General features: G+C 49.2%; 4 protein-coding genes across 7 annotated transcripts; 2 read left to right on the plus strand and 2 right to left on the minus strand.

The window, feature by feature from the left end:
- The first annotated feature begins 12,649 nt into the window (after positions 1–12,649).
- Positions 12,650–15,172, plus strand: LOC143149219 (PI-PLC X domain-containing protein 1). Its single transcript, XM_076316406.1, has 7 exons — positions 12,650–13,099; positions 13,208–13,350; positions 13,427–13,672; positions 13,755–13,960; positions 14,089–14,296; positions 14,403–14,667; positions 14,731–15,172. Exons 2-7 carry the CDS (start codon positions 13,254–13,256, stop codon positions 14,975–14,977), a joined length of 1,269 nt encoding a protein of 422 aa, XP_076172521.1. The 5' UTR covers positions 12,650–13,099; positions 13,208–13,253; the 3' UTR covers positions 14,978–15,172.
- Positions 15,173–15,314: 142 nt separating this feature from the next.
- LOC143149220 (venom protease) lies at positions 15,315–17,969 on the plus strand. The gene is made up of 8 exons (XM_076316407.1): positions 15,315–15,628; positions 15,768–15,976; positions 16,189–16,294; positions 16,371–16,531; positions 16,624–16,722; positions 16,794–16,966; positions 17,081–17,199; positions 17,442–17,969. The coding sequence occupies exons 1-7, from the start codon at positions 15,438–15,440 to the stop codon at positions 17,183–17,185; spliced, it is 1,044 nt and encodes a 347-aa protein (XP_076172522.1). The 5' UTR covers positions 15,315–15,437; the 3' UTR covers positions 17,186–17,199; positions 17,442–17,969.
- Lin-52 (DREAM core complex component lin-52) lies at positions 16,986–17,986 on the minus strand. Of its 3 annotated transcripts, none has more exons than XM_076316410.1 (5): positions 17,846–17,986; positions 17,664–17,741; positions 17,487–17,579; positions 17,248–17,409; positions 16,986–17,178 (listed from the first exon to the last, which is right to left on the minus strand). In XM_076316410.1, the coding sequence occupies exons 1-4, from the start codon at positions 17,883–17,885 to the stop codon at positions 17,276–17,278; spliced, it is 345 nt and encodes a 114-aa protein (XP_076172525.1). In that variant the 5' UTR covers positions 17,886–17,986; the 3' UTR covers positions 16,986–17,178; positions 17,248–17,275. The 3 variants fall into 3 exon arrangements, with proteins under 3 accessions (XP_076172525.1, XP_076172524.1, XP_076172523.1); XM_076316409.1 differs by having other exon boundaries at positions 17,487–17,585; XM_076316408.1 differs by having other exon boundaries at positions 17,487–17,597.
- On the minus strand, positions 17,983–20,132 carry Pet117 (cytochrome c oxidase assembly factor-like). 2 transcript variants are annotated; one of them, XM_076316411.1, is made up of 2 exons: positions 19,852–20,132; positions 17,983–18,136 (listed from the first exon to the last, which is right to left on the minus strand). In XM_076316411.1, exons 1-2 carry the CDS (start codon positions 19,989–19,991, stop codon positions 17,983–17,985), a joined length of 294 nt encoding a protein of 97 aa, XP_076172526.1. In that variant the 5' UTR covers positions 19,992–20,132. The 2 variants fall into 2 exon arrangements, with proteins under 2 accessions (XP_076172526.1, XP_076172528.1); XM_076316413.1 differs by lacking the exon at positions 19,852–20,132 and adding an exon at positions 18,650–19,002.
- Positions 20,133–70,697: the final 50,565 nt, after the last annotated feature.

Consider the following 70,697-nt stretch of genomic DNA (forward strand, 5'->3'; position numbering starts at 1 on the left):
GAAGCGAGCAAAATTAAGCTAAAGATTGGATAATTGCTTGGCAGATCACAGCCTTAAAACTAACTTATTCTAACTGCAGAGATAGAAGGAATCAATGTTCCTTCGATCTCCTCGTTTAATTCTGCCGAGCAATTACATTATGGAAAAATTAGGCAAAATTGGGAAATACGCGACGCGAACCGAAGAGTTGCTCCTACTAGGTCGGTCCCGTTTCCCCTCAGTGGGCCCGATTCTCAAGGAAATGCGCGACGCCGTCCACTCCTCTAGAGGAGTGCCCCGTTTCTCCCAACTCCGCAGCCAGGAGCCACGCAGAGCGTGGACCTGACTCACGAAGGATGACGAAGAGAGGGTCTTATGATGGATCAAGGGCTTCCGCAGGGACCGGTGCGAACACCTGCCCCTGTGTTCGCAGCATATACTCTCTCAAAGCGGACGCACCAGAAGAGACGGCGATCGAGCGTTCGGCCCACCTCCACGGCCGGTCACTTGCTTATGCAACAAGCAGAGGTGGCCGGACTGAGATACGAACAAGCGAGCAAAAAGAAGCTAAAGATTGGATAATTGCTCGGCAGATCACAGATATTCGTACACGGTGACCTTAAAACTAACTTAGTCTATACTTGGAATCAACAGTCCCGCGGAGGTTGCAATACATCGGTCCTCTTCGTTCTTCGTTCTTCGTTTTCCGATACATCTAAGAGAATGTATCTAAGAGAAACCTAAGAGTAACCTAAAGTCAAGCCATAATAGAAAATAGAAATGAATTTGGTTAGTGGAAAAAAATAAACATGTAAAAACAAGTAGAAATTAAAATCAGAGAACAAATGAAACGAATTAGACAAAGAAACAATTAAAAAAAAAAGAAAGGATTGAGAGAATGGTCGCCAGTACTGACCACCGCCTACCGGCGGCCAGTACCGGTTACCAGGGTGGGGGGTCCCCCTTCCATAAACCTAAAACGAAGAGATCCGTCCACCTCGGAGGCTCCAGGAACAATGAAATTTTAAACAACCGGCGGCTCCTTATATACCCGCCGCAAGGTCACTTACCAGTGACTTACCGTTACTTCTATTGTCTTTGTACGATCTAAACGAATATTTCAAGAAATTGATGGCTTTTCAGCCATTATTTATACTAGAACATTGTTAATAATTGTTTAATCTACGATCCTACGACGGTTGTTAATAAATATGATAAATAAACATCGAGATATCGCGAAATCTTCGAAGACGAACGGTTTCGGTGAATGTTTGTTCATTTCCGCGATTGTTACTAACATTTATGCACGTTCCCAATATTCATCGAAGAATTTGCTTTTTATGTTTGTATTGAAATTAATTAAGAAACTTATAGAAATTGATTTTAATCGAGGCTCGATGTTAAAACGTGTTTCGTAAAGTTTTAAAGCATGGAAAGTAACAATTGTTCATTAGATACATTAATTTAACATTTGTTTAATTCTTACAATTTACACAATACGCGTAGAAGTGGTATTTTTTACATAAAAGTGCCAAAATTCAATTAATCGCTGTTCTGGATAGAAAAATCATCGCGATGTATACTTGTGAATCGATAATCGATACGTGTAGCCTTGAGAATGTCAGTTGGATCTCAGCGAAAAATTCATTCGCGAACAAAGAATATTTCAACGAAATGATATTTTAAGCCATTATTTATACAAGGACATTGTTAATAATTGTTTAATCTACGATCCTACGACGGTTGTTAATAAATATGATAAATAAACATCGAGAGATCGCGAAATCTTCGAAGACGAACGGTTTCGGTGAATGTTTGTTCATTTCCGCGATTGTTACTAACATTTATGCACGTTCCCAATATTCATCGAAGAATTTGCTTTTTATGTTTGTATTGAAATTAATTAAGAAACTTATAGAAATTGATTTTAATCGAGACTCGATGTTAAAACGTGTTTCGTAAAGTTTTAAAGCATGGAAAGTAACAATTGTTCATTAGATACATTAATTTAACACTTGTTTAATTCTTACAATTTACACAATACGCGTAGAAGTGGTATTTTTTACATAAAAGTGCCAAAATTCAATTAATCGCTGTTCTGGATAGAAAAATCATCGCGATGTATACTTGTGAATCGATAATCGATACGTGTAGCCTTGAGAATGTCAGTTGGATCTCAGCGAAAAATTCATTCGCGAACAAAGAATATTTCAACGAAATGATATTTTAAGCCATTATTTATACAAGGACATTGTTAATAATTGTTTAATCTACGATCCTACGACGGTTGTTAATAAATATGATAAATAAACATCGAGAGATCGCGAAATCTTCGAAGACGAACGGTTTCGGTGAATGTTTGTTCATTTCCGCGATTGTTACTAACATTTATGCACGTTCCCAATATTCATCGAAGAATTTGCTTTTTATGTTTGTATTGCAATTAATTAAGAAACTTATAGAAATTGATTTTAATCGAGACTCGATGTTAAAACGTGTTTCGTAAAGTTTTAAAGCATGGAAAGTAACAATTGTTCATTAGATACATTAATTTAACATTTGTTTAATTCTTACAATTTACACAATACGCGTAGAAGTGGTATTTTTTACATAAAAGTGCCAAAATTCAATTAATCGCTGTTCTGAATAGAAAAATTATCGCGATGTACTATATACTTGTGAATCGATAATCGATACCTGTAGCCTTGAGAATGTCAGTTGGATCTCAGCGAAAAATTCATTCGCGAACAAAGAATATTTCAACGGAATGATATTTTAAGCCATTATTTATACAAGGACATTGTTAATAATTGTCTAAAGTATGGTCCTACGACGGTTGTTAATAATTATGATAAACAAATATCGAGATATTGCGAAATCTGCGAAGGCGAATTGTTTTAGCGAATGTTTATGTCTCTAGGCGATTGTTATAAACATTTTTGTACGTTCCGAACTTTTATGTTACAGTATGTAAATTAAATTTTATCGAAAAATGTAACTAAGAGTTTGGTATACATATATTTCTCGATTTTTTATGAAAATTAACATTTGTAAACTAATTAATGGTTTGCACTGTAAAAGTTGGGAATATTAATTTTACAAATTGCATTTTCTTTTGCATTGTAAGTGAATAATTTGCTTATGAAGATTAATTTTGATTGCAAATCGAGAAATATATGAATAAAAATATTTTACTTTCATTTCCGATCACAATTAATTTCTGAAAACTAACTAATGATTTATGATGCCTAAATAAGATGCACATTGTTCGATCAATATTGGGAACATGCATAAATGTTAGTAACAATCGCGAAAATGGACAAACATTCACCGAAACCGTTCGTCTTCGCAGATTTCGCAATATCTCGATGTTTATTTATCATATTTATTAACAACCGTCGTAGGACCATACTTTGGACAATTATTAACAATGTCCTAGTATAAATAATCGTTTAAAATATCATTTCGTTGAAATATTCTTTGTACGCGAAGGAATTTTTCGCTGAGATCCAACTGACATTCTCAAGGCTACACGTATCGATTATCGATTCACACGTATTCATCGCGATAATTTTTCTATCCAGAACAGCGATTAATTGAATTTTGGCACTTTCATGTAAAAAATACCACTTCTATGCGTATTGTGTAAATTATAAGAATGTAACAAATGTTAAATTAATGTATCTAATAAACAATTGTTACTTTCCATGCTTTGAAACATTAAGAAACACATTTTAACATCGAGCCTCGATCTAAATCAATTTCTATAAGTTTCTTAATTACTTGCAATACATAAATAAGATGCACATTGTTCGATCCATATTGGGAACATGCATAAATGTTAGTAACAATCGCGAAAATGGACAAACATTCACCGAAACCGTTCGTCTTCGCAGATTTCGCAATATCTCGATGTTTATTTATCATATTTATTAACAACCGTCGTAGGACCATACTTTGGACAATTATTAACAATGTCCTAGTATAAATAATCGTTTAAAATATCATTTCGTTGAAATATTCTTTGTTCGCGAAGGAATTTTTCGCTGAGATCCAACTGACATTCTCAAGGCTACACGTATCGATTATCGATTCACACGTATTCATCGCGATAATTTTTCTATCCAGAACAGCGATTAATTGAATTTTGGCACTTTTATGTAAAAAATACCACTTCTATGCGTATTGTGTAAATTATAAGAATGTAACAAATGTTAAATTAATGTATCTAATAAACAATTGTTACTTTCCATGCTTTGATACATTAAGAAACACATTTTAACATCGAGCCTCGATCTAAATCAATTTCTATAAGTTTCTTAATTACTTGCAATACATAAATAAGATGCACATTGTTCGATCCATATTGGGAACATGCATAAATGTTAGTAACAATCGCGAAAATGGACAAACATTCACCGAAACCGTTCGCCTTTCCAGATTTCGCAATATCTTGGCGTTTATTTATCATAATTATTAACAACCGTCGTAGAACCGCAGATTGCACAATTATTAAAAATATCCTAGTATAAATAATGGCTTAAAATATCATTTCGTTGAAATATTCTTTGTTCGCGTTGGAATTGTTGTTATTGAGATCAAACCGACATTGTCAAGGCTGGAAATGTTTATCGATTCACAAACGTCCATCACGATGATTTTTCTATCTAGAAAAGCGATTAATTGAATTTCGACGCTTTTACTTGAAGAATACAGCTTCCATGCGAATTCCGAAAATTATAAGAACGAAACAAATGTTAAATTAATGTATCTAATAAACAATTGTTACTTTCCATGCTTTGAAACATTAAGAAACACGTTTATACCTCGAATCTCGGTCAAAATTAATTGCTGTAGGCGAATCAATCATATTTAACGCATAAATAAGATGCATATTGTAAGATAAATGTTCGGAACATGTATAAATGTTAGTAACAATCGCGGAAATGAACAAACATTCACCGAAACCGTTCGTCTTCGAAGATTTCGCGATATCTCGATGTTTATTTATCATATTTATTAACAACCGTCGTAGGATCGTAGATTAAACAATTATTAACAATGTCCTTGTATAAATAATGGCTTAAAATATCATTTCGTTGAAATATTCTTTGTTCGCGAATGAATTTTTCGCTGAGATCCAACTGACATTCTCAAGGCTACACGTATCGATTATCGATTCACAAGTATACATCGCGATGATTTTTCTATCCAGAACAGCGATTAATTGAATTTTGGCACTTTTATGTAAAAAATACCACTTCTACGCGTATTGTGTAAATTGTAAGAATTAAACAAGTGTTAAATTAATGTATCTAATGAACAATTGTTACTTTCCATGCTTTAAAACTTTACGAAACACGTTTTAACATCGAGTCTCGATTAAAATCAATTTCTATAAGTTTCTTAATTAATTTCAATACAAACATAAAAAGCAAATTCTTCGATGAATATTGGGAACGTGCATAAATGTTAGTAACAATCGCGGAAATGAACAAACATTCACCGAAACCGTTCGTCTTCGAAGATTTCGCGATCTCTCGATGTTTATTTATCATATTTATTAACAACCGTCGTAGGATCGTAGATTAAACAATTATTAACAATGTCCTTGTATAAATAATGGCTTAAAATATCATTTCGTTGAAATATTCTTTGTTCGCGAATGAATTTTTCGCTGAGATCCAACTGACATTCTCAAGGCTACACGTATCGATTATCGATTCACAAGTATACATCGCGATGATTTTTCTATCCAGAACAGCGATTAATTGAATTTTGGCACTTTTATGTAAAAAATACCACTTCTACGCGTATTGTGTAAATTGTAAGAATTAAACAAATGTTAAATTAATGTATCTAATGAACAATTGTTACTTTCCATGCTTTAAAACTTTACGAAACACGTTTTAACATCGAGCCTCGATTAAAATCAATTTCTATAAGTTTCTTAATTAATTTCAATACAAACATAAAAAGCAAATTCTTCGATGAATATTGGGAACGTGCATAAATGTTAGTAACAATCGCGGAAATGAACAAACATTCACCGAAACCGTTCGTCTTCGAAGATTTCGCGATATCTCGATGTTTATTTATCATATTTATTAACAACCGTCGTAGGATCGTAGATTAAACAATTATTAACAATGTTCTAGTATAAATAATGGCTGAAAAGCCATCAATTTCTTGAAATATTCGTTTAGATCGTACAAAGACAATAGAAGTAACGGTAAGTCACTGGTAAGTGACCTTGCGGCGGGTATATAAGGAGCCGCCGGTTGTTTAAAATTTCATTGTTCCTGGAGCCTCCGAGGTGGACGGATCTCTTCGTTTTAGGTTTATGGAAGGGGGACCCCCCACCCTGGTAACCGGTACTGGCCGCCGGTAGGCGGTGGTCAGTACTGGCGACCATTCTCTCAATCCTTTCTTTTTTTTTTAATTGTTTCTTTGTCTAATTCGTTTCATTTGTTCTCTGATTTTAATTTCTACTTGTTTTTACATGTTTATTTTTTTCCACTAACCAAATTCATTTCTATTTTCTATTATGGCTTGACTTTAGGTTACTCTTAGGTTTCTCTTAGATACATTCTCTTAGATGTATCGGAAAACGAAGAACGAAGAACGAAGAGGACCGATGTATTGCAACCTCCGCGGGACTGTTGATTCCAAGTATAGACTAAGTTAGTTTTAAGGTCACCGTGTACGAATATCTGTGATCTGCCGAGCAATTATCCAATCTTTAGCTTCTTTTTGCTCGCTTGTTCGTATCTCAGTCCGGCCACCTCTGCTTGTTGCATAAGCAAGTGACCGGCCGTGGAGGTGGGCCGAACGCTCGATCGCCGTCTCTTCTGGTGCGTCCGCTTTGAGAGAGTATATGCTGCGAACACAGGGGCAGGTGTTCGCACCGGTCCCTGCGGAAGCCCTTGATCCATCATAAGACCCTCTCTTCGTCATCCTTCGTGAGTCAGGTCCACGCTCTGCGTGGCTCCTGGCTGCGGAGTTGGGAGAAACGGGGCACTCCTCTAGAGGAGTGGACGGCGTCGCGCATTTCCTTGAGAATCGGGCCCACTGAGGGGAAACGGGACCGACCTAGTAGGAGCAACTCTTCGGTTCGCGTCGCGTATTTCCCAATTTTGCCTAATTTTTCCATAATGTAATTGCTCGGCAGAATTAAACGAGGAGATCGAAGGAACATTGATTCCTTCTATCTCTGCAGTTAGAATAAGTTAGTTTTAAGGCTGTGATCTGCCAAGCAATTATCCAATCTTTAGCTTAATTTTGCTCGCTTCCTCGTTCCTCGGTCCGGTCACCACTGCTTCTTGTACAAGCAAGTGGCCGGCCGTGTAAGTAGTCCGAACGGTCTATCGCCGTCTCTTCCGGTGTGTCCGCTTCCAGAGGGGGCATGTTGCGAGCACAGGAGCAGGCATTTTTGCCGGTCCCTGCGAAAGCCTCCAAAATAAGACCCTCTCGTCGTAAAGATGGAGAAACGGGGCACTCCTCTAGGGGAGTGGTAGGCGTCGTTCGTTTTCTCTGGAATCGGAACCACGGAGGGGAAACGGGATAGACCTAGTAGGACCAACTGCACGGTTCGTGTCGCGTCTTTCCCAATTTTGCCTAATTTTTCCATAATGTAATTGCTCGGCAGAACTAAACGAGGAGATCGAAGGAACATTGATTCCTTCCATCTCTTTGGTTTGGTATCTTCGTTTGTATCGCGCGTCGAGGGAGATCGATGGAACTTTGATTCCATCTATCTCTCTCCGGGTCTCCGCTCGCAGCAACCTCCACGTGGTGAGACCTGGTAATCGGTATTACTCGCTGCGAGTAATATCGAGCTAATTGGCTGCGAATTTAGAATGATTATTTAAGATAAGAAAAAGTTGAATACCTTGAAAAGTAACATTTTTATAGTGCGTATGAATGCTCGAGTATGTTAATTAAACGAAAGAATGAGATTGTATCACCCATGTATCGATACCTTTGAATAAAGTCATTTTTAGTAACAACAAAAGCTTCTTTTTACCCATTATTTGCCTCCAATTCCTTAACCGGATCCTACCACATTGCTAAATTACCAAAGTTCCAAAATCGTCGAAAAATTTGGCCAATGTTCAGAAATTCATTCGGAAATCGCGCAAAATCTTAATTCGCAGAAACTTTTGGAATTTGACGACATTTCCAAAAATCCTCGGAATAGGAATACCTTCTCGAGTATCGTGTCCTCCCGTTACCAAAGCCAAAAATCAACGAAAGATCTAGCAAAAGTTCAAAAATTCGTTCGAAAATCCCAAAAAATCTCAATTCGTGGAAATTCTTAGAATTTGACGTCATTTCTAAAAATCCACGAAATCGTGGCACTTCCTCGCATATCGTATACCCCTGACACGAAGAGTCCCAAAATCGAACATTTTCTAAAATTTATGTCTGAATTTCAACCTTTGGTACGAGGAGAACACTTTCGCCAAGGAGGTATGCATTCCGATTTTTCAAGTATTAATCAAATGTTACATTGATACATCTTATAGTCAATTATTACTTTTCATATTTTAAAACTTTAAGAATCATCTCTTCACTTCGAAGCTCGATCAAAATTAATTTCTATAAGTTTCTTAATCATTTGTGATGCATAAATAAGATGCGCATTGTTCGATTAATATTGGAAACATGCATGAATGTTAGTAAAACTCGCGGAAATGAATAAACATTCACCGAAACTATTCGGCTTCGCAGATTTTGCAATATCGTGACATTTATTTATCATAATTATTAACAACCTTCGTTGGACCGTAGATTAAACAATTTTTGACAATGTCCCGGTATAAATAATGGCTAGAAAGCCATCAATTTCTTAAAATATTCGTTAGATCGAACAAAGACAATCGAAGTAAACGTGCGATAAAATAAATGGATATTTCTCTATATATCGAAATTATACTCTGGATGGTGTTCTGAACGCTCAGTGACACACATATGATACACGCCAATGAAGTGAGTTTCCATCTACTGGAGAATAGGTAAACTACACTTAAGGTGTGAAAACACCTGGCGGAGAAACGCTCAAGTTTGTCGAAGAATTGTTCTACTTTATACCAATAGGTAGCGTCACGAACATAATTTATCGACATTACAGATAAGTAATTCCATTTGTATGAAATTCCCTACCGTGCGGTAAAATAAATAAGTATTGATGTACAAACTTTTGTACGTATGATCTATCGAATAAGTTTAAAATTAAAGGAAATCAGCGTAATGTGATTTCTCTGCATTCTAGCTTTCCTTTATACATTTAACAAAGTCTTTGATACCTTGAAATTAAGGCTATACATATCGATTATCGATGCACAAGTGTTTATCACGATGATTTTTTTATATAGAAAAACCATTATTCGAATTTCAGCACTTTTCAGTAAAAAGTACCACTTCTACGCGTATTCTGTAAATTATGAGAATTAAATAAATGTAAAATTAATCCACTAAACAGACAATTATTACTTTTCATGCTTTAAAACTTTACTAAACAAGTTTTTATATTGAATCTCTATCAAAATCAATTTCTATAAGTATAATAATTTATAAAGCATAAATAAGATACACATTGTTCGATTAATATTGGGAACATGCTTAAATATTTACAAAAATCGTGAAAATTAACAAACCTGTTCTCCAATAGAGAACAACCCACATAATTACCACGCTACAAATATTTGGAATTACGCGTTCAGAATATATTTGCATGCATGCAAATAATAATTTCGGTATGTAGAGAAATATTCATTTATTTTATCGCACGGTAGGCAATGGCATTCGAAAAGAGATACTTATCTGTAATGTCGGTAGCTAATGCTTGTGGGGCCATCTATTGATGAAAGTCAGAACAATTCCTCGACAAACTTGAGCGTTTCTCCGCCAGGTGTTTTCACCCCTTAAGTGTAGTTTAACCCTTTCTCCAAAAGATGGCAACCCGTGTAATTACCACGTTACAGGGATTTATAATTGTGGGTTCTGAATTTATTTGCATGCATACAAACAATAATTTCGATATGTAGAGAAATATTTATTTATTTTATCGCTAGGTAGGGAATATCATTCGAAACGAGATACTTATCCGTAATGTCGGTAAATAATGCTGGTGGAGCCATCCTTTGATGAAAGTCGGAACAATTCCTCGACAAACTTGAGCGTTTCTCCGCCAGGTGTTTTCACACCTTAAGTGTAGTTTATCCCTTTCTCCAATAGATGGTAACCCATGTAATTACCACGTTACAGGGATTTGTAATTGCGGGTTCAGAATATATTTGCATACATACAAACTATAATCCCAATATGTAGAGGAATATTCATTTATTTTATCGCACGGTTACTTCGATTGTCTTTGTTCGATCTAACGAATATTTTAAGAAATTGATGGCTTTCAAGCCGTTATTTATACTAGGACATTGTTAATATTTGTTTAAACTATGGTCCTACGACGATTGTTGATAATTATGATAAATAAACATCAAGATATTGCGAAATCTGCGAAGGCGAACGGTTTTAGTGAATGTTAGTCATTTCCGCGATTGTTATTAACATTTTCGCACGTTTCGAACATTTATGTTACAGTATGTATTTCATTTATGTATTGTAAATGATTGGTTTGCCTATAAAAATTAAATTTTATCGAAAAATCAAAGTAAATGTTTGGTATTCATATATTCCTCGGTTTTTTGATCAAAATTAACATTTGTAAACTAATTAATGATTTTAACTGTAAAAATTGGGAATATTGATGTTACAAAATGCATATTATTTATGCATTTTAAATGATTGATTTGCCTGTAGAAATTAATTTTGATCGCAAATCGAGAAACATATCAATGCCAATATTTTGCTTTCATTTGCGATCAAAATCAATTTCTATAAGTCACTTAATCATTTGTAATGGAAAAATAAGTTGCACATTGTTCGATTAATATTGGAAACATGCGTAAATGTTAATAACAATCGGGGAAATGAACAAACATTCACTAAAACCGTTCGCCTTCGCAGATTTCGCAATATCTTGATGTTTATTTATGATAATTATTAACAATCGTCTTAGGACCGTAGTTTAAACAATTATTAACAATGTCCTAGTATAAATAATTGGTTAAAAGCCATCAATTTCTTGAAATATCCGCTTAAATCGTACAAATAAAATCGAAGTAACGATAAGTCACCTTCTCGAGGGGCGGTACCGCGGCGGATCTGCGCCGACCAGCGCGAAGGAAGTCTGTGGGAAGGTAGATTCATGTAACTCCGATACATTTCAATAAATTCATTATGTAAAAAATAATGAGCGTTTTTTCTTCTCCCACTTTATTTCCACTCTCTCTACTCCAAGAATTTCTAACTTTTGCTAAAATTTTTCCGAAAATTCTCAGAAATGGCGTCATTTTTGCGAAATTCTGAAAATTCTCAGAAATGACGTCATTTCCAAGAAGTGGCACGATAGGAATACCTCCTCGCACATTATGTTCTCCTGATACCAAAGTCTGAATTTTGGACAAACCTTTAGAAAATTTCTGAACTTTTGCTGAAATTTTCGTCGATTTCGAGACTTTGGTATCAGGAGAACATGATATGCGAGGAGGTATTCCTATCGTGCCACTTCTCGGAAATGACGTCATTTCTGAGAATTTTCAGAATTTCGCGAAAATGACGTCATTTCTGAGAATTTTCGGAAAAATCTTAGCAAAAGTTAGAAATTCTTGGAGTAGAGGGAGTGGAAATAAAGTGGGAGAAGAAAAAACGCTCATTATTTTTTACTTAATGAATTTATTGAAATGTATCGGAGTTACATGAATCTACCTTCCCACAGACTTCCTTCGCGCTGGTCGGCGCAGATCCGCCGCGGATCCTCCGCGAGTACGCCGCGGTACCGCCCCTCGAGAAGGTGACTTACCGTTACTTCGATTTTATTTGTACGATTTAAGCGGATATTTCAAGAAATTGATGGCTTTTAACCAATTATTTATACTAGGACATTGTTAATAATTGTTTAAACTACGGTCCTAAGACGATTGTTAATAATTATCATAAATAAACATCAAGATATTGCGAAATCTGCGAAGGCGAACGGTTTTAGTGAATGTTTGTTCATTTCCCCGATTGTTATTAACATTTTCGCACATTTCGAACATTTATGTTACAGTATGTATTTCATTTATGTACTGTAAATGATTGGTATTGATACGTTTTTCGATTTTTCTAGTTTCTCTGCATTATTTTCGCATTTTTGCAAAACCTTCTTTACCTGAAACGAAACAATACGAAGAAACATTTCTAACAAAGAGTTAACGGTTAAATACAAATATGTAATAAGAAAGACTGTAAATGGATCGTTTTAAAGAAAAGAAAAAATTTGAGAGCGATCGCCTATCGGTGGTCAGCACCGGTTACCAAGGGGGCAACCGGAATCCGTGATGGTTCGCGGAGTGTCCGGCCGTTTGTTTCGGAAGATTCCGATACGTCAGCGTATTCGACGCGTTTGTGGTAGGATAACGGAAGAGTCGTTACAAAATCATGTTGCATAATATCGTGCGTCGCGTGGCAGGGTCAGGTGAACCGAACCATAACTTCCTATTTATCCTCGTTCCGAGCACAACTATTGCGAGTTCAGTCGATTAGTAGCTTAGTAACACGGCGATCACGATCTTCGAATCTCCGTTAGAGAAAAAGATACACTCCCTGACAGAAAACGCTCGTGTTTTCTATTCTTTTTCGTTGCGGTACAACGATCGATTCTTATCTTTATTGCCAGTAAATTCACAAATACAATTTTATCGCTTTCTCTCTTGCCATCGACTCTGATGCTTCGGTTAAATGATCTACGAGTTCTGATCGATCGAGTAACTTGTTCTCCATACCGTTGACGCAAGTTGTTTAGGAGTACTTTTCGAAAAATTGTAGTTTGAAGTTTGTACTTTGGACCAAGTATCGAGCAGAATGATATTTTTCGCAGATTGAAGTGGCCCGGTGCTCTTTAATCGCAGATTTAACGATATATCGATGAATCGGTGATTAGTTCTTGTTTTGCAACCAAGTACACTAGATGTACAGTCTATCGAACGAGTTCGTCTAGGATAATTTTCGACAGGCATGTATCGCGTGAAACAGGATTCTCTCTGTCACGAAGAAAGAAATGTTTCTTTAACAACGATTCGATTAATGTCGTATTAACGAAATTTAAATTTTCACATAACAGGACGCCCATCTTTCTGACTGTAAAAAAAAGAAAAGAAAAAAAGAAAATGGCCCGTTACACGGCAATTTTAACGTTCGGTTTTCTTCTGGCGACAAATAATGGAACTTTCGCTACGAGAGTTTGCAATTCGTCTACGGAGAACTGTAAGTTTCGTGAATGTTTTTAAATCTCAAAACACTGTCGTAAGTTACGCAGAGTATTCGAATTTACTGTTCGTAGGGCAGTCACGCATCGGCATACTTATTTCGCCGGCAATATCGCCGGTAACGCAAGAGATTGAAATTTACTGGAACAACGTGAATATTCAGCCGGACGAGAAGCTCGTGCTTGTCGAAGAAAATAATTCGGGCTTCCCGTCCGTACTTTACAACGTTACGTCCAATGGACCAAGTGGCGTTGAAAACACCGGGATACGATCGGAATCTACAACCAGCTCGGAACATTCTTTCGCGAAACGATGCTCGAGTGGGTGATAGTTGAACATTTCCATTGATATACCACCACGGGGAGGAACGATCGAACTATGCGTAGAATATTTTTTCCTCAGAATATAACGTGGCCGTGCTGACGGCGACGGGTAACGTAACAAGAATGAACTGTCTCGAAACGCAACCGACTTGGATGAAAGAGAGGAAACATATTCTAGGTCCTCTTGAAATGAACCAAATTTTTCTACCCGGCACGCACAATTCCGCCTCGTACGCCCAGGGAAACGATACAGGAAATTTCATCTCGAAATATGCCGTAACGCAGGTAACGCGGAAAATGAAAATTATTGCTTTCTTCGATCTTGTCGCTCTTATTAACGTTTCGCGAACATCACTTTCAATCGCTTCAAATACAAGATCGAAGTCGATCGACCGATATTAACGAATCCTCAGGATATAGATATACTCGGTCAACTGATACACGGTGTACGGTATTTGGACGTCAGAGTAGGATACTCTTCTTTCACGGACGAGATTTGGTGGACCTATCATGGACCGTTTTATCGTTCGGTGTCGCTAAAAACTGTCATAGATCAAGTGAAAATGTTTCTCGATAATACCGAAGAAATTGTGATCGTGGACATTCGTGAATTTCCCGTTGGTAATCTCTTAAACTTAATTCCAACGTGATCGATTAAAAAGAAAAGTCGACTCTATTAACGCTGAATTTTAATACTTTTATTACGATTAAATCTTGTTTTCGATAGGTTTTAACAATATAACGATTCATCGCAGATTGGCATCGTATTTGGAGGATCAATTTCGGGATTATTTCCTAACGAATAATTATAGTTGGAGCATCACGATGAACGAAATTTGGTCTACCGGCAAAAGATTGATAATCGGTTATGAAAACGCGCAAATTGTAGAGGAACACGCTAGCATGTGGCCTTGCGTGCGACATCAATGGGGCAACGTCAGGACCATCGAGGATTTGTACAAATATTTGAATACAATTGAAAGCAGCGACAGGTAACGAGCTTGGAAAATAAAATGTAAAACGACGGTGGAATCATAATTTTCCAATTTTTTCAGTGACAATAGTAAAATACCGCGATCAGCGATGGCGGAATTGACGCCCAACGTACTAGACATAATTTGCAATCGACTGGGAAACCTTCGTGACATGGCGCACACGGTTAATGCAAATGTCACAAACTGGTACAGCACTCTTTGGCAATACAGTGCGAATATCGTAGCAGTGGATTTCGTGAGGAGTACCGATATCGTTGAAACTGCCATTAAATCCAATGAGAATCGACACCTATACTGCCGATACTAAACACTTTTCCAATTTAATTATTTAATTTAATGTTATGTAAACGGTGCTTTCGTCGCAAAGGTGAAACGTGATCGATATTTGTGCGATCGAATTAAACTGTCTCTTCTATTTTGATTATCACCCTTGCCATAAATTTTATACACGCGCAATAATTTGTCTCTACATTCGAGCAATAAACTTACGTTTTCAACCAGATTTTTGAATAGCATTCTTCGAGAAAAACTGTACCTCTGCAGTTAGACCGCGCTTTGCGATACTTGCATAGAATTTGATATTTTTTTCACTAACATTTGTAAACTACGTTTTACGACGTTACAATGAGACTTCCGCCGGAAGAATGAATAATGCCTTGAACACAAGGTAGCCGCTTCAATAAAATCTATCGTATATTACGAAATGGAATCTGCCGGAGAGATCAGTTTCGAATATGTTTTAAACCGTGTCGGTCCGTCGCAGGAAAATGTTTTCTTCGTTTACGTTCTGGTACCTTGTTCTTGCATCGTTGAGCAGTATCGAGCAATCGCAAGGTTTCTTCAGCGAAGTCTATTCGAGTAATTCGATCGATTGTCCAAATGATAAGAAATGCACTTTTATCGAGAACTGCCCGGTTATTTTAAGTTTAATGAATCGGAATATGCTTGCTATTCACAGGTAGGTCAAGCAATTACTTCGCTGTGACCGATTGTTCCATTAAAATTCAAAGAAAGTGACCAAATGTAATAAATAAATAAATAAATAAACATTCGGTTATAAAAATTTTAAATGCATAGACGTTTGAATATTACTTTAGATTTCGTGAAGCAATCTGCGGCTACGACGGCGCTAAACCAAAGGTGTGCTGTGACGTGGATAGCAATGCTGTGAATCCAATTTTTACCCAAGAAGATGGTGCACTTTTCACAAGAGCAAATTCGATTGCAGAATGTGGGAAAAGTTTTGTTCGAAGTAGTATCAATGCTGTAGGAGTTTATCCCTTCGTTGCTAGAATTGGCTTTAGCGGTAAGTATTCGAGAATTTTTACTTTTCCTTGAATACACTGCTCGAAACAATTGTACGATAATGGACAGTTCCGAGAAATAAATGAAATATTGGTAACAGAACATATACCGTAGTCTAATTTATATACCGTGCTGGAATTTTAAATTGTTAAAGTAGTAAGATTTAATTTAAAGAAAAATAAAATACTATCGTTTTGTATAATTTTATCGTAGGTGTAACAGGAGAAATAAAATATCCCTGCAGTGGAGTAATTTTAAACGAACGCACTATATTGACCACTGCAAGTTGCGCTCTTGCCAAGTCCGACAACTACAAATTGTACGCACTATACATCTATTTCACGATTTTCTATTTCACGATACCTTTTAACTTATTCTTTATATTCGTGCAACAGATATTCCATTATTGTTGGAGAATTTAATGCCGAAACCGATCCTGATTGCAATACCCAAAAAAATAATATATCATACGTAATAAAACATCCAAATTACAAAGCTGATACTTTTACGAACAATATAGCGATGTTACGTTTAAGAGAACCGATACGATACACTGGTGATTACTTAATTCGTAGTAAATCGTTTGAAATCCTTCTAAGAAATGACAAATCAACGAGATTTAAAAAAATTTATATTTTATTTATTTAGCAACTGTGCAGCCTATATGTCTTCCTCCAGGAGATAGATATGCGAACCGAAATATTAATTCTATTCTCATTGGATGGGGAAAATTAAGCAGCGAAAACAGTAAGAGCATTGTATAGTACGAAAGCGAATGGAAAAATGTTTCAAGTATTGCATATTTCATTTTGTTTAAGCAAAATCCTGTCAACAACAATCTTTACAAATGAGAATTATGTCGAATCACGAATGTTCAAGTTACTACACTCGAGAATTGTTAGACGAATTATGTGCAATGGGAGATAAAATGCCTTGTTCGGGATACAGTGGAAGCCCTCTTTTATACAAATACGGAGATACACATTTTTTGGTAAGAATTGTACTATATCTTTGCTTTTGGTAACCGTAATATATTTACAAAAAAATCATATACACTTATCTTTCGTGTGCAAAATAATAACAAGTATTTATACAGAATTTTTAGTTAGGCATTTTGTCGTACGGTTCTAACTGTAATTTGGACGCAAACTTTCCATTAGTATTTGTCGACGTACAAAGATACGTACATTGGATTCTGGAAAACTGTTAATCGTTTATCGGAAGGTTAGTACTTTCAAAGTTATACGATAAGCTAAAGAAAATGCAACTTACGTATCCACGTTTGGGGTATAAAATTCTTCTATTTGTGTTTGAAAATGTTTAAGTACTTCCCACGCGTCATTTCTTTTGCTTCTTCCAATCCTAATTGATAAGCCATATCGTGTAATTTTTTTACTTCCGAAATTAAACCGGTCATCGATAAATTTCCTAGTTCTAAAGTAAAATCATTTTTATCGTTTACATAGTACGTTACACAATTCTCCAAATTCTGCCTCGACACGCGAACTTACGATGTAACTGATTTATATCGTCCGGTGTAAGACCAGCGGCCCAAGACGACGGCTCGGTTTGCGGTGAATTTTGAGCGACGAACTCGTTAACACCTGGAACTTCATTAATCGCTATATATATGATATATTTTCACTTTTATTCGAAACAAAACGTAGCGTTCCTTCGCACGAACTCACTTTGCTCTGGCCATAAATCGGGCGATGCTCGATCCAGTTTTTCTAAACTCATAAGACTCTCTTCTACGCAAATTAGATCTACAACCGGAAAACAACACGATAAGTAAAAGCTAGACGTATACTCTTATTTTGCTTCACGAAAACAGATTTTGTTAAAAATATATTTTTGTATACGTATTTACCCGGTTGATCCACTGGCTCTTCCGTAGTCATTGTATTCATTAGAATTGTATCTTGTACGTTTGCTTAAATTTGGTAAAAGGAAAACTAGAATAAATGCTGAGAAAGTAAGTAATACGCTACTCGATTTTCGTCATGGTTAAACTGCTTCCAAAAGCTGGTCTTTTGTCTGTTTTTCGGCCTTTTGCAAAGTTTTCGTTAATTCCCTCTGCTGTTGGAGATAAAACACATTTTGTATTTTTCTGCGTTCTTGTTGCTCGATATCACGGAGTACACCTAAATGAAGTTGTTGCCTAAAAAAATTACCGAAATATATAAAATTATTCCAATATGTTACCCAAAATACCCAATCGAGTAACACGAAGAAAACGCTATGTTCGATTTTATATCGATTATGACATAATTGTACATATAATTTTAATCTCAATATTTGTGTTCAGTTTTGTTAGTAGTTTATTTACCAGATTCAAATTATTTGGATGAATTTTTTATTCAGAAAGTAACATAAAATCGTAATTACAGTTCTTACGTTTTTGTTTCACAGAATTTACACGATGGCCGATTAAGAGAATTTTGTAGCTCGTTTCAACGTAAGTGAACTGATTTAATTTTTTTTGTAAAAAATATATAAATTTCACTTAATTTTGTTCATACTTTTAATATTTCACTACCTTATCTCTCGATTCGTATCGCGTATGTGTATTCCGTACAAGATCTACGTTACGCAAAGAAAATGATCGCGGAGTGTCGTTTAAGCGCCACATTAAATAACCTAACTTTTCAACAACGGCAACTATTTAATTTACCTGTCGTATTCCTGTTTATAGTGAACGTAAGCTACTATACCAAACGATGTTGCACAACATAATCCAAACGTAATTTTTGCTGTATATGACATTCTAATACTTTTCCACTGGTTTTAGAATTACACTGTTATCGACGGAGAAATACGAGAGATAGTCGAACCACAGTGAAATACAAAGTAGAGATTGCAAGCACCGTATCAAAGATTCGTGCACAGACAAAGTATAAAATAATTACTAAGTAAATAAACTTTGAACCAACATTGTTTCGTAAAGTAAAGTTTACGAATTTAATCTATCGCATTTTGCACAATTGTTCTTAAGGAAAGAGGTCGCTTCGAAACTACCGATGTTTTACGAGGTCGATATTTTAGAGCAATACGATCGTTCGTGTCGCGACATCCTGAATTAAGAACGGTTAACCTGGGAATTTTGTTCTACCGACTATTTACCATTCAACCGATACAATCGAAGTAGGTAAAGAGGGTAAACGTAGGGAACACGTGCCTCTAAAACGTTTGCGATGATCTAAACAACTACTCGAATACATTTCATACGTTTAAGAGAAAACTAATATCGTATGGATTTTTTATGTACGCGTACCAAAGTACTAATAAGAATACAAATTAAGAATGTTTCAAGTGTTTATACATTCACTCTTTCTTTTCCTTTACTTCGATCACTTCCATTACTTCATCGATTAAAGTAAATGCAAAATTAAGATCAAACTCGAATAATTTACAAGCATTCGACAAATTTCGTAAATTTTAATTCGGGAAATCTCTCGAAAACGACGTCATTTTTTAGAATCGGTATACGAATACCTCCTCGATTATTATATTCTCCCGATACCAAAGCGCGAAAAATCGACAAGACCCTCGACAAAATGTCGTAAATTTTAATTCGGGGAAATTCTTGGAAACGACGTCACGATTCCCGGAATCCGCGATATTTTCAAATACGAAAAGGACGGGAGAGAAGTGGGTAAAATAATACCGATTTTGTTCAATTTTAGGTAATTTTATTTTTATCGAAACAGATTATCGTAGAAACGAGAACGTGAGGCCAAAAGCGATAAATACAATTATCGAAGTGTATAATAGTAATAACAATGGTACTCGTAATTCGTGTTGCGTAGGATAATTTTCATAGTCGGTAGTATCGGCCGTCGAACGAAGTTAGTTATTACTTCGAAAGGTACGTACGTATCTCCGATGCGGGGAGAGTGGTTGTTTTCTTTTTGGAGGGTTTCTACGTTGAATCGATCACGATGCGTGTAGCATCTTGCGCAACAGAATGGCCACAATCTTTCAAAAATGCATCGCACCGTGAACCGGTCCAGCATCGACTTTACGCAGCTACGAACAGTATTTACTTTCCTTGCTCTTTATTTCCTCATCGATACGTAGAATTTGGTCCTATCATCTAACGACGAACACTGAAACTATATTTCTACAAGCTCGAGCGTTTCTCCGCCAAGGTTGCGTCGGTGCTACGCAATTTCGCAAAGAAACGCGATATTAAAAATGTAATACAAGTACGGTAAATTTTGTACTTGGCGTTACTTTTGGGTGTCAAATGTATTAGCTGCGTAACCTACAATCGATTCCAATAAAGATATTATTACTATTACTCGTTCGGCACTTTTTCTGGAACGTAGTCCTACCATCTAGCAGCAAATATCGAGACCATGTCTCTACAAGTTTGAGCGTTTCTCCGCCGAGGGCGTTGACGGTATTGGAAAATCACGTTCCACGTCTTCCATAGAATTTAGTCCTACCATCTAGCAACAAACATCGAAACTATTTCTCTACAAGCTTGAGCGTTTTTTCTCCGAGGGCGTTGTCGGTACTACGATTTCACTTCGTATTGTTTCGTACAAATGAACGACCAATTGAAGGATAAAACTATTATTATTATTATTATTATTATTATTATTATTATTACGATTATCATTATTATTATAATATATTCAATACTAACGATTGCGCTTTGAAAACGATTTCGTTCTACGTAATCTAGATACGGTGTTGCCGCAAAGAAATAAAAATTGTCAAATTTCATGGTAGTTTCAAAAGTACGATAGATCGTTGATCCAACGAACAATTTTTTGAGAATAAATTGCGATACGCGCAAGCAATACTTTACGTACTTTGTTCGATCGGTAGAAGCGGCGAGGTATTAAAACGAAATTACAATTATTCGATGAACGATAATTTGTCGATTATAGAGATTCGAGCATCGTTCGGATGCTCGCAGCTTGTAAATTACGCAACGGGGAAGAACGCGGAATACGAAGTAAGTCGCAACGACGAAGATTTTTCTATTTCGAGTATCGATTCGAGGCGGGTAAATTCGTCGGTGAAAGAAGGAGCGCGTTAGAGAGCAGCTTGCGGACACATCGCACCACTTTCGTACCGTTGTCTTACGCGTCTCCTTTTCCCGGCGCTGTCTACGGAGGGATGGTAATCCTCTCGTGACCACGCAAGTATCTGGAACGTAATTGGTACCGAAAGGAATCTTGATCGCACGGAAGGATGGAGGGAACGCTGGGGGGACGTAGGGTCCGTCCGTTCTTATCTGCGGAATACAGGCCACGTTTCTCCGCTTCTCCGTGCTCCGTGTCTCGTAGCTCCTATCGCGAGTTCGGGAACAGCGTAGGACGCGAGGCGACGCGACGCGACGCGACTCGAGAAATCGACCCTGTTTCCCATGGTTGTCCCTCGAACGGGGCGGAGCGGTCTCGTTTCTCGCGTCTCGTAAATTTCCGTCTCCGCGGGTTCGCGGTTATTCTTTACCGAAAGATCGAAGCTTCGAAGCTTCGAAGCTCGAGGCGATATCGCCGGTAGGGCGCGAAGCGCGACGAGAACGGTTTAGGATATAATTATCGAATTCCGTCGGACGAGTCCCGGACAGCTCCCGGGGCCGATGTATCCTCAGCGCGAGCTTTACCGAACTTATATAATGCATGCGTAAGGAGAATGGACCACCCATGTAGAGAGGTCTCTCTCGACTCGGCCTCGAGTACCCTCAGGAGTCGCGCGCGGACCGAGCACTCCATCGGGCGAAGCAGTCGCTCGGACAGCATACCGGGTAGAATAGGAGACCGGGCGGGTGTTCTCTACCGGTCGAACGATACCGCCTCGCGCGACCTTACTTTTCCTCCGATCGGTCTTCCTAATCGTGAACGGTACGAACGGGGAAAACTCGAGGCCCGGCAACGACCAACCTTTCGACCTCCGATTCTTTTCGATTCGCGAGCCTCGCGTCCGAGTCGTTAAAAATCGTGAACATTTCGACGGTCCGTCCGCGACGGTTCTACCTCGAGCGAGATACTCGCGCGCGTACCAACCAAGATACCAACCGATTCGTTTCGCATCGGGCGGAATCCGTCCGGTCGTTCCGGGACACATGGTAGATCGGACGAATCCGTAGAAAGCGTACCGGAATGACGAGTCGCGATGCTCTTCCTTCGTGAAGAGCAGCGGAGGCCGAAGATTTCAGGTCAGTCCGTCTCGAGAGCATAATGCATCACAGTACGGGAAAGAGTTGTGTAAACGAACTTTCATGAACTTCCGAAAGTAGTCGCTTTTTTTCCCCCCTATCCTCCTTCCGCTGTTGATGTTTTCGCCAAAGCGTCTCTGCACTCTCGCGTACCGGGCTGCCCGCGTTTGCGAATTCGTCCTTGCCTTTTCCCCCGTTTCCGGCTTTTCCACCACTTTTTACGAAATTCGATCAACGACACGGGCATCGCCGAATCCCGCGAACCGTACTCCGAGAAAGTCTTTCGAATTCACCGAGGAGGAATATTTTCAACGATCCGCTCGAGAGAGGGGCCAGATTCGCCTCTCTCGATGAACAAAAATGGGACTGGAAATTCTCGAAACTCAAGGCTGCGTGTGGTCCAACGGAGGTGTTAATCGGGAGACTCGCTACTGTCTTGCTTCTAACCGGCCCTTCAATTAGTACGCGTCTCCTACCTTCTCTGCACGTGGTACGGGAACTCGGCCGGTCCGACCGAATTCACGATCCGTCTCTGCTTCGAACGGAGACCGAACCAACCAGCGAACGAGAAAGAAAAAGAAGAACCGACATTCTCGAACGGCGAACCGTGCTTCTCGATCTCGTGTCCTCCGATCCCACGATTTTTCCGATCGGAGTCTCGGTCGTCGAAGAGAGCGTTCCTTCTCGTTGACCGCTGAAACTCGCGGATAGTTATCTCGGCGGCTGCGCGCGCGTTTTTCATTCGTATTTAGGTATCGGGCAGAACTGCATTCCCGCGGTCGGTTTCCCATGAATATTCGATGAGCAATTTGAACGAACGCCGTTGACAATTGGCACTCATTGAACAAGTTCTACTCAGAAATGCGCGTACGAGGCTCATAAATATTAATCGAGGGGCTCTCCGGTCGGTGTTCTCTCCGGCGCGCGTTTCGAGACGCGAGTACCCACGGAGCGGGAGCTCGCCAGCTCCGAAAATTTCTCGAACGCGGCGAGAACGCGGCGCGGTCCGCGCGAACTTCCTCGATCCACCGGCATCGTCCAATTACGATCGAAAGAGCTCGAAACGGCGAATCGGAGAGCACGTTCGACCCCCCTCGACGTCCCTCCAACGACGCGAGAATCCACCAGCCACAAAAGCCTGTCGCGAACTAATATTTGACGGGTGCAGCTTTCCAAAGAAATTCCGAGGTGCAAAGCGAATCCAACGCAAACCGTTTGAACGAAGTTGCCTTTTTGTTATACTTTACCACCTGTCGCGTGTGTGCGCAGGGGTGTGGGTCTAGGAAGAGGAGCGAAAGAGGAGGCGCGAAGATGAAAGCGGGACGAAGAACGGGTGAAAAAGAGAGGGAGAAACGGTTGCCGGCGGATAGTGGAAGTCGCGCACACGCGCACACGCGCACACGCGTGTACCCGCGTGTGCCCGCGTGTGTTCCGGCGAGGCGAGTGGGCGGCTGGGTGGGTGAAAGAGAACGGGTAGCGGGTTAGAGGGCGAACGGAGGAACATGTGGTTCTATTTGTAAAAACAAAGTTTGCGCGGGACAAACACGGGCAGACAGTGGCGGGCCTAGTCGGGCTCCAGGTAAAAGCGCAACAAAGACTCGATCGCGTTCCGTTTCGCTCCCTCCGATTCCTTTTTTCCCGGCCTCGGAGCCGCTATCCGCGCGAAGGTCCGACCACGGTGTCCCGTACACCGGTTTTCCTCGATCGCCGAACCATTCCTCCGAAGAAGACGGAACGATTCGCGCGCGACCTCCGCGGAACCTTTTCGGTTATTCGAGCGGCCCGGAACCCGCTTCGAGGGAAATATTTGTCAACGGTTGCTCGATCGTTACCGCGAACTCGAACGCCGCTCCCGCGGTCGTTACTCGGCGGCTCGCTTCGACTCGTTTTTCCGTGACTCGATTCTCTTCGAGGCGGTCTCGGAGGAGCGCTCGCGCGAAAACGAGGAAAAGGAGGAGGCACCGTTAATCGACGGGGATACGAGACGGGCCTCGGTGTCGGAGAACGCGAACACGGAGACGCCGGTAGCGGCGGTTGACGGTGGTCGACGGTGGTCGACGGTGGTGGTATATGCCGCGACAAATATTTACCCGTCAACACAGAGAGGCTCGCACTACCGTCCCGTTCCATCCCTCCGCCGCAAACGACATGCATATCCGAGCGAACGTTCGACGGCTCGACGAGAAAGAGACGGAGAGGGAGAGGGAGAAGGAGAGGGAGCCCGAATCGTAAAACCGGCCGATCGAGAGACAAACCGGAACCGGGAACACGGCGACCCGCGATCAGGACCGCCGCATCCTCGGACGAACCGTGTATGCCCCCTCTTCGGGATCGAGGAATCTACTCCGTTTCGACCGCGTTCGCGGAATTTTTCACCGACGCGTCGACGATATCGACCCGAATCGAGCTACCCGTTAATTTCGAGCGCCTCGACCTACATCGGGAACCAGGGGTCGCGAGTCGACGACCAGCGCTAGGTTCGATCGTTCGAACCAGCACCGCCCTGACCACCGAACGAACGGCCCTCTCGATCCTCATCGGGACCGCGATACCCTCCCTTTTTACAGGGAATTTCGAGTTTGTCGCGAACGCGGCAAATTACGCGCAGAGGAGCGTGTCGCTGCGAAACCATTCGGTCGAGAACTCGACTCGACTCGACTCGACTCGACGCCAAGCGATACCCGGGGTAGAGAAAGGTGGAGGAGAAAGCGATGGCCACCTACGGATCCCGTCCCTCGTTCGTTCGTTCGTTCGTTCGTTCGTTCGTTCATTCACTTACTCACTCTCCTCCCGTTTCTATTCTCTCCTCTCTGTGTGCTTTTAATTTACCGGGCGGCAGGCAAATGTTTGCGCCACTCCCCCTCGATCGTGCAACCCGTCTCTCTCTCCGTCTCTCTCTCTCTCTCTCTCTCTCTCTCTCTCTCTCTCTCTCTCTCTCTCTCTCTCTCTCTCTCTCTCTCTCTCTCTCTCTCTCTCTCTCTCTCTCTCTCTCTCTCTCTCTCTCTCTCTCTCTCTCTCTCTCTCTCTCTCTCTCTCTCTCTCTCTCTTTCTCTCTCTCTCTCTTTCTCTCTCTCTCTCTTTCTCTCTCTCTCTCTCGGTCTCGGTCTCGGTCTCGGTCTCGGTCTCTCGGCTCGTTCCTCCACGGTTGCCTCCTACACCGCTTCCTGCTCCCCGTCTCGTTCCTCCGCGATCATTCCGTACATCGTGCAGGCCCCTTGATATATCCACCCACCCTCCTCCCCCTCCTTGCCCTCTACCGCGAATATATTGACCGAGTCTGACCATTGAGCCGGCGAATGCCGGGGTGGTTCGACGTCGATGGTAATCTAGATAATACGGCGAGGTCGCTTATCGAGGAATCGCTCTCTCGGTGCCGCTTTGAAAAAAAGCGGAAAACGTCGGCGCACGGGGTTCTCGGTGCTCGAGCTGCGCGGTGTCCGTGCCCACCGGAGTTACCCGGGATCGAGTCGAATTCGCGCGCCTCCGCGAGACCTCTCCTCTCTCTCTCTCTCTCTCTCTCTCTCTCTCTCTCTCTCTCTCTCTCTCTCTCTCTCTCTCTCTCTCTCTCTCTCTCTTCGGAACGTCGAGGATACGAAATTTTATCCGATCGGTAGGAACGAAATTGAGTCGACACGGGTAACGGGAGAGTAACGCGACGTTGAAAAAGATCGGGGCAAGAGCTGGGAAAATCGTAAAATCGATCGCGAGTCGATATCGAACCCGCTGCGGTAGTTCGGAGAGTCGTCGATCGCCGAAGAGCTCCTCCGAGACCGGGTCTCGCGTTTCCTGGACCGTCCCGATCGAATTCGCGAACGTCGCGACGTCCGAGTAATTTAAGCTCCAATTTGGCTCGCGGAGTTGGCGGAACGCGGAACGCGGAACGCGGAACGATCGCGTTGGCAGGTTTCGGGTAAGGCGCCTGCGCGCGCGTTTCACTTGTGGCTTTTAATAAATGGTATAAAAAACCAGATCAAATATTTAACCGGGAAATATTTGAGCGAGTGCCTATTATTACAGGGTAGTCGCGCGGCATAGATATCTGGCCGCAACCCCATAGTACTCCGTGCCATTCCGTTTATGTCTGGCAAATATACATAGTTGTTCGTTAGATATATGTAGAGGTATCCGCGCGTCGAGTCAAAGCGACACCGTCGACGAACCGGAGTACCTCTCGACTCTTCGCTCCCCGTTTTCGGTTCGAACCTTCTTAACCGATCGTTCGCGCCCGAGATCGACGTTTTCGCGTTTACCGGGGAGATCGATTTCCTTCCAGTGAAATATTTTCACCGCGCGGAAGCCCGTTCTTCCATCCCCCTCGCTTTCGCGATGTATTCGCGGGAAGGTAGCGGGCTCGGTCTCGGCCCCGTTTCGTGAGAAACTCGCAAGATTCCATCGCGGCTCTAATTAACGTCGAGGGACGTGTTTGCGCGTTCGGGGAAAATTCGAGGCGAATAACGGGCAACGTTAGGTGGAGGGCGTAATTGCGCGTCACCGGCACGCGGCTTCGTTCCGATAAACGAGGTCCGGTCTCTCGTTTGACCCTCTCGTTCCCCGGTGTCGCCACGTGACCGGAAACGCCACGGCGGACATCGAGAACGTCCGAACGCGCGTAACGATCGCGCGCTTACGAATAATCAACGAACGCGTTAAAAACAAATAAGACGCTCGGAGCGAACGCGCTCCGAGTTAACGAACCGCGTCGGCCGGCCAGCGAGCTCGTATTTCGAACCTTTTCGTAACATTGTTGCTCGGTGGAGCGCGACGAGTTTCGTTTCGTCGTTTCGTCGTTTCGTCGTTTCGTCGTTTCGTCGTTTCGTCGTTTCGTTCGCTCGGGGTTTTCAGAACGTCGAAACGAAAACGGCGAGGACAACGCGAGTAACCGAGCGAGCCTCCTTCTCCCGGAATTCCCTCGCGCGGGAACGATCGAACCTCCTCGCGTTGATACCGAGCGTAATTAACGAGGCGAGAGTCGGCACGGTAAATTATCCGCTCGAGCGGGCCCGTAAAACCTTTATTGGGACATAATTTCGGTCGGCACACAAAGCGACGGTTATTGCGGGGCGGTTCGGTCGTCGAGGCGAACGCGCGGCGTGGTGCGATGTGGCGTGGCGCGACGTGGTGCGGCGTGGCGTGGCTCGACGTGGCGCGGCAGCATTTCGGGGGGAGAATCTTTCGCGTCGGCGTCGGCGTCGGCGTCGGCGTCGGCGTCGGCGTCGGCGTCTCCGTTAGCCACGGGGCCCCGTTCCCTTCTTTCCCCGTCGTTCTATCGCCGAGCAAACATTGCCGGTCGCCTCGTCGCTAATAAACCCGACTTCGTAGACTCGATTTACGCACCGGCGAGCCCGCACGCTCGGTACAAATAACGCGTCAAGCGCGACTTTACGCCCGGTCTCCGCTGCGATTCGACCGTAACGATCGAATTCGAGTTCCCGACACCGAAAATTCCAAACGATGTTGTCCGCGGAACCGGCCGCTCGAAAAGAACAACGAACGCGACGCCAAGTTCGTCGATACCCGAGGAGAGACGGGCCTTCCTCGGGAAAATATCGCGGTACGATCGGAACGAAACGTTCGGAAACGACCGCGGGAACCGTTTCGACTTTTCCTTCTCGACGAATCCGGTTTCCGTTTAATCGACCGAACGCGCTCCAATTAACTTTAAATACCCGGACTCGCTCGCAACTTTCTCGTCCGAAAATCTCTCGGACGTTTCTCGAAAACCGGAGGAAAATTTCCTTCGGTTCGAGCGGAAAAAGAAGCGGATAGAGAAACGGAGAGAGAAGGAGAGGGAACGTCGGAAGATCCGGTCTTTGAACTTCGTCTAGCGGAAGGCGGACGATTGTACGGTGTCTTTGAAGCCGGTTCGACTCGCTCTCGAAAGGGAGAACGGAGGGTAGAAAGGCCCGCGAGTGAACGAACGGTAAAACCACCCTTTGAGACGAACCGGTTAGGAGATGAATTCGAACGCTCCGTGGAAGAGGGCTCCGAGGGGAGGGCGGGAGGGTACAAACACGGAGATGGTAAAAGTTTATTAATTAGCCGGAATTAAGCGTGGCTAGCCCGTGTTCCCGAGAACCGAGAGTTTCTCGGGGACGGGGACGAAGGAACCGGACGAAGAAAGCACGGGAAGAGAGCCGAGTTTCCTTCTCGGTCGCCTCGGTCGCCTCGGTCGCCTCGGTCGCCTCGGTTTCGCGATCCCGAACCGATTCTTCGAACATTTTGCGAGAACGGTCGATCGGGCACCGATCCCCGGGAGTGCGATGCAATTTGTCCGGTTAAGCGGAGGAACCATGAGAATCGGTCGGTCGCACGGCGCTCCGCTTATTCATATTTAATTCCCTCGATGCGTCGGTTGTACGTCAAGGGGTAGTTGCGAGCGTGAATCGTTGGGGTTCACCCGGCGGGCAAACGTGGGCCATTACACCGCGTTTCCGGTGGCCGAGTCGGTCCCATTGTCCGCTCATCATCGTCGATAATTCCAGGGAATCGCGCGTCGAGCCCTCTTCCCGGCCGTAACGCGAGTCGTGGGCGATTCCCCGATCTTTCCAGCCTTTCGATCGAACACCGCGACGGAGCGATCCGCGGGAGGACAATCGCCGCTACCCCGATCTTACCGAGTTCGTGAACGAACGCGCGAGTCGATCCGCTGACCGTCGCGCGGCGAATTACACCGAGCCGAAACGCGGCGAGAAGCGACGTTCTTTGTTCGAGAATTGAAAGCTTAATCGGTCGGTGTTTGGCGGCCGTCGCAACGAACGCCGGCAGGCTGCATTCTAGAACAGTTAAGGTCGGGTTAAATTCATAAAACGTGTACACGCGAGGCCGTCGTGTTTCTTTTGGAACGGGCTCGGAGGGGTGAATAACGGGGGCTATAGTCTCGTCTTTTCCAAACAAGAATTTGCACTCTCTTCGTTACCATGGCCAGGCGTCTCTGCAAACTGCACGAACGCTCCGGTAAAGTAACGTGGAGTAACGCAACGTATATACACGGGGTGGGTGTATACACCCTCCCAGCCCCGGAGAGTCTCGACCAACCCTGGAAGAGGCCGGAACGAGAGCGAGAGCAAGATGAAAGAGCGAGAGGGACGGAGGGAGAGATTTGCAGCCCCGTGGGTTTGTTTGACTTTACTTGCAGCTATGTAATTGAATATTATACCAGGCCTGCCTCGTTGGAAGGGTTGAAAACTCTTACGAAAAGGGAAGGGCTCGGGCCGAGAATCCGAACGGTGGACGAGAGATAGCCCCGGAAACCTGGAAGGGGATGCCTGATGGAGTGGTCCGTAAGAGGAACCAGAAAATTAACTGAAAATCTCACGAAATCGCAAAGGACCTTTCGCGGTGGTGGGCCGACCGGCTCGGCTCGGTTCTGCTCTGCTCGGCTCGGGGATGCCGGGTGGACGGGGGGTGTTTACCCTTTATTATACTCGCGCATCCTCCCTTCTAACGGACCGCACTCGCCCCCTGGTCTCCTCGCCCCGCAGCCGGACGAGTACCGAGCTTCTTCGAGTACCTCGAGCGTTTTCCTCTTCTGGAAAATCTTACCGCAAATTTGAGATTTTCTTCGGGACGCCATCGACGACCCTCGAACGTATATACGCGTTTCTCTGCCCACCCCACCCCCCCCCTCTCCCTCCCTCGGTTCTCTCGGTTCCCTCGGTTCCCTCGGCTCCCTCGATTCCCTCGGCTCCCTCGGCACCCTCGGCACCCTCGACGGACGGCCGGGAAGTTGCTCGGTTCGATTCGAGCGGTGCGGTTGTTCCGCGCCGGTATCGACGATCGAGCTCGTTCGTTTGCTCGATCCGAGTCTTCGACGGCGGGACTTTTTGTCCGGGTGTTTGCACGCTAGCGGGGAAACCGCTGGTCCGTGTTGTTGCGCGGCTCACGGACGCGTCCCGTGTTTCGCGATCGCGAGACCGACGTAGACTTTCCCGGATCGATCGATCGGATCGGATCGGATCGGATCGGATCGGATCGGATCGGATCGGATCGAATCGGATCGAATCGTTCGAAATCGCGCGGCGGTGTTCGCGTATCGAGGCGGCCGGTGTCGTCTCGGCCGCAGGAACCGACTTATCGTGCTCGACGATTGTTCTCCGCGGACGCGGAAGGGAGGGAGGGAGGAAGGGAGGACGGCTCGCGAGCAACCTAAGAAACAACAGGAGCCGGCTGGATGAAACACGGATACGACGAGGCCAACGGACAGAGAGGGGGAGAGAGAGGGAGAGAGGGAGAGAGAGAGAGAGAGGGAGAGAGAGAGTACATGCCGCAGGATGGTTGGTATACGGTAGCGCGCGTATAGTCCGCTGGTCGATGGTGCGGCCCGTAACGCCCAGCTACTGCGCAACCAATGCGCGAGTCCACCATGTTTAATGCTGCGAATTCGCTCACCCTCCGAGCTCGCCGCGTCCTCGTCCCTTCGACCCTCTCGCCCGGTATGCTGGTACCGACCCTAACCTCCGTCTGCTCGTCCTCCTATCCCCTCCGTCCTGCCCTTTCGCCCTTCCCACGGCGCGTTCCTTCGTTCCTTCGTTCGCCGGCTCCCTCGGAGAGAGCAGCCCTCCTCCGCCTCGACTCCCCTCGACTCGGCGCGTTGCTCCTCTTCCACGAGCTCCTCTTCTCGGCGATCCACTCGCGCGCCACATAACGGACAACAAATTCCCATGTACAAGCGGCTGGAAACCGCCGAGCCCGTCCACCCCCCTGTTCTTTCTCCCTCTTTCGCTCCTTTCCTTTCCTCTCGTTCGCCGTCCCTTTTTCAACTCCCTTGGTTTCTCTCCTCCACGCACCCCGTCGCCGTCGTCGTCGTCGTCGTCGTCCTCGTCGTCCTCGTCCTCGTCCTCGTCCTCGTCCTCGTCCTCGTCGTCTCTCTCTCTCTTTCTCTGGCTCTCGGTCGCACCACTTTTAACGCGTTTCTCGCGAGAACCGGATCGTCGTTTCCGCTCGGTCGGAATCGCAACCGATCGTTAGCGAGAGGAGAGATTATCGTTGGTTCTCGGCTCGATTGACGGCACTCGCAGGCTCGGTGTAAACAACCGACGGTAACCAAGGTTCAAAGTTTCGAGCGACATCGAACGAGATTCGTCTCGCGTGCGTCACGATGGAAAAAAAGTCGACGCTTTGCGCGAGAATTCCCTGCCGAAAAGAGTCGCGGCGCAACCGCGGCCAATGTTATAACGCTGCACGATGATTACCGATGTATTTAGGTACGGTTAGGTCTGGGTATTGACAGAAGGTACGCTGATGGTGCCGCGTTTGTCGGTTCGCGAGGAGGGTGGCAAGGAGCGGCGAGGAGCGGCGAGGAGGGTGTCGGTGGCGGGCATAGAGAGATAGGGTCGTAGGTACGGGCCGAGAGGGCGAGAGCGGGGGAGGACCGAGGCCAACGGTGGGCTAGTACGGAGAAGCACTAGTAACGAGTATTTGCAGGCCGGCTCGATGCATAGTTAATGATTTGTCAACCGAACCCCCTACTGGACCGTGCCGAACCTGACTAGGCCATACATTATAACCAGCCAGATACCGGGTGACCCGCGAATACGCGCGACCCGTGCCCGCCTCCCCGAACCGCGCGCCATTTCCCGCTACCTACGATCCACCTGGAGCGAGCGCCTCGCTTCGCTCGTTCGCGATCCGAGTCGACCTGAAAAAAACAAACAGAGACGAAAACCGTTAGCTTCGATTCGCGTTCCCGCGAGCTCGAATCTTTCCCGGAAACCCACCTCGATCGAGACTCCTCGATCGGGACGGAGTTCGAAAAACCGGCCGTTTTTTCCCTCGCCAGGACCGTTCGTTCGTACGGGTAAAAATTCGTTAAAAACCGATAGTAAATAAATCCGGAACAACACGTACCCACGTTGAATCGCAAAATCGCAGAGTGATTAATTATAAAATTTCGCGAAATAAAAGTAACTTTCGGCGTAACAAGTTTAACAAGTGAACACAGTTACCGTCGAAACTCGTTTAATTTTCTGTTAAATTTATATTGAAACCGGCGGCGCTTCTGTTCGGTACGATATACCCGCGTACATAATATATATTTTTTAAAATAAACTTCAACGCACCGGGGTTTGAAATTTTTGACGCGATAAAGTATAATATAAACAGCCGGTTTAATTATTTCGCTAATATGCGATTTAATTTTCGGATTGTACCGCTTACGTGCCTTGAAATATTTACATTCGCGGTTCTATCTTCATTTCGAATTCGTATTAATCCGTAATTTTCCCTGAAATTCGATGCTCGACCACCTTCTTTTCGTCGTTGCGCGAATCGACGTAATCCCCCGGAAAACGGTTAATCGAGGATTTTCTCGACGCGAAACCTCCATCCCTGACTTCCTTCCGGAAAGAAAAATTTTACGAAGCGATTCTGATCGCGAGTTTCGAGTTCGAGCAGCGAGAATCTGTCGCGCGGTAGATTTCCGATCGATCGCGCGCGATAATTTGCCTCGTGCGATCGTACGAGAACGAGAAAGGGTAAACCGAATAGACCCAACAACCGGTTAATGGTCGACCACATTATTGGAAAGGACTTGCGGTTTCTTCCAAGGACTGCGACCACCCTGTAGTATATTAGGAAGGGATTGTGGTTTACGACCATGCTTGGCTCGCACGAAACGCTATAAAACGTTTTTATGACGCGTCCTCGTGTACTTGGTGGTAAATTTTCGTGCTCGCGATGCAAAATGTTGAAAATGGCCTTAAAAGGAGTGGAAAAAGAAACGCACGACTTTTTTAATATTTCGCGATTTTTGTCGCGTTCGCGTTTCCCTGCGACGTCCGAAATAACGAATCGATTCGATCGATCGATCGATCGATCGGCGATCGGCGAATCGATAACGATCGCGTTGTCAAAGGATGCGACGTATTTTCCGAATTCGCGTTATTGTTGTCTCCCTGTGAGTTTGACGTTTCAGAAAGCAGTTACACGCGGAGATGAGAGCGATGGTTAGAAACTACCGTGTCACTCCGATGTTTAGGTAAGATATTTGGCCTCGCAAATATTTGGAGATTGTCTACAGCCTCTAACCACTGCGCACCACTCCATCGACTCTTCCATTTAATTAATGACGTATACCAACGTTCGAGGTGTTGATGCACCGTAACGGAATCGTCGCTCGGAGATTATCGTCTGCGTTCTTAGAACACACAACGCGTACACAATATCGCGAGATTATTTTGTTCCGTGTAAACGACCGATTGCGCAAAAGATTTGCATCGAAACGACGAAAGGCGTTCGCAGCGTTCCTCGCGACGGTCGTCGCGTTTGCGGGCGCATATACGAGTTACGCGAAGGTCTTTGCGCGTTTTCTACGAGTACGTTTATCGTTTCTTCTATGAAACGAGCGAGAGACCGAGGCAATAATTTATCGTCGATACCGTGACACGGAACCAGAGATATCCGAAGAGATAATACAGATAATGGAGCGATAATTGTTCCAGGGAAAAGGGAGCTAATAATATCGCGGACGCGTGAAAAATTCTCGCGCGAAAAGAGATCGTTGAGTATTCGGAGTCCGGTCGATCGAATTTAAACGCCGTAATTATAATTATAGTCCGCGTGCGAGTCGTCGAAAAATAAATTTGGACCTTTGAAATTCCCGAAACCCGGTTCGAACGAAACCGAACGATTCTCAAAGGCTACGCGAATCGACGCAAATAAGAAGAAAAAAGAAAAAGAAAGAAAATAGGGTAAACGTTTACCCAATTCTTTGGCAGCGTGTCGGTAAGTGTAAAATACGTTGCGCCTATAAACATAATTTATCGTAATCGATTCCGGACTCTCGTGCCGCAACGACAAGAGTCCCTGGTGCGCCGGTGGTGTGTTCCATGGTGTTACATAATTGTTTGGCTCGCAGCATGGGGCGGGCACGCCCCACCTGGCACTTGGTCCCCCATTCGTTCCACGAGCCGTAAGACCGTGGCCCCATAACTTTGCCCGTAATTTGTCACGATTACCAGGAGATTACCGGTGTCGCTGACAGCCTTTTGGCTACCGTTTTGCCAGCCAGCCAGCCAGTCGGCTCCTCCCTGGAGGCGCGAGATCGGCAAGATCTCGCTCGGCGATTAAAAAGGACCGCACCGTTCACCCTGTTCCTTGGCGAAATACGAGCCCCGGAAGTCCGTCGGCGTTCCAGGAACGTTTCGCAGGTAAGTACCATCGCTGTGACTCCTCCTCAACGGACGCCGGCTTTCGGTATTCGCCTCGCCGCCACCTTTCTCCTTTTTTCGCTCCCCCTGCCACCTCTATCGACTGTTTACTTGTTGATTCTGATATCGAGATTGGAAGAGCTACCCGGCCCGGGGAACCGTTTGTCTTCAAATATTGCGATCGAGCTGCTTCCCCGGCTCGGATCTCGCGTATTTTAAACGGGAGATTCATCGAAACGATAAATCGCGGTATCGATCGTTCTTCGATCGCGCCGAAACTTTTCCCCGCGTTGCAATCGAAAAAAATACCGAGGGCAGAGTCAAGAGGTATTTGTCCAGCGTTCGTAACTTCTTAAAATCTCTGTATATATATACTTTGCGTCTATACGCGTAATACGGATACAACGTTACGAACGCACCTGCTCGCGAATGTTTGTACAAAATGTACAGAAGAAACGGGGTTGCAAAGAACAAATGTTTCGCACGAGAATATTTACCGATTAAATACCAGTCAATAACGATACACCTGCGCTTCCGTATCCGTGTTTCCGTAAGGGTTAAAAAGGAAACCGTCCGGCCCGTAACGAGGACGTCCAAAGTCCACGAACGTTCCTTCACCTGGACTACGGAGACGCCGAAATTGGCACCAATTCCCCCCCGAATAACCGCGGAAAGAGCACGAGTACGTCCCTCTCATTGAGACATCCCGACGCGAGATCGATCGAGGTTGATCTCGATGCCGTAACCGTGCGCGAAGTTTGCGAGCCACCACGGAATTTTCACATTCTCTTCTCGCACGGGAGAAAGAAGGCGTCGCGACGCGGGGCGTCGTTTGCCGAGCACACACCGCGATTTGATTCACTCGCTAGTTCGCCCGGTCCCCTCGGCTTCTTTTCTCATTTGTGCGTGTGTCTTCTTACGTGTGCACCTACACCTCCGGAAAAAAGGGGTGAAGAGAAAGACCGGGAGGGAGGACGAACGGACGGTGGAGAGAACGAGAGAGAACGAGAGAGAACGAGAGAGAACGAAAGAGAACGAGAGAGAGAGAGAGACAGAGGGCGTGGAAGAGCCACCGCGAGGACGAGAGCGAGATAGAAAAGGGGCGTGTGTGTGCGAGAGTGTGCACGTGCTATCTTTGCTTGTGTGCACGATGTCAATATTATACGACAAACACACTTAAATAGGCTTAAAATACTAACATCCAGCTCGTTCCACGCCGCTGTATGAACTCCGCTGCACGATGTGTGTGACTTTATAGAAGTGTGTTTAGCCATATCGTTATGTCGCGCGAGCGGGGATTCGTTCGAATCGTGTCGTTGCTCGCGGCTACTCGAAAATCTTTCTCTTCTTTCTTTTTCGCAGTGGTAGTTGTAGATTCAACGAACGGTGTTTACGAGCTGAAAAGTCGTCGGAGTAAACGATGGGCTTGCGCGGAAAAAACGTCGAAGGAATCGGAACCCCTCGTTGTTTCGTTCGAGGGGGCGACGTTCGCGGCGAAACTTTGAAAAACGCAAGTCGAACCCGCGAAACGAAACGATCTTTCGAGCAAATCGGGCTCGAACACGGTCCGTCGGAACTCGAGCAAAGTACACGCGCAGCCGACCAGTTTCGAGATCGATTCGTCCGAGAACGAGGAAATTTCGTTCCACGTTTTCGATTCCATTTTTCGAGAGGAAACCCCTATCCACCAGGATCGTTCTGTATATTTTTTCGACAGCTCGTGTACGCGGAGGAAATAAATCGTACGAACGTAAATCACCATCGATCGGAAAAAGTCCATCGTTCGATGATCGATGGTTCTCCGTGGATTCGGTAACAGGATTCGCGCTCCAAAGAAACCAAGCGAAAGAAGGAATCGGGAGCAAAGTGTGCGAATCGTACGACGGGTCCCTGGTGCGCGCGGAACGCAACATTGAACTTGTAAAGAGCTAACGAGATCAATGTTGAGGTTCGGGACCGGTGACTGGCTGTTTGCTGATTGGCTTAAATCAACGTTAAGCCGATCCAATCCAATCCATGCTTCGAGGCGAGCGGTCCCTTTCCTTCCCTTTCGGCAGGGTCGAAAACTTTAGGGCGAAGGCTTCGAACGGCCCGATACACGTAAACGTACAAGCGATCTTAAGGGCTGGATATCCTCGACGATGGGATTAGAAACCGAAGATTCGCCGCGGATCGCGCGACATCGATCGACTCGATCCCGTATCGAGTTTCCTCCGACACGCGAGAGAAGTCTTTGGCTCTCGCGCCAATTTCGAAAACAACGACCGGGGTTCGTAACCGCGAATAAAATTCGGGCTCGTCCCGTAAACAAAGTACGCTGTAAAGTACCAAAGAGAACGGGCCGATAAACGACCAGTCTGGTCGGAGCACGATACCACCGGTGCACCGGTCAAAGTCGTTAAAAGATCCAATTATATCGGAATCGCGCACAGTCGACGACAAATGAATATATAATGGGAGTATTCTTCGGGGTTCGACAAAGGAAGGCTGCCAGTCCATCTTCGACCGGAATTCGTGAGAGACGGTGAATAGGAAAAGGGCTCGAATCCGTCCGGAGCAGCAAACGTCCGGTGGAATTGAAGAGGCGAAGCCAGGACAGCGAAGGAAACGGTAATGGTTAAAGACTGGACAAAAGTCAAAATGTCCGGATCCAGGGTCGCTTTGTGGCCCGTAGAATCGCCGTGAAATTCGTGTTGTGCCTTTTTCGTGGATTCTTTTCACTCGGCGTTCAATGGAGCGGCACTGGCTCCTTGCGCGGGATCGCAAGGATCGGTCGGCCCGAACGAGAATCGAATGGAAAATAGCTTTCGACGAAGGGCGGAGTGTTGGCCGCGGGTATCGATCATCGATCGCGAGAACGAACGATCGCGGGACGAGACCCGTCGAAAGTGCGTGTACGCGCTACCTAGGGATCCATTGTGCGATAGAATTTTACGAGACTGCGAGCTCGACGACCTTACAAACGATCCTGGAAACTCCACTCCTCCGACCCAGGTTTCGCTTCTCGATTCTTCGATTCGCGATACCGAGCGAGAAGAAAATCTCGAAGGGTTGTTTCGCAACACCCGGTATCGATCCCAATTTGTAGCAATTATCGCGCGTACGTGGTCGCGATCCAAGTCCGGCTATAAAGTCTTTCCCGGCCAATTTGTCGAGGTTGTCCGTTGCCCGGTCATCGATGAATACCGACGACACCGCCCTACACGCCCCCAGGAAATGCCATTCAGACCGCGCAACGTCCCTACCGACCTTTGATTACCTATATAATGTCCCTCGTTTATCGTCGGGGCGGGGAACTCGAAGGGATCGTCGTTGACCCAGGCTGCGAACAACACCGAAAAACTGACCTGTTTACGAAAATTCGTTTCGCGTTCGTCCATCGATCGGGTACTCCGTTCGACCGATCGCCACGAGATTGAAATTCTTCTACCGGCGCGAACGAATAACAAATAGTATACGAGTAACGCGAAAACTCGTAAAAGCGAGCAAAAGTTAAACGATTCCGACCTCCGTCGAGGGGTTAATTATTCCGCGACGGAGCCGTGGACTTGCGGAAAAATTATGCATACATCGCGCGTCCTTTTATTTTCAAAGTCCGCGCAAGAATACGCGCCGCGCTCGAACAAACACGACGCACCGCTTTTTCGATATCCGAAGGTTGTCGAACGAAACCTCGATACTTGCCACCCGTATCCGTAAACACTCTGTTTGTAAGATACGGACAATTTTTTCCCGGGGAAATTTGCATTCGCTTGTACCTGTATTTTGCGAATAGACTATCGCGGAAAAACGAAGCACCCGCAAATATGTAACGAGCCTTTTTCATTGTTTTATCGCGTGGAATCGACTACGGAAAAAATGCCTCCAATATTTATCGACGTTCCGGCCATTTTTACACGCACTCCAGACGCGAAAATAGGCTGTAGCTGAAAAATAATCTGTACGGCTACGCGTAACGCGTAACAATGTAACTACACGTTTGCGCGCGTATTTATTACGGGCGGGGGATGGGGGTGGGGGTGGAGGGAAGAGGAAGCTCCTTGGACGAGCGAGTTTACACAAACCGTTTTCCATGCATTTCGAACCAATCGTGGAAAAATGTCCCAGATTTTTATCAATAGCTCGTATTTCAACATCAACGAATGACAGCAAACATAAAAAACAACAAAGGATTTCGACGTGAGCGAGATTATACCTTGTTGGCGCGGAGCTTTCGCGTTCCCAGCTTTTCCTCGTTTTTCGTGATTTTTTCCCAGCAGAATTACACAGCTCTCGTGTCGCGTATGTATGTATTTACCTACGCATTGTAAACTTTAATCAAAATTGCCAGGAAATTTCGTACGATCGATTGGCCTATTAATGGACTTTTTACGGTAAACGCGCGGGGCTCTCGAACCGCTGGCGTTCCCGGTGTCGCCGTCCCTCCGTTTCGTGCTCGGAAAACTGCATCCCGGAATAGTCGTCGATCGTAGGTAGCTCCGGTGACGAAGAGGAACCGCGCGTCGTATCCGTTTCCTGGTTCTTCCTCGAAAGTTGCTCGGCACCGGCAACGGCAATGGCAACGGCAACAAGTTCGCGGCCCGTAATAAGAACGACGAGACGACCAAGGATTTCCATCGACGGGTACGCGTGTCGGTCGGTGCAAAGGGCGACGGATGACACCGCGGCGTGGCGCGAGCGCTAAAACAACATTTTAAGCGGGCAAACACGCATAGAATATGATAACAAAAGGCGTGACCGGAGCGGAACACATGTCCAAACATTAGGCACAATGTCCTCCACCGGTCGGAATTGTCCCCTCTGTCCTTGTTTGCCGCGCGCCCCGGCAACGGTAAAATGTTTGCAATACGTTACACGGCCATTCAGACGCCGAGAACGGCCCGGTAAACCCTGCCTAAATGCCGCGCGATGACCAAGAAATGGCCCCGAAGAACGACCCGCTGACCGGTGTCGTATCTTTTCTCGAGAGGCACAATGGATCGCCTCGCGCAACCTACGCTCACCCCTGCCGGTTCACCCTCGAACGACGCGCTGGCCCAGGACCGTGAAACCTTGCCGCTCGCGATTAAGCCTCCTCGAAAACTCGCGCCCGAGGAGGGACGGGCCGAAAGGGATGCTCGCCACCGGGAAATTCAATTTGACATTCAATTATCGATCGTATCGACAAGAACGATACGCGAGAGTCTGCGTCCCCCGGTCGACGATCCCTATCTCGGAAGACACGGATCCGTTGGTCCGCTCCCGCGAATAGCTCCCGTTCCACCTACTTTTCGAACGATCGAGGATATCAACGAGGGCCGGACGAAAAGCGCATTCCGCGATTCGTAGCCCGACGAGTATCGGTTTCCAGCTCGAGCGCACCTCGAGTACCTCGCTATATTCTTTCCGGTAAGTATACATTAAAACACCGTCTGGTTGGCCGGGGATAGGCTGTCGCGCGGAACGACGACAAAACGCGCCGCTGGAAGAGCGTAGAGAAGCCAGGCAGGATAGAATAAAGGAGAGCATTTCTTCTTTTTCTCGTTACGTTTCTCTTCCTGCTCCTTCGTTACCGCGAGACGACGGACTCTCTCGTCCTCTCGTGGATGTTATGTGGGTCGTTCCATCTCATCTCGCTCCTCCCCCGTACCCACCCTCCTTTCCACCGTCTCTTCCGTTCCGTTTCGTTCCAGGCTGGCTTGCGAGCCCAACTTGCGTCAATATTTGACTCAAACACGTTAAAACAATACCCAGGCCCCGGAGTAGAGAGTCGTTTCAACGTGCTTCCCAGAATTTTATCTCGCGTCAGAAAACGCCTAACGACTTCCCGCCGCGGAGAATTTCGGGCTTGTGGAGGGAGTTTGCAAAGACCCCGGCAGAAAAGGGGGACGCCGATGAGAGGATCCAGTCAACCTTCCCTCCTATTCCCTCCTCCTTCCTCCTCCTTCCTCCTCCTTCCTCCTTCCACCTTCCACCTTCCACCTTCCACCTTCCACCTTCCTCCTCCGGTTTTTCCTTTTTTTTCCAGTTTTTCACTTTTTTCAGTTTTCTTTCCTTTTTCGTTAACCTCTCTCGTCTTACTCGGTCCCCGTCGTTCGTCTCTCTTCCTCCTCGGTTCGCCTTCTCTCGTTTTTCTTTCAACTTCATATTTATCTTGTCGTTTTATACGCCGCGACGTTCAAGTGGCACGCGCTTTTCTCCATTGTCGATGCTTTCGAACGGCGCGTCAAGATTCTTCGTTACGGCGCGAGGGGATGAACGGTAAATAGAAGCGATACGGCTCTTCGTTTCGAAATATACCGAATATCGCGAATTTCGACGAACCCTGGGCCGGGTCTGGGTCTTTTTCAAGAATACGCGACGTCGTTTAATCGTCCCCGAGCACCGACCGACTCGTCGATTTCTTACGGAATTTTTGTCCCTACGCGCCGGTTATATTTTCAGCGCACGGATTTTATCGAGTTTAACGTTTAATACAGCGGAAATGCGAAATGCCTTTAACAGAGACAATCCGATTTCAATTTTCCCGTGGAAGCTTAATTACAAAAACAATGAACTTGTTTGTATTTCTTTCGACCGTGCTGCATCGAAAGGGGGACTTCAAATGAATAATATACCGTTCAATTAATAATAACCTACATTAAAACCTGTACCTCGAAAATAAATAATGTTTCATTTAATCAGTAACGTTTCGTATTTCCGGATCTCCGCGTTCATTTATCGAAAATATTCCTGGCGAGTGTTTGCTAAAAATAATTTCAATCATCCGAGAATCATGATGCTTCGAAAAACTTATTATCCGCGTTCTGTACGTTTCGTATCGACGACAACGCGAACAACGAAATTACCCGAGAATCGTATCTTCGAATCGGCGTTACACCGATATCGTAACGCGATAAATACGGATAAAAATTATTTTATTACGGACGATAACGGTACGTCACGGGGATGGTCCGCGGCACCGCGGTTATTGGTATTTTTGCTCGAATCGTTTTCGATCGATCTTTCGCGAAATACGGGAGAATCGTTCGTCGCGTCGATTCCCCGCGACGAATCGCGCGGTTCGATCGTTCCTCGCTCGAGACGCGCAAACGGACGACACGGATCGCGAGCGAAGAGAACGGAACGTTCTTTCGGTTTCGAAGAAGAACCGATACCGAGAAAAACGAGGCTCAAAGTCGAACGCGAAGATTCAACACGTCGGTTGCATTCCGTGTTTCACCCACGACTCGCTTCTCTGTTTGCGCGCGGAATACGAGGTAATAACTCGAAAACTCCTATTCGTGCGCGCTCAAAGCGTTCGCCTCGTACTCGGCCGGCTTTCACCGTCGCTGAAAGAAGCAGAAACGGTTATTCCTGCGTGCACTCGGTAAACCGAAAGATCGATTCTTCAAAGCCCCGCGATGAAACGTTTCTCTTCGTTCAAAGCGCGGAAGTTACCGCTGAAATATCCGTGGGCTCCACTTTCGGGGAACTACTTTTAATTATTTCCAGCAAAGGACCGATTCGTCGCGAAGCTTCGAAACAACGTAGGTTCCTCCCGCGGCACGGGGAAACGCGTATCGGTCGTATCCGAGGGAACAAAGATACGCGGACGAAACGAGGGAAAAATAAAATTCCACCCCGGTTGTTTCCCAGTTTTATAACCGTCCGGTTCGGTATCGCCGGGTCCGGGGAACCGAGAGAAAAGCAGATCGAAGGAAATCCTACGTGCGTAAACCGCTTTGGCTCTCATAAAATCTCATAACCCGGGGCGACCGAGCGACCGGGCGACCGGGCTACCGAGCGACTGGGCGCAGCCCGAGCGGAGCTCCTCTCCCTATTGGAAAAAGAAGAGGGACGATGGAAAGGCCCTTCGGGAAGAAAGAGGAGAAGAATCGCTGGTGGCTCGATTCACGATGGGGCGACACCGACCAAAGGGTCCAGGAGTACCGACGTACTTTTGCCTGTGCGATGAATTTTCAATAGAAAAAGCGACGGGGCGGGGGACGGCTGAAGCGTTTGTTTGTCTTTTGGATCACGCCTCTAACGGAGACTTATTATCCCGCCACATGTATATACGCGCGTATACGCGCGAGCGTGCGACCCGTGCGATACGCCGCACCCCGTGCTCCTTTTGCGAAACTCGTTATTCGTGCTCGCGGACAGCGTCCGGTAGTCGTTTCCTCGCGGAGGCAAATTTCTCCGCGAACTCTGCGATCGACGGAGAAAACGTTCGACGGTCAAATATTGTCCGTGGACTCGTCCGTTCTGGCTCGCCTTCTACACCGGCGAGAACGATTTCGGTATATCCGCGTCAACGCGCCCGTCGCGGCTATCGCGCAATTAACGTCGGAGACGATCGACGAATACCGGCCGACCCTACCTCGAGAGGTGACCGACGTCTTTGTCGAAACTTTGTCGATACCGCGTTCGGAATAACAAAAATCTGAGCGAAAGCAAAGGATCGCGCTCGCCGGAGCGCCGTCCGAAAGAGGCTATAAAAGAAACGAACGCAGCCAGGATAGGCAAGAGAGACGAAATAACACAGCTCTTCTCGGCTCGTCCTTCAAAAGACTCGGAATATTGTCCTGCAGTGCAAACAGTCCCAGACACATTCTGCGTTCCACTTTGCCTCGAGGCAGCGCCAAGACGCCTCGCCTCGCCTCGCCTCGCCTCGCCTCGCCTCGCCTCGCCCCGCTTCGCCCCGCTTTACCAACCACAGTCGGGTGTGTTTGCCCGCAGGCAAATGTGTTTCCTTAGGCTGTCCGAAATGTTTGGACGAGCCAGCGCACGCCCGCGCGAGTACTCGACGATTCGACGACTATCGGGAACAGAGCTTTCGATAAAAAGGCACCGGGTATCGAACGAGTGCCGCAGTTTTACGGACCCTTTCGCGAGAGTTCCGTCGTGTTTCCAAAATCGACCGTACGCTCTTTAGAGACGAGTCCAACAACGAGAGGGCTCTTCCAAGACGATCGCGCTCGCGATTCGCAAAGTCGAAGGAAAAGCTACCGCTCGAAGTCTCGTCGATTCCAAGAATTTGTCTCCTTCGAAAGGGTTCGTTAGCTCGCGTCGGTATCGGTCGGTATCAGCTTCGAAAGCTTTTCGTCGTTTCGAGGAAATCGAGCAACATCGTTGCTATCCGTTTCCCGGCTCGGCCTTCCTCGAGGTCCCAACGAACGCCAACCGTCCCGATTCCAACCGGTCGATCGGCCCAGTCCATCGCGGAGTCGACGATCTCAATTTAACCGTGTTCCGCGTCGCCGACCTCCGGTTAATTACTCCTCAAATCTGTAATCGGTAAACCGACCCGCACCGAACTGCCCCGGAAGCCGCACACACTCCGCCCCATGGGGGTTCCGGGTGTTCGAGGCATACGCGGCAAGACGCTCCGTAGCCCGTGGAATCGGCGACTTATATCGAGGCGCCCTCCTCTCTCGGGTCGTCCTCTCTGTATTTCGATCAAAGCCCTCAAGGACGACGGAATAGACGCTGCAGGTCGCACCGGGAATGCGCGCTCCCACGTACACCTCGTACGTGTAGATACGTGCCTACGTATACGTGTACATATAGGTGTAGATATATATATACATACATATATATATATATATATATATATATATACACATATGTATGTATATATATATATATATATGTAACGTGTACGCGCTCGCGGGGCCGCGCGTACATACCTGCGGGGAATAGATTAAGCTTGTGTCGGCGCATTGTCGTAGGGACACATGTAGGCTCTAAGTAGGTTGTGTGTGTCGAGTTTGCAAACATGTCTGTAGCGTTGTCAGGCGGGCAGGAAATTACGTCCGCCTTTAGCCGTTCTCTATATTACACCACCCCCTATCCGTGCGCCCGTTCTCCGACGCGCGCGCGGGCACGAGGGCGCGGACGCGAACGAGCGAGCGAGCGAGCGAGCGCGCGCGCCCTACCCACACACCTTACGATTCACACGTGCATCCGGCGTCCTTATATTCCGCCGCGCGCACGATTCCCCGTTGGTGTGTGCGCGCACACCAGCTCGATGGATCTCGGAGGACGAGGCGGCTTCGTACGTAGTACCTACCTGGGCCAGAGATACGTGTGTACACAAGCGTTGTGTACCCGCGCGGTATGGTACATACCTAGGGCTAACAATAATGCGACTAGTTGCAAATGGGATGGATACCCATACCTGCCGACGCGACAACGTGTAAGATGGCACCGGGAGCCGGGAGCATCGTCGATTCCGGGATTGCGCTCCTCCGCGGAAAATCGTCCTGTCCGATCGGTGGACGATTTTGCGCCGGTCGTTTCGACCACTTTGCGATAACTACTTCGCGGAAAACGTGGAAACTTTTCAGCTTGTAAATTCGCCCCCGTTGCAAAAGTTATTCTCCGAACGCGATGGGTGGATGTTTAATGGATTTGCGGTGGGATCGACCGGCAAAGAGAGCCATTGGAACGAGTACGGAACGATGCGTATAGACTCTATTCGTATACCATAGAGGGGCCGAAGTGCCGGCGAAGCCGCTAAAGTTCTCGTTCGCAAACACAAGGAACGGTATTTAGAGTCTCGTTTGTTCGTAAAGTGTACAGCGAACGAGTATTTGGCGATCGACGACTCGAAAAATATTTAACTCCCCGAGAATCGAAGAAGCTCGCGCGTCGTTTATTTTTTTCAACTTACCGGCAAGTCTACGGACAAAAGTACCCAAAATTCTCCGAAAATTCTTTCCGGTTCACCTGAAATATCACGGTGTCGTTGTTCTTCCCGCTGGCAATAACAGTAGGAATAAAAGGGCAGCCGGGCAAACGTATAAACCGCTGAGCAAAAGGTAAAGTTTCAAAGGCAAATTTATACAGGGTTTTTACTTTTGACGTTAACGACGAGCACGCGGCACCGATTTTCAAAATGTTCGCCAGGAGTTTAGATCGTCCGCCTTTGATCGAATACTTGTCTCTCGTTCGTTCAGGCCCTCTCTCTCCGATTTTAAAGGCGCGGCGTACCCGGCTGAAAATTTTAACGTTCGAGATATCGACGAGTGTTCGAAAAAGTTTCCGAAATATTTTCGCCTCCCCGCGAGAAAGGATCGATACGAACGCGTCGTCTTCGTCTCGCGAGTGCACCGTAGCATCGGATCGCGCGGGCGACGAACACAGCGGTCCGATAAATAAAAGGATACGAACGAGAGCGTAAATCTACGACGCGACTGAAATACGCGTCGGTGAATAAATTTGTTCGTCGTTGGCTAGGGCAAACATCCGAGTTACTTACGGAGTAACGAATCGCGGTAATATTGTACTTGCCGCGTTCTCCTTGTCGAGTCGGCAAACTTTAAGCCGTTGTCGCGACACGCGCGAAACCTTCGCCGCGAACTCGTATTCGATAATCGAGATCGTCGATTCGCATCGAACGGTCCTTTTCGAAGTGAATTATTCGCGAAATCGACCAACGAAAAATGTTCGATATCCGTGGTTCGAGGATGCGGAATTTTTCAGCGCAGCGACAAGGGAAACGGACCGTTTCTTGCCGAAAGTCGAATCGTTCGTCGGCCGAAGCACGGGGTTCCTGTCCAAATACTGAGTCACTGCGACAACAGTGTATCACCACCGCCATCCTCGTCTACGTCGCCACGGTGAACGGGGTCGAAACCTCGGCCGATTGCCTCGTATCGCTCGGGGGATGAACTCTCGTTTATTAATACCTCGAAGAGTGCAACGGGTGGGTCGCGGATCCCACGCCAACTAGGAAACTCGCCGCGTCGATGGTTTCTTTCTCCTCGTGGTTTCATTCTTCCCGTTTCGTTGGAATTGTCGCGCTTTGAGTCAAAGAAAAATCAACGTACGACGGATCCTACGAGATTTTCACAAATACCGTACCTACCGACCGAATCGTAATTAATCGTCGAGGAAAATATTTAAAGCGCCGCGGTTTTAATTACCACCGCAGCACCGTACGAATGGAAAATATCTTGACCCGAATAAACAAGAAACAAATACCACTGTATATATATATATATATATATATGTATGTACGAACGGTTTTCTCTCGGGGCTCGGAGCGTTCCGCCATCTTCCTCTGTTATCTTTGCAGCGACGCTCGAACCACGGGCGAGTAAAAATTAAGACGCGTTCTTAGAGTCCAAGGAAAACAACGTCGAGTGTTTGAAACGATCGAGCGGAACAACCGAGCCCGTGGGGGGGACGGGCCCCCGTTTTGCACGAGCATCGCCACCTATATTATTGTAAGCCGACGCGCATTATTCTCGGGCTCTGCCGGGTCACCGACAATTTCGCGCACACCCCTGCCCGTCGCGGGGACCTCGAATTAATTTAATATCGTTACGCTCCCTTTATCGGATATTTACACGGTCTCGTAATTATAAAACTGTGCCGCGCGACCTGTTAATCGCTCGACGCGGCAAATCGAATATAAATACGTTTATAGACGCGTCCGGCGTGTTTGTACTTTTGCTTCGAACCGGCGAGCTGCAATTACGACGCCAACGCGAAGCGGGCGGAGGGAACAACGTTAACCCCTGGAGGATATCTTGGACCGTCGGAGGTTCTTTGCCGCTGGTGAACCAGCAACGAGCACGAGAACGCGAAATCGCGGTGTTTTTCGTGTCCTCCGAACGGTGAACGGTGAACGGTGAACGGTGAACGGTGAACGGTGAACGGTGTACGCGCTTCTCCGTCCTCGAGCGCAAAGAACAAGGATCGATTTAAAGACCGAGGGAATCGGAGTACGATAAATCGACGCGGTTCTCTCGGTGCGGCACGATGCGCGGCGTGTGCGCGGCGGGTGCGCGGCGGGTGCGCGGCGGGTGAGCGGCGGGTGAGCGGCGGGTGAGCGGCGTGCGCGGGGTGGGTGCGGGGAGAGTGGCGGTTTAAAGCTAGTTTCTCCCCGGGGAGACGAACGGGGGATGGGGTGGAAGAGGTATCGCGACAGACGGGCTGCAGCTCGTGTAAACAATGGCTCCGCTTCCTTCGGGTAGGTTAGGCGTAGGTGGACCGACACGCGTGTATGCGTGAGGTGCTTATTGGGTCCGCTGGGGGCTGCCGGCGGAGCGGAGAAACAACCCTCTGACCAAACACGCCAACATCAATCAGCACCAGTCACTCGACCGTCGACCATTGGCGCCAACATTGCGATATTGCCTGCATTTACATCCGAGCAGGAAAAACGTAATGCTCGGCCGCGACGTCGATGGGCCAGTTAGCGATGGGCATTCAATCTGGCCTTTCAAAGCTATCGATCCGACCCGGTCTGTTCCGCGCTCGAATCGCTTCCCGATATTACCAGCTCCCCCGGCGCTCCGGGACCTTCCTCGTTCGCGTAGCTCGCGGAAACGGTTTGTTTTGGAAAGTTTCGCGGTTTCGTCGGTGCCGCTGCGCCAGAGAGATTGATAATTTAAGCGTTTGTCCGCGGAGTTTCTCGACGATACCGCTCGCGAACTTTCCGTAACGGTTAACGGCTCGTAACGCGGCAAAGTGTCCGCTCGGAAGAGAACCACGCGCACCACGCGCGCCACGCGAGCTTCCTTTTTCATCGCGAAGACGGAGCCCTCGTGCTCCGCGACCGCGCGGCGAGTTTTCGCGCACCGTCAGCGAATCGTAGGGTTCGTAGGGTTCGGAGGGTTCGGAGGGTCCGGAGAAGCTCTCGGTACGGCGAAACATTGGCCTCGAACGGGTTCAACGGCGGCTTGCGACCACGCGGTATCCAGACGGAAACAAGAGCGAGGCATTTTTGGCTGCCGCGGCAAATATTTGCCCCGCGATGGGCTATCAAAGGCTTTCGAAGAATCAGAGCTTTCCGTGTTTCCGCGAACGGTCCCTCGCCGTCGAGCGATTAATGCGACGCCAATTTTGAAAAATAAAATTCTCGCGCGGAAATACACGAGGGAGAAGTTGCGAAATCGAGTTGCGAAATTGCTCCCGCGCCGGAGCGGGGTGGAGAGCGTTAAAACCGAAGCGGCGCTTTCGTTTCTCTCTGCCTGCCCGCGTGTCCTGAAAATGCATTAATTATACGAATGCGGACGTGTTCGCGGCGCAGGAATATTTTAATCTACTTAAAAAGCCATCCGTTTGAAAGTAATTATCGCGATGAAATTAAAATGTCAACGCGACGGCGGTGGGCAACGATGGCGGCGCGCGCGTATGTTTGTGTTTTGTGATCGGCCGCGTCCTGTTTACCTGCAAATCTAACTAATCTAAATGGTAATGCGACAGAATTACGACAGCGTCGACACTCGTCCTCCCTCTTTTTCCCTGCGCCTCGCCTCATCTCGCCTCGCCTCGCTTCGCACCGCCTCGCCTCGCCTCGCCTCGCCTCGCCTCACCTCGCTTCGCCTCCCCCGGCACGGTTTCGTCGCCCGCATTTCCCTCCAGCCCGCCGACAACGTCATCGTTGTCCCATTACCAGCGCGCTTTTAAACGAATTTCGACAAACAACGCCGGGGAATTTCGCCATTTTAAATCGCTCGCCGCCCACTACCGCGAACGCTTCTGTTTTCGGGATTGCGAACTTTGCGGCGTCGAATTTCATTTCGCGAGACCGATGCCAAGACCGAGCGGAAACGGACCACCATTTTTCCCGAAAATTCGATCACAGTCGAAAAACGATATTTCCCGACGAGCACAATTTTTTACGCATCCTCGAAACAACCTGTAACGTTTTATCGTAAACTCGAACGGTATTTCGGCGGTGGTTCGAAGCTCGTTCGATTTTTCTATTTTGTATCCTTTATGCTCGAGAGCGGAGAGTAAACGAAGTCACTTTGCAGGTGCAACACAACCGGTGAGCAAACGAGGTCGAACGAGCACCGCCTCTTCGTCTTTCCACGTGCATCCACGGGGCTTGCCTTCGAAGAATGCGACGCGCATCGGGAACCGCAGCCAATTTCAATATTTGAGGAAACTCGGCTGACGGGAGTTCCGCAAAATTTGCAGGTAAAAGGCGAAAATGTCCGTGCTGATTTAACGAGCCCTTTAAGGCACTCTCAAAAAGGACTCTGTTTACCGTGAAACAACCTATTCGGAATAACGGGCTAATCTAACGCGACAACACGTACGCCCGTACATCGAGAACGCGGAGCCGGAAATTTAAACGCGCGCAAATCCTTCGTGGACGCCTACTCTCGATCGCAAACGACCGCGCGATCGTTCGGATCGGGGGAGAAAAATTTCCCGCGAACGCGAATCACCTTCGAAAGATACGCGCGCAAGCACGGAGGCACGCAGGCACGCAGGCACGCACGTACACGGAGGTGACTCGAGATCGGGCCAGTGGGTTACCCGGTGGCCACGGAACCTGCTGGAAACATTGTCGAAAAAAAGGCACAGGTCTCGGGGTCCGGGGCGAGATCTTCCCGTGCCCCACCGGGAAATCTCTCCGCTTTCGTAGCCGAGGCGTAGGTTCTTCGAACGAGCGAAAGCGCGAGCATATGGGGGTGGAGCTGCGGGTGCAGCGATCGACCGCGTGAAATCGACCACCTCGCGCACCGCCATCCCACGGACCACCGCATCCACCATCCAGCATCCAGCATCCAGCATCCAGCGTCCATGGACCGCTCCCACCCCCGTCGCTTCCGCCATCCACCCTCGTTGCTCGTTGTATTATCGTACGACCGCACAGGCTAGCCCCTACATCGTCAACATGTCCGGGACAAGCAGCGGTGCGCGCCCGCGTCCGCGTCCGCGCCCGCGTCCGCGTCCGCGCCCGCGCCCGCGCCCGTGCCCGCGTCCGCGTCTGCTCGTTTTCCCACACAGACCGGTATCGCGCGTCGAGACGGCCATAAGCGACGACGCGGTGCGACGGTGTGTGACGTGATTAAACCGCCCTCCACGAACCACCTCCCTCTCCCATCGCTCTCCTCCTCCACCTCCTCCACCTCCTCCACCTCCTCCACCTCCTCGACCTCCTCCTCCTCCTCCTCCTCCTCCTCCTTCTCCACCCCCGGCTCCCCGACAACTGCCGCCGGCCAACATGGCCGCCGCTAATTAGCGCCTAATTATTATTTATTGCATCGAACGCGACAGTCGCGACACACCGCGTAATATAACTGCCACTACTCTCTCCTCCACCACCGTGTCCTCGGCCCTCGGGCGAGAAGCCAATCGGGCTCTACGTTACGATCCGCATACGCCCGAAATCAATCTGGCTCGTCGCAGCGGCCTCGACGATGCTTTTTCGACTCGAAGGGACCGGGCCGAAACATCGACAAGGACCGTTCCTCCTCCTGGCCGAACAGATCCCGGACAACCTTTCGAAGACGCTGGCTCGGATTGAAAAATACCTCCACGGATCGACCGTTCTTCGTAATTTTACAACGGACGAATGTGCGAGCACCTTCTCGATTCCCTACCGAGCTTCTTTTTGAAAATCGTCTCGGAGGAAGAGCGATCCGAACCGATGAGAGCAAACGTTCGCACGGTTACTCGATGCTTCTCCTTCTCGGCCGAGTTATCTCCGACTCGGTTCGCGATAACGTTCTTCTTTTTCCGACGACTCGCACCGATCGGACGATAAGTCGCGAGGAACGCAAACGGTCGAGAACGCGCGCAACAGCTTCCCCGAGACGATCGTCGCCGTAACAACGAGGCCGGGACGGGGCGATTTTTTCGTCGCGGCGTAACCCCCGGGAGACGGGGGTGGATCGTCCAGCGGGAGGTAGAGAGGGCGAGAGGGCCGGGAGGAGGGAGTCGAGTCGATTCGAGTCGCGTCGAGTCAAGTTGCGGCCGGATCGGTCGAGTTAAGTCGGGTCGGGTCGAGTCGAGCAGAGGTACCAACAGGGCGGTCGCAAATATTGGTATTTGGCAAAGACTATCCTCGATCCGTGTCTCTCTTTCTCTTTCTCCGCGCTTCCTTGTCGTCTCGACCCCCAGCACCCCCCTCGGCAAGTGCATTCTCTCACTTGGAACGAGCGAGCCCTCTTTCCCTTGGTCGGTGACTCTTCCTTCGCGCGAGCCCGCGATTCGAACGTCCCGGCCGGCGATAGGGGACCAAACCTAGTCCGATCCTCGCTACCTATCGCGCTCCGTCCCCCCGAACTTTTACCGATCGTTTTTTCGCAAACAACCATGGAAAATAAAAGGTTCTCGGTAACGTTTTTACCCAAGCGGAAACGCATCCCGATCGCTTCGGGCGTCCGACGTCGTCTCGCGAATTACCGGCAACTTCCCGAACGAGTTCGGGTTCGCGATAATACCTCCGCGTGGATAATTTTTTCCGATAAAATTTTCCTCGAGTTTTCGCAACGTTCCCGAGTATCGGCGGCATCGCGCGTTCCGAACGAAAAGGGAAAAAGGGGAATATCATCCCGGTGTTTGCACGAGGGTACCTGGGAATCGTACGTTCCCGATTCGAGCATCGGTGTTGCCGTTCAGACGGTCGCGTCGGATTTTTAACATGTAACGTTCGGTTGGTCATTTTTGCCGTTCCACGATGTAAATATTAGATCGCGTTTGTCGGGAACGCGAGCGCGAGCGCGTCGAGCATCGAACGATCGCCCTCCGATTCGCCCGCGTAAAAATCCACCGACGCGGCCGGAAGCTCTGCCACCCGATTGTTGCGCAATCGCCCGTTAAAGTATCGCCTCCCCCGATCCGAGAGATACGAGCTCCGTGCCACTCCCGTTTATTATTCTCGAGGCCACTCGGCGCACAATACCGGCTCGAGTATCGCGACCTGTTCCAGGGATCCTTCGACCGTGGACTTACGCCTCGTTTGCACAGGCTGACGACGATGAATAAAAACCCATCAAGGTGGACGAACGAGCCTCGTTCGTCCATCGACACCTGGACAGAACTTTCCTTCGCTCGTGAGACGCCTCGTCGAAAGAAAAGAAGAGAAGAGAACAGAAGAGAAGAGAAGAGAAGAGAAGAGAAGAGAAAAAGAGTTCGAGATCGTCGACGAATCTTTCGCAACGTTCTCGTTCGGTTTCCATTTCGTTCACGGAACTCTCGCAATTCGAGTTATCGCGGACGATCGATAAAAGACGTTTAAAGAATTCTCACGGTCGTGCAACGCGTCCGTCCTTAAATTGCTTAAACGCAACCGCGGGTCTCCGCGAGTGGCGATGTTTGCACAGCCAGGAACGCTATCGCGTTCTCGCACCGGAAAATCTACCAGATAGTCTTCTTCGGTCTTGGCCTCGGCGATGCGTGAACACTGTCCCGTCCTTCTTCGCCCTTAAGCCGTCTCCACACGCAAATCGCTGCTCGGAGTAAACTCACGCCCGGTCGAACGAGACCGAATCCCTACGATCGAGGCGAACCGAAACCGCTCGGCCGTTTACGAAATCGATTACCTCCAACGACGAACAAAGTTTTCTTTCTTCGGTGCCGAGAAATTCCTCTCCAAAGTTTCCAAACGCGTACTCCTGTCTTCGTAGAAAGCCTGCACCGGAAGTTACCGCGTTACCGCCGTGTAAAATATTCCTTTCGGGTTTCGTGGAGGATTTCGACGGTGTTCTCTCGGGCCGCGACGAGAATCGGCTGTGAACGCGGCTTGAAGGTTCGTAGAAGGAGCGAAGTTTGGTGCGGCAGGACGGCGATACACCCAGGGTACACAGTGAAAGCGCCGCGGTGCAAAGCAAATGTGCGACTACTAAGGCTAATCTCGAAAACGATAACGCCGAGATAACGTCGGCCCAGATGTCAGACGTTGCTCGCCACAAGAAACGCGTTGTTACCGAGTTCGCGTTATCCGTTTCACGCTCCAACGATGGAATTTTTAACGCCTTTAACGAGCAGAGGGAAACGCTCGCCTCGATACCTGTTTATCCGTGCTCGAGGTTCTCACGAATACTCCGTGACTTTTGGAAAGAGCACGAGTACCTTCCTACATATTCCCCCCGTTTGCGCTACGAACGACGCGTCATTTTCCATTCGATCGATTACCGGACTCGTCGACTTTGCAGTCGTCGAAAGGTAAACCGCGAGCGAAATCTGCTCTCGAAAGCGAACCGAACCGAACCGAGCGCGCGTTTCTACCGTTGCGTTAACGAGCCTCGATCAAAACCCGGAACGAGTCGACGAACGCAAAGGACCGTCTCGGGTAATATATCACGCTTGACGCCAATAGAACGGCTAGCCTCCGTAACAATAAATCGCCTAATTAGTTCGACACGAGACGACGCGATGCCGGTCTTTGTTGGGCAACCCTTAACGCACACTTAGCCCTCGTCGTCCCCCTGCGACACGTACGGAATAATTTTAGCGCGCTCGATAATCGCTCTTTACGATCGAGCGGGTCCCCGCGCGGCGATCGTTTCGAAATTCGAGCACTCGCTCGACGGTGTAAAATTAATAATCGCGGTTCTTCGCGAAAATGCGCGATCGACGATCCCCCTTCGTCGCGAGAGCGAAAATTGTCGTTTCGTGAGAACCGGTCGTCGAACCGGAAACGATTCCTCCGGGTCTCGTGATACGACACGTGTCGAGAGCCGCGAGTGGGCGTCGTCCGTTCGACGAAAACTCGTTCGTGTCTCGTACGAATCGAAAGGTAAAAAACACCTGCGGCACGCGTTTCGTCGCTGGAAACGCGCGGAGAACGAGAACGAGAACGAGCACGAGCACGAGTCGGTTCGAGTCGCGACGAGTCGCTCGAGAACCGAGGAACAAAGATTCCTAGAGACGGGGGGTCTCCGTCGAGAACGGGGGAAAACTCCTCCAAATGGAGCCTGATTGTCGGACAATAAAGTTCACGACGCGTCTGAATGGAGAGGAGACGTTCTTTGAGCGAGAACCTCTTCCCCTTGCTCCGTTGGCCTCGATGCGCTTGCTAATTCGAATATTTCGACGTTTCTGGCAGACAATGGGCCGGTAGTTATTCAAATGCGGCTCGGTTTCCAGGGTTCCGGGAGGGGCGTTTGGAATTTCTCCACGGTATCCGATACAATCGAATCGGAGAACGTTCGCGTTTCGTTCGCGTTTCGTTCGCGTTTCGTTCGCGTTTCGTTCGCGTTACGCGTCGAATACACCTGGCGTCGCGCTCAAAAATATCACCGAACGACCGATATTTCGTTCGATCGTTTCACCATCTCGTTACCTTTCCGTTCGTTTCGTTTCCCCGGTTTCTAGAAACCCGATAACGCCACCGTCGCTCCCTGCCGATGTAAAACGCGCTCGACGAGGCATACGGCGGTCATCCGCAATTTTTTAGGTACACCTTGCCGCCCTTCGCCTACTTTGGGCATCGATCCTGTCCAAGAGGAGCCAGCTACGGCACCGATCGATCGGGCAACGCACAATTTACGAACAAAGGGCCGGGTCGCCGGCAATGCCGACGATACGTCCGCGCATTGTTGTTAGCTAACAATGCAACGGCACTTGACAACGCCGAACGAGCTTGAAATATTAATCGACGGGACCACGGGGCGCGAGCGTAGATAATGGCGCGAAACGAATTCCGGAAACCCGAATCGAGCTCGATAGGCGTTAACGCGCCAATTTCATCGAGTCCGTTCGCCTTCGAGACGACCGGTTCGGTTCGCGGACGATCTTTTTAAAACAAACTGGAGAGACAAAGTCAGGTCCAGCTAGGTTGCGTTCGCTCGAAGCGGAAACGAACCTCGTCCCGATAACAGGTGCCCGGGCAAGTCGTTCGGCCGATTCGGAACGATTTTCACGGCGCATCCGGTCCGGTGTTCCGCGAATACCGAGCCGATTCGTCGTCCCTTTCGAAAAATCGCTGGGAAATCGTCGATCGGGCGTCCAGGCCGAGCCTTTCGAACGAACCTAGTTGCCGTGTCGAATCGACGAACGGTCAGCGAAACCCCCGAGGTTTCCCAAGGTAGACGGATGCACCTATTTGGATCATCCGGGCGGAGATTACCGGCTCGAGAATCGGCCGCTACGTTTGAACCAGTCTCGCCTAACAGGATCCAGATCCTGGTAGCGGAAGGTGAATTTCATGGGAAAAGATTTCAATGTCCGTGGCTACGGGTTTCCATCGTTGCGTCGTTTCGGGGTGTTCCTTCCACCGTGTACCGCAGGTGGAAGGTAAGAGTGTCCCGGACGAACAACAAGTGAAACGATTGCGCGAGAAACGCGAACCGAACGAAGGAGAACCGGATCGAATAAAAAGCCAAAGGAACGCGATATCGTGCGTCGTGTCGATTCGAGGCGCTACGAAATAATACATGGACGTAAAAATATAGGTAAATGTTAAAAAATTCCCATTCGAACGGCGTTAGATTTTCTTGACCTTGGACGCGGGCTCGTCGGCGAGGTTTCTTCTGGTCGGGGTCCAAGATTTCGGTGGTTTCGGTAAGGGTCGGTTCTGCTTGGCGTTCTTGTTCCGCGCATTGCTCGCGCGTTGCTGCCTCGTTTTGGTTACTTTCTTCGCGTTTCCCTTCTTCTTCGTTCGCGATTGTCTCTTGGCGGCCGGACGCCTCTTGGCGATTTTCGCGGTATCGGGGTCGAATCTACGCTCGAGAAACGAATCGAGTAATTGGCGAGCGAGGCCCGAAAGCCGGGAAAGGTTTCCTCCGTTGTCCGGGCATCGGGACACCGTTCGGTTACCTGAATCTGTTCTTCTTCTTGGCGATAATGCCGAAGTCGAGGCCGCGACGAAGAGCCACGGCCACCTGTCTGCGAAGACCTTTACCGGCCGCGATGTCGTGTTTGTCGCTGATCTGCTCGACGATCTCCTTCTCGGAGAATCCGTCTTGCGGCTGCTCGGACCTCAGCAGGTCGTAGACGAGGATCGACTTGCGCACCATCTCGCTCGGGGTGTTCCCGTTGAGCTCGTTAACGGGTCGATCGGCCGTAAAATTCGTCGAAACGGGAGCACACCGCGCACCAAAACGCGACGGGGGTCTTTGCGTTGGCCGGAATTTAGCCGCGGACGGTTTTCGTCGAATCGTCGAGGATGCGCGACTGCGTTCGGGCGGTTCGAACCGCGTACTCCTCCTCTCGAATACGCGGGCCAATTAGGAGCCGTTACCGAGCCGAAACAAACGACGATGCGGACAAACTCGTTCCGAAAATCGAGTCTCGAAGATTCGATATTCCTCTTCGGCGGGAAGGAGCTTCGCGATCGCGAAAACCTCTCGCGACGCTGACGACTTTCGATTCTCGATACGTTTGTTTACGGTCGCTACGAGGCGATCGAGGGTACGTTCGGTAAATTCCAGGTTAGATATCGGGACGACTGGTTTCGCTGGAGTCGGTAGTCGTGGATGAAAAAAAGTATTTCGAGTTTTTCGAGTTTTTCGAGTTTTTCGAGTTTTTCGAGTTTGTCGCGATCCGCGAGCAAGGTTTCGGGTTCCCCCGAGAGGCGCAGCCGAGTGTCGGTACCCAGCGGTGTTCCCCGTCTTCGACGTATCTCCAGAATTTCGTAGCAGTCCTCGAAGCCGGTCGATGTTTGCCAAGAGGGATGCGGATGCTGGAGGGTTTAGAAGGAGCGGGTGACTGGGCGGCTTTGAGGATAGTTCCCGAAGGAGGGCACAGGGAGGAGGCCGCAGCGTCGCGGCGAGGGGTTGTCGGTGCTTAGAAAGAGGGAATACGGCTGGATGGCCAGCGACTCTGATTTCCGTCGGGAATTTCGCCCTATCCGACGCAACCGGGCGAACCCGCCTTTAATCATTCGATTGCCAGCGCTTAGAGTCCTTCCGCGCTCAGCCCGATATCTAACCGCGCACGATATTTACTCGGCAAAGTATCCGCCAGACCGGACGTTTCTCAGCGCGAACGATAAATTAATTTACCGTTTTTCTTGCGCGAGCTACCGCGGGCTCCTCGTCCCGGGGAGCGTTTACCACGGGAGAGAGTTCTTTCGAATCGATCGGATCGGATCGGATCGGATCGGACCGTATCGGCGATAAAAATATCGGTTAGCGTCGTTTGGACGATCGAGGAGTGGAAGTTTCCGGACGCGTGGCCGGTCGGTCCGCTCGAAGGCCACGAGATCGAGAAGAAATAGGAGATCCTCGGGTTCCCTTTTCTTCGGTGGCTCGGACGGAGCCCGCGGGGCATCGGTTTCCCGGTTTCCTCCGCGCTTTTTCCAATTGTGCCCGCCCCACCGTTCACCGCCGGTCCTCGAAGTCAGGGCAAGTGGATTATTGACGGCACGAAACAATGGCGTAGCTTTGTTCCGCGCACTTCGGACGTAATATGTTCGATGCAGTAGGGCCTGTCCGTCCGTCAGTTTTGTGCATCGAGTGGCCCCGGTTAAGCCGAACCGAGTGCTCTTTCGAATGCCGAGTCAAGTACCGAGCGGTACATCTGGCTGTCTGATCGGTGTTTATTAAAAATCATACGAAATCGTATCCACCGCAGCCCCCTCCCGCGGCGACTCGGGTTCGCGAATAATCGCAGATTCGGCCGGTTTCCTCGGATCGGGGACCCCCTCGATCCTCGATCCCCGTCGCGAACCTTTACCTCTCGAGCGAAGGTTTCGCGCGACGCACCGCCACCGAAGAAAATTAACCGAGCAGCGCGAACAGCGCGAACAGCGCGAGCAACCGGCGGATCTCTCTCGCGAAAAGATCCGATGGTTCGGTTCGGCCGAGTGCTCGTCTTATCCCCGAGGAGAGGAGAAGGAGGTCCCCGGGACGATCTTATTGGCCCTTCTTCAAAGAGGCAGCCAGTTGCTCTCTCGAGATGGCACGGAAGGGGGAAAAAAAAAGATGGTCGAGTTGAATTAATTCCTCGACCGTCTCTTCCTCCGGTCCTTCGTTACGCCAGTTACGGCGCCGCTCGAAACGTAATCGCTACTTCTTGCTTTTTTCCGGCGTTCCGGTGTTCCGTCGGATTTTACCGATCGGCCGTTCCTCGAACGTTCGTCGACCACTTTTCCCCGGTTTTCTTCGTTCGTTCGAAGACGCGATCACCGGGCTCGACGTCGTTGACGCTTCCTACCGAACAACTCGAGGGGAAACCCCTCGCCGGCGGGGGTCTCGGCTTCTTCGACCGACGAACTCGCGAACAAAGAAACGCGGCGCATCGATCGAGGCGAGTTACTCCGCCTCGTGAACGGAGAAAGATCGAACGAGCTCTCGGTCCTCCGCTCACCGGATCGGCGATCCTCGATCGCGGCCGAAACGACTTCGAAACAAGGAAACCGAGCTCGCGAGAAAGCTCGGATTTCGAGTCGGAGTCTCGTGCCGCTGGGAATAGCGAGGTTTCGCTACGGCGAATTTTGCCACGGAGGTCGTGATCCAACGTGCAAACATCCCTCTGGGCAAGAGCTTCGATTCGGTATCCGCCGGCGGTAACTACCGTGCAACCCTCGAGATTCAAAAGCGGTGCTCACCGTGAAACCAACATTCACGGTTGTTCCGTACCGTGACGCGTTCCTTTCGGACAACGCGGTGACTTTGCCGTTCACGATCTTCGAACGATTTCCGTTTACGCGTCCCGTCCGTATCCTCCGACCGGAATCGCCCTAAAACGCATGGATATCGCGCGTTTCCGCGGACAACGAAGCGTTTCGTAATTTCCGTTTTTCGAATTTCGTTTCGTTCCCAGGAGGGGGAATTCTCCTTTCGGCGAGTCGCGTCCAAGGATTCACCGAACGCGTCAAAGCGGTGAAATCGTCGGACGCTTCCTGCGAAGGGTTGGGGGATTTACGCGAACGGTCCTCCGATCGATTCGTGCGGTGCGGAAGGATCGGCAGGAACGCTTACGCGGACGTACGTGCTCGCACGTTTGAGCACCGCGCGAAACCTTCTCCAGGGGGGTAGAACGGCAAGGGTGAGGCTCGACGGTGGCTGCTGGCTTCGAGGGATTCAATATAATCGCGCAATAAAATTCACTTACAAGCTATAGGCTGTCCCTCTTCGCCCTTGGAAAGCGGCGCCTCTTCCACCCCCGGTGCCGCCACCCCCCCCCGATTCGCTTCTCGCTCGTCTTTGTCCCGCTCGAAGCGTTCGAGGGAGCACCGCGGAGTATTATCGTTCGGCTTTCGACGGAAGCTCCCTCGAGGTCTCTTTTTTCCTCCACTTTGTCGGGAAATTTCGCTTTCTTGCCTATCCGTTCTTCTTCTTCTTCTTCTTCTTCTTCTTCCGGCAAGTCGATCGAATTTCTACGAAACACAGAGGCGGCCAGTACTTTCGATCGTCTCGTTTGTGGCGCGCGATCGCGTTTCGAATAATTTTTTCGCAAAAGCGTCGACTCTTCCTCGAATGTACGCGCAATCTCGATCGTCGTCGACGCGTCGATGGGGAGAATGCGTTTCGTTTCACCGCGACGGAGACCTTTTTATCGCGCGAAACGAGTCGTTTCTCGCTATCCGACTCTTGGCTAGGATCGCGAGTTCCACGAGATCCACGAGATCCACGAGTTTCGCGAGATCCGCGCGCGAAACGAGTCGCCGATCGACCGCGGGCCGACGCGATGGCGCGATGGCGCGATGGCACGATGGCGCGATGGCGCGATGGCGCGATGGCGCGATGGCGCAGCCCAGAGGGTTAGAAACGTAGAGAACGGCCGTAAAAACAGCCCGGCAGCTGAGTGTACATAGGAGCCTGTGCCGGCTTTCTTTCATTCTGTCTTTCTCTCTTTCGTTCGTCGTTTCGAATTCTACCCCATCGTCAGCGAGCGCGCTTCTCTCCTCTCGCATCCCTGAACGCGCGCTCGCTGCACCTCGGGACCTATGCAAACACGGCCTATTCATTGGCCAACGTGCTCGTATATTGCCGGCGCCGACGTCGAGCCGAACCGAGCGGAACGCACCGCAACCGACGCCGCGTCTCTACGATTTAACCAACGCCGCGTCCTCCGCTCGATTGATCCCCGCGATTTCGCGGCCTCTGGCTCTCCGATTCCCGTACAACGGTACACCCTCGTCTCGTACCTTCTCGACGATTTAGGTTAGGTTAATAACGGCGTAAATACCTCGCCTTTGCGCCGGTAACCGTACGAGAGCGACGCCGGCGGTGGCAGCGGCGGTGGCGGCGGCGGCGGCGGCAGTAGCGGCGGCGGGCGCGGCACCGTTACGAACGGTGCCGAGGCCGGAAACGTTTTCGAGACCGCTAATTCCTCTCGAGGAATCCCTCGCGCATCGGTTTTTCTCCCATTTATTACGCAATCATCGCGCGATACCGAAAACGATATTCGACGCGAAAAAATAACTCGACGCAACGTTACCTTTTACAACGCGGCGAACGTTACTCGCGACAGTGTCCCGGCTACTTTAACGAGCGACGTTATTTAATTTTCGCTGCAGCGATTGCTCGACGGCAATGAATTTATTTATACTCGACCGTGTATAAAACGTCGCGACAATGACGTTGATCAAACAAACTGTAATTCCCACAATTAAGCGAAATTTAGTAAAGTAAAGCTATTTCGCGATACGGTTAACATTTTCCCCTTTTTAACGGGTAAATTTGTCCGGTTTCGGACGGTTCGTAAATAACTACCACCCACCGGATCGCAACCTCGGCGATAATACGACGTAATAAACGTTCGAAAATTTCAACCGCGCTTTTACCGACGTCGAGGTGGCTATTTTCGTTCGATTGTGAGAAAAATTCCAACGGGCGCGAATTTTTCGCATCGATCGGTCGCACCGTTGTTCTCGGGAAAATTTCTTCGACGCGATTCCGAAAAGCGGCTCGCGTAACGCGGAAACTGCCTGCAGCCCGATGGATTTATGGTAGCTACAGGACTTTTACGCGGAGCAGCCAGGTCCGGGGTTAGTCCTGCGAGACGAGCTAAAATGGAAATCCTGGCCGCTGGTTGGTCGGGGCTGGCTCCGCCTTTCGTCCTTGCCATCTCGGGACTACGCGCGTTACGTACCTGGCTGCCGTTTAAGTATAGATACGTACACGCTCACGGTGAATCGCGCTACCTTGTAACAAGGACCGCCGAGTGCACGGGGTGACTCTCGCGATAGACGATCGTGCGAATCGCCCTGTCTCCTCGGGCTGTCCGCGACCGGAACGCTCGCTTTCCTCCTTTTCTTTCTTCTTTTTCTTATCTTTTTTTTTCTCAACTCCGAGCCGGCAGCGCGAAATCGATGTCGTCTACGATGGATCGTACCCGACATCGAGTCGAAGGGAAACAGAGTTCGGTAACGTCCGAGTCAACTCGGGATAATTATTTTTCGACGAGCCGCTTCAAGACGATAGTCGAGTCGAGGATTTAAACGGGACACCCTGCACCGCGGTTATGGGTGTGCACAGCGGTGTGTAATCCTAGCGCGAGGATTACGCGAGCCGTGAATCGAAGCAACTCGCTGCGTTTATCCGGGCGGCTTAATTTTAGACCGGAGGATGTTCCGTGCTCGGTGTATCTTGCCCGATTCGCAGCTTCGAATACACCGGGAGCACGGGGTGTGTTTGCTCCCGGTTTTGTATCGAAAGAGGCGTTGATTAAAACGGAGGGACTCGTTCTCGACTGGCTCGCTCCTCGACGCTAGCAAAGAATTCGGGGACCAACTTTCGTTCCGCGCTCGGTGAAATTTTGTCCAAGGAGAGAGCGCGCCTCTCGAACGAATTTTCTCCCCCGCCAAATTCCGAGGAAATTTCCGGTTATTCGAATTCGGGAATAATCGTTTTCCGTTTTCCGTTTTTCGTTTCGCGGGAAAAAAGGAAACGAGGAAACCCGGGAAAAATCTTGGGGCGAAGGGATCGCGACGCGCGCGGATTCTCAAAGAGGCGAAAGGATTCTATTTCGCGACGTTCGAGGTATTCCCGGTAAATGCAGAGCTCGAAAAATCCCAACGATTCTTCGTTTCGTAAATCCGACGGAATCGCAACTTCCACCCGTTCCCGTTGCGATTTTTTATTTCGCGAGAACCATCCCGGGCCAGGCTGGTCCACCTTTTTCCCGTATCGGAGCGACCGTGTTCCGCGACGCTGGAATAACGCGTCTATGATCGTCGCGGCGCCGAACGAAGCGGCACAATATTTGAACCGATGCCACTCCTACCCCCTTACCCCGTCGACCACCACCGACGCTCCTCCATTGCTGGACAAATATACTCCGAGTCAACATTCGCAATACCGAATACAGCTACGCTCGGTCCGATTGTGTTCGCCGACGAACGGACCGACGGAGAGAGAAAGGGCTCGATGCTCGAGGGGCGAAAAAGAGAGCAAGGGAGCCCGTTGCCCGTTGCCCGTTGCCCGCTGCTCGCCGCGACACCTTTTTCGCGAGAGCCCCGAAAAACCAGAGGAACCTCCTCGAAAGATTTAACCTCGAACCGTACACTCCGTTTGGACGAAAAATCGCCCGAACCCACGGAACTCGAAACTACCTCGAAATTATTTTCCAGCTCGTCGGCCGCGATCGATCGATAACCCGCCGCGATAAATATCGAGCACGATCCGCGTAAACGAACTTTCCTCGTATCGCGGAACGTCGTACGAACGAATCGAGACGGGAACGACACTCGGATCTATTTGACTAACAACGCGAACCGCCGACCAAAGTTGACTCAACTCCGTTGCGTCGAGAGAGGCTCGAACGTACCGGTACCGAGTCCTTCCATCGATTTATTTCTAATAAAAGTATATACGTAGCTAGAGTGCCAATATCCATTCGACTTTAACGGGCGTTCGGAGCGCGAACGGTCGTTTGCTCGAAACGATCCTTCCAAGAGACGGTTGCTCGATAAAAGGTAATTCGATCGTCGAAATTAATTCGACACCCCGCGATTTCCGCGAAACAACGGAAATGGACCGTTCGAGCGTCGGAAATCGCGAGATCTCCGCTCGATCGCGAATCCACCCCCTCGATTTACAACTCGAGGTTGCTCTTCCTTCTTCGGGCAATTTCTGCGCGACCGTGGACGTCCGTTCGTACTCGCAAAGACGGATATTAAATTCCGTTAACGTTCCGTTCAGTTATTTCGTCGTCGAATCGAAGCGGCGAACGTACGATTACCGTACGATCGTTTACCTTTTGCGCAACGCGTTCCTAGCCTCCGAGGGAACAACGCGGAGCCTGTCAATGCCACCGATCGATTTCGCAACGAGATCCGAATCGAGCTACTTGGCAAATTACGAGCGACGGATGCAAATAGGTTAAGAATACAGTTACTTATCGCCCGACGCGAGCTCTCGACCTCGCGTTCCTCGAGGTCGCGCGTATTCGAAACTAGGAAAGGAAAGGAAAGGAAAGGAAAGTCGACTCTGCGATTCTTTCCACGAGACGAGGCACCGTCGCCCCTTCCAAAGTCGAAAAATCAGCTACCAACGAGCGCTATCGTCGAAAGCGGTACGAACGACTTTACCGAGCATCGTTGGGCAACGCGAACTTGGATCGATTCGAAAATGGTTTTTCAACGGCTCGATCTCGAAACGTTCGAACAAGGATAACGAGAACGGCAACGAAGACTCGGCGATTCTCGGTGGTGCAAAAACGCCGAGGGACGAAACCCGGACCGCCGCGAGCCTCGAGGAAGCGACACTAAAGAAAATTAAACGTAAAGCCGTTCCCGTCGACCGACCTAGAAATTGAGTTCCTTCGCCTTTGGCGGCCCCGGTCCGCGGGGATCTAATTATCAGTTTCGGAACTTTCGAAATTAATAAAACTCCCGTCCCTTTCCTTGCCCCCTCCCTCCGTCCTCCCTCCCTTCGTTCCATGCCCGCCCTTGCTCCGGTCCCTCTTGTTATATTGCTCTTCGAAGTCTCGAAGAACCGAGCTCTTTGAGGCTGGACGGGGCGGAAAGGGAAAGATCGGGGGGAGGGGAGAACGGAGCCGTCGTCGCGAAGGCTCGAGAGGGCGGTAGGGGGTCGGTTCTGTTCGCGGCCGGGGGTGCTTTCGAAATCTACCAGTCTAATGCGACCTGAAACTCTACCCTCGAGACTCTCCGGAAAAGTTTCCGGGCTATGCTCGCATCAGACTTCTCGAGTCTTGTCCCGGCGTTTGCCACCCCCGCCTCTCGTTCGTTCGTTCGTTCGTTCGTTCGTTCGCTGGTTCGCTCGTACGCTCGGATTTCTCCGACTGTCCGTCCCTCTCTCGCGGTGTTTCCATCGTTGGATCGTCACCGCCGGTTTTCCAATAATTCCGCGACCCCTGTGGCTTTGATGCCACGACGCGACCGTTACCCCGTTAAGAGGGCTTCTCGTTGGCAGGCCACGCCCGTGTCCGATACTCCGATCTCGATTCGAGGTACTCGTTCCGGAACCGTTGGTCGACGGTTGTCGCGCGTACCGGGCGGAAAATGACGAAAAAATCACGGACAAAGCGTTTCGAGACCGATACTTACCTTTCCGTTAACGGAGAGACGGGCCACCGGCGTACTCGTCGCCGAGACGATCCAGCGGGGTCTACCCTCGAGGTTCGGGAAAGAGGTGCCGCCACGGGTATCTCGAAGGATCACGGGCCCCGATTCCTGGACAGAGACGGAACGCTGTTACATCGTGGGATAAAATCGGTCGATCCGCGACAACGATGCTTTCGAATTTACAGAAACGCGAGACCGAGGAAAGAAAAACACGAGGGACGGGTCTCGGTCCCTCTTCGGAGGGTGTTTGCGACGCAAACGGAGGCGAAATACCTTTTCTGCGGGTACGAGGGGGCGAGGAACGCGTCAATGGGCCACTCGAATCCTGATGTAAAACCACAGCTTGGCGTGACACCGAATTGGTCTCGCAGGAGGCTCGAGGGGCCTCGCCGCGGTTTCGCCGCGCGTGTTGCGCGTCGAGCGTCGAGCGTCGAACGAAAACGCGCGAAGAACGAGAGGAAACCGGGTCCGCATCCCCCACGTGGCCAGTCGAGGGCCCTCGATGTCATCGCTACAGAGACGTTACTTTCCTCTCTCGATCGGTCCGAGAGTTTTCGGGACGCGGCGCATCCGGTCGGGGTTCGAGTGCCGAGCGGGACCTTTTTCTTTCTCCCTTTTATTCGCAGCTAGGCCGCGTGCTTTTCGTTCGTTCGAGGCGTCTCCTCGCGGTCGATTCGAATCGGTAGCCCGAGATCGTCGAAACGGCGAGCGTTTCTCGAACCCGTTTAACCGAGCGGGACGCGAGAAGCGAGGGGAGCGAGGGTGCATCGAAGGAGCCGGGCGACAAATCGTTATTCAAATCCCCGAGCAAATTCCGGGGCGAACCGAGCAATATGTAGCGTTTAACCGGCATTATTCGTGACCCTTGATCGCAACGGGGTTACCGATGCCAAGGATCGTCGGTGCGGGGGTAGGTCGGGGGTGTGTGCGCGCCTATAATCGCTCGGGACGAGCGCGCACAATGCAACGTCTCCGGGCTACGGGGCGAGGGGGTGCGCGTTTAACGGGAATCCATCCTCCTCCCTCCTTGGCCACCCTCGCCGCTACCATTTCCAGGAGGGGCGCTAAGCCTCCCTGTCGCTCAGGATTACCGGCTCTGATTCGCTCGTCGAATATATCGCGGCGAGTCTCTCGGTTCTGGGCTCGGGACCCGAGACCCGGGATCCGGGACCGCGAGACGAGGGCGGCTCGGCCACCCCCGGGGCCACTTGGACGGAACCGAGGCTCCCCGAGATCGAACGTTCGCCCCTGGCCCCGTCGAGCGACCTCGACGATCGGCCAGATTGTCGTCGAGGGAGGAGGGGACGCGACGGTTTTCACGGGGTTCCGTTCGTTGTTCGGCTGCACGAGACCGGGGGGACGCGCACGCTTTCGAGCGGTAACCGCGTTCGATCGCGAACTCGCTTCGAGAAAGAATCGGTACCTCCCGAGTAACGGTGTTCGCGGCGATCGATACGGTCGAGGATAATCGAGGAGCTCGGTCCCGGTCCTTTGGTCGATTTCGGGAACCTGGCGGCCGAGTCGTTCGACTCTCGCGTTAATCGCGTTATTCGAGGATCGTCACCGGGCACCGTGCTCGCTCCGAAGGGCTCAACGGAGCCGAACGGTGACGTTCGCCGTTTAAAAAGTCGACGGCATTAGCTACGTTCCGCGCGGAACTCTCCTCGGGAATGATTTCCGACGCGCGACTTTGCGAGCGGGGCTTCTAACTCGTTCCGTTCCTTTGTTTTCGAGGAGCCAGCGATAATTCCGCCATGAATTTTAATTCGACGCTGCTCGAAGCGTTCATGAATTTTAATTCTCCTCTTTTCGCTCTCCGCCCTCGACCCCTCGTTCCCGCCTCTCTCCTCCTTTCGCGTCCCTTTCGGTCGTTCGGATTCGGTCAACGGGGAAAACTTCGGAGAAAGGTGCGCCTTTCGAAAAAGAAACGCGACGATCGCCGTCGATGTCCGACCGCTCCTAGCAAACGACTCGAAGAAACCGAGCAAAGATCCTCTATCGCGGAACGCGGTATATTTTTTCTTACGAGTCGCGGTCCTCTCGGTCGCGTAGAAATCTTTCACCCCGCGCGATACGAGATCCGTCGAGGTGCTCGACGGTAAAAAGACGAAACGATCCCGGATCCCCACGAATAAAATAATAAAGTTGTAACCGCGCGATAGCATCGCCTCCGTTTCTTCGGTTCGGTCCGTCTTCGTTTTTCTCTTTCGTGGTTGCGCTTCTGCGCCGGACACGTCGCACGATTTTACTCCGACGAGATGGCTCGCCGCGCGAGGTGGTTCCCTGCTTGTTAGCACTTAATTAACTACCACCGGCTCGACCAGTCGCTCCGACGACGAGACGGGACGAGACGGGACGAGACGAGACGAGACGGGACGAGACGAGAAATTCCTTCTTTCTCCGATCCATCGGCCGAGAAACGAAACGGAGCTCCCGTCTCTGTCGAGCGTTCGAGCGTTCGAGCGTTCGAGCGTTCTATTCTCGTTGAAAACACCGACGCCTCCGTAAGAGCGGCGTACACACACGCCGCGCATTAATAAAGAGCGCCTCCGTCCTCGGCTTTCCTGGAATCCTCGTGGAATATTAATGAAATATTAATGTCGCCACCTCCTTTCGTAACCGTGCGCGCAAAAACACGATGACCCAATGGCCAAAGATCGACGGACGATCCGCGATCGTCCCAGGCGAGAACGCGATTCGCCGATCCCGCGTTTTCCTCCGGATGGTATCGCGCGATCCCGACTATTGTTTACCGGGCGCGAACGATACGCGGAGATCGGTTCGTTTTCGAGATCTTGGCCGTTGTTCGTTCGGTGCCGTTCGTGTACCCGCAGCTTCCTCGTATACACCGTTTTCTTCGTTCTCGCGACAAGACGGCGATTAATTTCGTTTCGTCGATTCTCCGCGGAGGGAAGAAATTTTTTCCAACCGCTCGTCGAGAAGGAAATTAGAATCCGCGTCTCGTCTCGCGACGGACGGTAAAACACGATTTTCGCCCGGCTCGACGTAAATACGAAAAAACGTTCGCGCGAGAACGAAACTTGCTAATTGAGCGACCGGTCGAAAATTCGAGTTCCAGTTACTCCTCGAGAGCGTTTTGCTCGTCTCGCTCGTCTCGCTCGTCTCGCTCGCGAGAACGACGAATTGTAATTTTCTTCGAGTCTTTGGCTCGCAATGCGCGACTTTCCCGTCGTACGAACACCGCCGATAAACGATCAAAGGCTTCCCGCTTCTTGCGTTCGGAGAACCCGGAGCCTCGCGACCTTGGATACGTCTTCGTTAATGCATCGATACAAGTTACATAAGTGGACGTCGCAAGATTTTGCCCGTAGGCCGGAGACGTTGAGTAACGCGACCGTACGAGGTGTTCCGTGGCACGGTAAGTGCCCGGTCGAAACGACTCGATGGACGCTTTTTTTTTCTTATTTTTTTTTCGTTCGTCGATTGTTTCGAGCCGCTGGAAATTTTTCAAAGAAAAACGTTTCGAGGTAATCGGTAGGTTTTTTACGAACGGCACGTTCTTCGAAGAGCGACTCTCTCGGTTTTCCCGGGTCTGTCGCGCGTCGAGGGGGGCAAGGGTTCGCCCGTAAAAACCGTAACGCGTTCGTTACCGTGTAAATAATTGTACACCGATTATCCGCAAATTACGCAAACGGCGATGTACGCGTGTCGAAATGTGTGCTCTGTCATCAGAGACGCGAGTCTATAGACAGTCGTTCGCGGAAGTATCGTACGCGTCGCGTAATTCGAACGTACTCGACGAAAGTTTGAACGAAACAACTACTCGGAGAAGATAATAGAGTAAATAGTTATCGATGCTCGGCGGGGTCCGCTATCGTCGGTCGTCGGTCGTCGGTCGTCGGTCGTTGGTCGGGTAACGTCGGGTAACGCTCGCGAGGATCGCTCGCGAGGAGCTTTCACCGAGCTTTCGATCGTTCGTTATCGCGCGATATCCTCGAGGAGGCGGAGGTAAACGCGTTTTCCGTCGGGTCGACCGCGCGTTGGACGCGTAACCCGATTTTAGCAAATGCTCGCAAAACGTTTTGTATTAGCCCTGCACATATAGACACGCTCGTTCCGTGCGACAGAAGTTTGACGACAAAATATTTGTCGTTCAAACAGCGGGCAGGTCCTGGAAGTCCCCCACGTTACGCGTCGCATCGGGTCGTGGGGCGTTTCGCGCGCGATTCCGACGGATCTCCTGGTCGGGCAACGCGGAATCGAGCGGTCGACGTTTTCGACCGGCTCGAGAACCCCGACCTGCCTCGTTCCTCCGAAGGTTGTCCGATTCGTAGCCAACGAGGCCGCGCGCGAATCTCTTCGCGCCTGGCTCGCTCGTCTCCGTCGCTGACAAGGACGAAAACTTCACCAACGGACCGACCACCGAGGTTGTCGTCCCTTCGAGAACCTCTGTTTCTACTTCACCGCGCCGTGCCGCACCGGTGTAAGATAACACTCGAGAGAATCTCGAGGCCCGATCGTAGCGATTCTCCCGTCCGAGGGAACGCGGCGTTCCACGGAACGTTCGGAGTTCTCTCGGTACTTGAGAACGCGTCGCGCGTCGCGTAAAATACGCTGCGAGTTTACCGTTACGGATTTCGATAACGCGAGGGTCCCGGCGATCGTTACCGCGGTACACGCGACGTTGCTTTCGCTCGGGATTTGCGTATCGCGGGCGCAGTTGCTCGGTGCATGCGACCCGTTCAATCGTCACGAACGCGTTAGAAGGTTAAACACCGTCGTAACGGTTACGGTCCTCTCGGGCTCCCGGGTATGGGCAAACGGTCCCGTTGTTTCGTCGACGTTATCGCGAACGCGCGCTCGTTCGCATCGAACGATCTCCCAAATCGTTCTCGAGACGCGCCGCGTTAAATACCGTTGCGCCCGGCCAATTCCCGGTATCGTACGTGCCGATCGCGGCTAGTTGCCGCGCTCTCGATAACCGAACCGTCGGGCGCAGCTACGGTTCGTTCGCGCGAGGAACACGCTCGATTCGGGGAATCTCGCGGAAATCGTTGACCCGACCGCTCGGATAAAGATTCACGATCCCGCGAACCGTTAGATCGGTAGGCGCGATTGCGTAAGTGCGAGGTGTCCCGCGGTCGGGCACGTGTCGCGGCGAACGGCGAACAAATAAGCGGTGCACACTCGCCACTACCTTGGCACCACGTGTTAACCAGGCTAACCAAGATAATCACTCGTTACGAGCGTTTAGCGCGAACGAGGACCGAGGAGCGAGCGTCGTCGATCGCCGCGCACCGTATCCCCATTGGTCCTCGCTAACCTGGAAGTAACTCGCACGGCAAATACGCGAACCTTCGTTCCGATTAGACGCCGATCTGTTTCTTCTTTTAGCTTCCGCGACGAAGGCGAGAATCGGCTTCTGGGAGCTCGCGCGTCCAACCGGGAAACGGTTCCTGGAAACCGACAGCTTTCGCAGCTTCGACCACCGTTCCCCGACGTTTCTGTGTTTGGATTTCCCAACCGAGTTTCGCGTCTCGAGATCCTCCTCGAGCCGCTCGAGAAGCTTCCGCGAAATCGACCGGTGAGATCTTCGATCCGCGGTACCCAAAGTCTCCGAACGTCGACGATTCGGAGTAAAGGACGAATTCGACGGTAAACGAGAGCAATTTTCCTCGACTCGGATCGAACCCGATGAATTTCTTCGACGACGCGTCGTATCGTTCGAGCGAGAAAATTCGACGATCGTTTCGCGAGCGATCGGTAAAACGGGAAAAATCTTTTTTCCAAGAAGGCAGCCTCGGTAGAGGAAAAGGCCCGTAGCTGCATCGCGTCGAGCAGCCGTGAACGCGCGAACACGCGCGAATCGTCGCCGCGTATGCAGCCGCGTGTTCGCATATGGCCGCGGAAGGTCGAGCGTGACGCGGTCTCCACTCCCGGCTGCGCAAATATTGATCGAGGTGTCGCCGTGACGAAAAATTCCACCGAACGGGAATACAATGTCCCCGACGTCGTGGAAGATGGCGCGAAACGGGAGGCTGAGGCCCGCGTTCGTCCCTCGAGGGCCGCCGAACTCGCGGAACACGAGTTCTACGAACTGGAACCGTAAGAATCGACGCGAAGAGACCGTGATCCCGATTTTCGCGAACTCGATGAAAAAAAGGATTCGCTCTCCCGTCGATCGGCTCGCAGCGAAAGAGTCGAAGCATCGACCGCGCGCGTTCCACGGTTTACCGGTTTACCGTTCGACGAAACGCGAGCTGCCGGTTCGGCATCGTTCCGCGCGAATCGTAGAATATTG

This window comes from Ptiloglossa arizonensis, chromosome 7 (assembly GCF_051014685.1).
Source record: "Ptiloglossa arizonensis isolate GNS036 chromosome 7, iyPtiAriz1_principal, whole genome shotgun sequence".
Lineage (NCBI taxonomy): Eukaryota > Metazoa > Arthropoda > Insecta > Hymenoptera > Colletidae > Ptiloglossa > Ptiloglossa arizonensis.

Excerpts from the sequence above, each read along its gene's own strand:
- LOC143149219 (XM_076316406.1), top strand. The coding sequence starts at position 13,254 with ATGGCCCGTTACACGGCAATTTTAACGTTCGGTTTTCTTCTGGCGACA. Across the intron at positions 13,351-13,426 it reads CAATTCGTCTACGGAGAACT|GGCAGTCACGCATCGGCATA; the intron begins GTAAGTTTCGTG and ends TACTGTTCGTAG. Across the intron at positions 14,297-14,402 it reads CATTCGTGAATTTCCCGTTG|GTTTTAACAATATAACGATT; the intron begins GTAATCTCTTAA and ends TGTTTTCGATAG.
- LOC143149220 (XM_076316407.1), top strand. The coding sequence starts at position 15,438 with ATGTTTTCTTCGTTTACGTTCTGGTACCTTGTTCTTGCATCGTTGAGC. Across the intron at positions 16,532-16,623 it reads AGAACCGATACGATACACTG|CAACTGTGCAGCCTATATGT; the intron begins GTGATTACTTAA and ends TTATTTATTTAG. Across the intron at positions 16,967-17,080 it reads ACGGAGATACACATTTTTTG|TTAGGCATTTTGTCGTACGG; the intron begins GTAAGAATTGTA and ends CAGAATTTTTAG.
- Lin-52 (XM_076316408.1), bottom strand. The coding sequence starts at position 17,885 with ATGAATACAATGACTACGGAAGAGCCAGTGGATCAACCGG. Across the intron at positions 17,742-17,845 it reads AGAGCCAGTGGATCAACCGG|ATCTAATTTGCGTAGAAGAG; the intron begins GTAAATACGTAT and ends TTCCGGTTGTAG. Across the intron at positions 17,598-17,663 it reads CGATTTATGGCCAGAGCAAA|CGATTAATGAAGTTCCAGGT; the intron begins GTGAGTTCGTGC and ends TCATATATATAG.
- Pet117 (XM_076316411.1), bottom strand. The coding sequence starts at position 19,991 with ATGCTGGACCGGTTCACGGTGCGATGCATTTTTGAAAGATTGTGGCCA. Across the intron at positions 18,137-19,851 it reads TCTCCCCGCATCGGAGATAC|GCAACAACTTCATTTAGGTG; the intron begins GTACGTACCTTT and ends TAATTTTTTTAG.